General features: G+C 32.5%; 2 protein-coding genes, 1 long non-coding RNA gene and 1 pseudogene across 5 annotated transcripts; 1 reads left to right on the top strand and 3 right to left on the bottom strand.

The window, feature by feature from the left end:
* Window positions 1-17,708: 17,708 nt before the first annotated feature.
* On the bottom strand, window positions 17,709-23,762 carry LOC107903496 (formin-like protein 5). Of its 3 annotated transcripts, XR_001685812.2 has the most exons (8): window positions 23,683-23,762; window positions 23,001-23,346; window positions 21,359-22,115; window positions 20,618-21,254; window positions 20,330-20,529; window positions 19,745-19,980; window positions 18,781-19,628; window positions 17,709-18,650 (listed from the first exon to the last, which is right to left on the bottom strand). XR_001685812.2 is itself a non-coding variant. In XM_016829563.2 (7 exons), the coding sequence occupies exons 2-7, from the start codon at window positions 23,169-23,171 to the stop codon at window positions 18,846-18,848; spliced, it is 2,784 nt and encodes a 927-aa protein (XP_016685052.1). In that variant the 5' UTR covers window positions 23,172-23,346; window positions 23,683-23,762; the 3' UTR covers window positions 18,652-18,845. The 3 variants fall into 3 exon arrangements, 2 of the variants coding, with proteins under 2 accessions (XP_016685052.1, XP_040948353.1); XM_016829563.2 differs by lacking the exon at window positions 17,709-18,650 and having other exon boundaries at window positions 18,652-19,628; XM_041092419.1 differs by lacking the exons at window positions 17,709-18,650; window positions 23,683-23,762 and having other exon boundaries at window positions 18,652-19,628; window positions 23,001-23,620.
* Window positions 23,763-24,887: 1,125 nt separating this feature from the next.
* LOC107903497 (histone H2A.6) lies at window positions 24,888-26,048 on the bottom strand. Its single transcript, XM_016829564.2, has 2 exons — window positions 25,756-26,048; window positions 24,888-25,359 (listed from the first exon to the last, which is right to left on the bottom strand). The coding sequence occupies exons 1-2, from the start codon at window positions 25,942-25,944 to the stop codon at window positions 25,144-25,146; spliced, it is 405 nt and encodes a 134-aa protein (XP_016685053.1). The 5' UTR covers window positions 25,945-26,048; the 3' UTR covers window positions 24,888-25,143.
* A 13,629-nt stretch (window positions 26,049-39,677) lies between these two features.
* LOC107903498 (scarecrow-like protein 21) lies at window positions 39,678-42,701 on the top strand (annotated as a pseudogene).
* Window positions 42,702-59,969: 17,268 nt separating this feature from the next.
* LOC121216926 (uncharacterized) lies at window positions 59,970-61,085 on the bottom strand. The gene is made up of 2 exons (XR_005913147.1): window positions 60,468-61,085; window positions 59,970-60,192 (listed from the first exon to the last, which is right to left on the bottom strand). It is a non-coding gene; the product is annotated as an uncharacterized lncRNA (long non-coding RNA).
* Between the last annotated feature and the right edge of the window lie 37 nt (window positions 61,086-61,122).

Here is a 61,122-nt window from a genome sequence, read left to right as displayed (position 1 = left end):
TAAATTTTACCACCTGAAAAATTTTATTAATTAATAAAAAAATGAAAAGATAAAAAAAATATTCTAATATTAATATAATGTACTCTATAAAATGAATAATTTATTATTATTATTTCCGTAACATCATCTCAACAACTTAAATAATAATATAAATAGAGGCGGATTTAGAGGTGGCAAGAGCCCCGGCCCCCCTAAAATATAAAATTATTATTTAAGTTTTTAAAAATTATAAAGATATAGACTATAAAAAATTAAAATTTCTTTCGGCCCCTAAAATTTTGTCTTGGCTTCGCCCCTGAATATAGATGTATATATGGATCACAAAATTTTAATAATATTTTATTAAGAAAAAAGAAAAAGAACGATAAAATCTTAAATTTAGGTAGAAAATTTTATCTAATGGAATTGCTTCCTTGCCAAGCAAAAAAAAAATTTCCTCATGATTTTATTGATTAAATGCAAAAAAAAAAAATTAAGCAGTTAGGTATGAAGAATTATAGCATTGGAAAATATTTGAATACATTTAGAATTAAATAAATAAAAAGTTGGGATAATAAAATTGATGATGATCAACTAAATTTCACCAAATAGCACCCATTTTTATTTATTACAATAACCATTGATGAGATCTGTGTCTGGTCTGAAGAAAAAATGAGCTGAATCTCATAATTAATTTGCTGAATTAAGTCAAATACTGTTATTGTCTGCGTTTAGGGTAAGAAAAATAATGGATATTAATTAATAAAAACATAAGTTATTTATTGATTTGAAGTCTATTTTTTAAAAAAATTTTAGAGATATGGCCACAGATTGACATATAAAGGTAATATTTACTCTACGCACAGCTAACATGGTTGCAGATTTCATGGTAGCTTTAGTAGAAAATGTTCCTCTTGGTTTTAAAATTCATGATGTTCACTCAAGATGATCGAAATGGAAATTCTATAAGACAGCATTGGTGTCAGATATAATTCCTATTATGGCTAAATGTATTTAGCTTCCTTATCAACCAAAAAAAATTTAGAGATATATTTTTATTGAGAAAGTAACCACTTCCATTAATGTAAAATTCAATTCGTGTTACCCCTCTCTCGTATATTTTTCTTTGATTAGTATTTTAATAATTTAATTGTTAAATTTTATATTTTATTTTTTTGGATCATGTATGTCAATTTTGACGTAATTTTAAAATTTTTTAACTATTTATTTTATGTAAAAAAAAAACTTCCAAATACACCTAATTATGGGTTGAGTCACCTGTCCAGGCTTGGTAGGCCGGCCTGAAAAGTGGGAGGGTTTGAGCAAAAATATAAGTTCGAAAAAAGGGTTTGGACAAAAAATAAGACCTATTTTTTAAACGAGCTGGGTCTCGAGTAGGATTTTTGTCTCGAGCCCAGCTCAAATTAGTTGTTTTGCTGTTGTTTTGTTACCATTTTGCTATTATATTACTACTATTTTGTTGTTGTTGTTTAAATATTATATAACTCTTGTTTTATTGTTAATTTTGCTACTATTTTAGAGGCATTTGCTTGTTAAGTTGCAACTATATTAGTGTTATTTAAGTATAAAGTTTTTTAATATATTTTCAATTTATTGGAAAAATATATATTTTAATATTTTAGTGTATTTGATGTATTATATTTTTTAAATTTTTTATATAAAAATAATATAAAAAAATTAATATGGGCGGCCTAAGTCGGACTTGGGCTCAAGCCTAGGTCACGAGCTTAAAATATTTGCATCGGTTCAACCTGGCTCATGATCAGGTCTACTTCCAACTATTCAAATAAATAATAATATATATCGATATGATAGATATATTGAACCGATACGAAAATTTACATGCATGAAAAATACAATTATATCAATAAATACAACCGTTAAATTATTAAAATATTAATTGTATAAAAATATACACAAGAATACAAAACAACTTTAAATTTATATTGTATAATTAGATTCCTCTCCATATTTATTTATTAAATTAGATAAATAAATTATTCAGTTATCAATGATAAAAAAAAAACTGTTCCAAACTTTTTTTTAGAGATTACATACTATCATGAAAAGATTTTCATTATTTATTAATTTAGTCATTAGATTAAAACAGAATTAACTTTAAACCCTATATGATGGCATGATAATCAAGAGTGTTCACCACCTCAGGTGTGGCCTAAATTTAAATCACACTAATGGTGTTTGTTATTCAGGTTTTATCCTATTATTGTAATTAAAAAAATTAAATTTGAATACAAAATGTTTCAAAAAGGAAGTTCTAAATGTTAGGAAAAAAATATACAAATTTAATTTAATTTAAACTTATTTATTTAATTAATTCATATATATATAATTATTTGAAATTCAATTAGATATAGCATGTGGATGAACTTCTTTAAATACAAAATTTAAAAATCATACAGTAGTGTTTTAGGATAGGTTAGATATAGCTAAATAGGCTACCATGTGGATCCATTTATTAAATATATCATTTAAAAAAGAAAACAAAAATTAAATCATTTTTCTAGAGGGGATCTACTGTCAATTTTCATTCAATTGTTTTAAATATCATTAAAAATTAAAATTAAAAGTTTAAGTTAGTTAATATCAAATTTAGTCTTCAACGTTTACATCTTTTATCAAATTAATCTTTATTTTTTTAGTTAAATTTTACCTTTAACATTTCAAAAAAAAGGTAAATATTTTTTAAACTATGCGACAACTTGCATGGCAGTCCGCATGTACTTTCATGCTGATAGGGCACTATTTGTCTTATAGCCATGTCAACAATTAATTTTAAAAAATATTTAAAATTTAAAAAATAGCATGAAGTATATGTAGTTTGTCGTTCAAGTTGTCATGTTTAGAAATTTAACGTTTTAGTCAGTATTTTTATTAAAAAGCAACAACTTTATTCTTTTTTTGAAAGGTTGATGGTCAAATTCGAGATTTTTTAAAGGTTAATGATCAAATTTAATTAAAAATAAAGACTAAATTGACAAAAAAATATAAATGTTGAGAGCTAAATTTGGCATTATACCTTTTGAAATTGACCCTCAAGTCCCACCATATTTTGTTTTCATGTGAGTTAGATTTTAGTTTGAATTATTCCAATTCTTAATTTATTTATGCTTTGTATTTAGTTTTATTCTATTTTGTATTTACTCAAATATGTACTTGTGATTATACTATAATTATATTATATCTTTATTTGTAAACTTTAAAAAATAAAAATAATTAACAAAATACATTCTTTTTAATTTTTTTAGTAGGTCAGATACATGCTAAATCAACTCAGGACTTATTGTGTGCAACAATCTCTTTAAATAAAAAATAAAAAGTAATAAAATAAATTTAAATGAGTTAATTATAAATCTATAAAAAAATATTTATAACCATTTGTTCAGGTTCACATCAAACGGTATTTTTAATAATTTTTTATATTTTTATAATTTTTATAATAACCTTTTAATAATCATTTAGAAAATTACATCTAGGATGAACCTAGGCTAATGGTGGCCCAAGTTCAAATGAATTTAGAAAATCTTTTGTCCACGTTCATCCCAGATTTTTTAAATAATTAATTTTGAAAAGTATTTATTTTTAAGATTTTTTATATTTTTTTAAATGTTTTTACTGGCTTGGTCTATATGATGTACATATGGACGCTAGTCATTTTTGATTGGTTTGTCAATCATGTCAGCAAAACTTAACATATAAACTTAGTCAACATTAATAAAAGAACTTGATTGATTAAATTTTTCATTTTTAAGGACTTAATTGAATGCTAAACTTCGTTGATGGTTTAATTGAATTTTTTTTACCAAGTGTTTTTTTTTACTAATAAACCTTTAACATAAAATAATTTTGGGTTATTGAGCCTAATCATTAGGCTTATTGGACTATAGTTGAACCAAAGCATTACAAGACCATAGTGCATAGTTAAACAAAAAAGAAGAAGAAAAACAATACTATAGTGCATGAATAGTAAGATTCCTTAGCTTAGTAATCATACCAATTTGTTCAAACTTTTAATCTTTGACATTATTTTCAACCATGATATCATATATTTATTTAGTAAACTCGGGGTAAAAATGAAAAGAAAATTATGTAATTTATATTTGTTATAAAAAATTTATATAAAAAAATCATGCTTTCAATGAAATGGTAAGTTTAAAATGTAAAAAAAAAACTGTTTTGAGTTTAAATTTCATTATTATATTAAATTATGTCATATTTATGATATGAGCAAAATAAATTTTATGTATTTTTTTTTAATTTATTCAACAACGATTATAGGTAGAGTGGTAAATAAATTGTATATATATATTATTAAACATGTTTTGGATCTTTAAATACGTGGTTTCTAGTTTTTAGTTAAATATTTTATAAAATTATGATAAAACAAAAACACCATCACAATAATATTAAGTATCATTTAAAAGAAAAGGTATATTAGCGAAAATTCTACCAAGTATTTGTCAAAAAAAAATCAAACTTTTTATTTAGAAATTTTCGCATTGGCATAGCGTTAGAAATTCTGATATGAAAGAACTAGGTAAAGTAAGAAAACAACTATCCAAACAGAAAGAAGCAGAGAGTGAAATAATAGAATAAACTTCTTGTTGTTTATTCAAATTTGCCTACCTCTTAATTCTTAATGTACAGTATATAAAGGCTTTCTGAATTGAGTAACAACCTCAGTAACTGACTAACTACTTCTATTCTCTAATATTCATCCATCTTCTCTATAGGCAAGACCCGTAGAAAACTCCGAAAACGAGTAAAACTCGATGACGAAATGGGCTTAGTGAGAACATCAGCGACCTGATCACACGCTGGAACTTCTCCAACAGCAACCGTGCCATCAGCAACCTTTTCACGAACAAAAAATAAATCTAACTCAACATGCTTAAACTTTGAATGAAGAACAGGATTTGCAGTAACTGCAACCGCCCCAGAACTGTCACACCAAATTTGAGGAACACTATTAGATTGAGCATGTAATTCTTTAAGTAGCGACAAAAGCCACGTAACCTCACTAGTAACTGCAGCAAGACTTCGGTATTCTGCCTCAGCAGTAGACCGAGCAACAACCTGTTGTTTCTTCGTACACCATGACACAAGTGTATGTCCGAAATAAACACAGTATCCAGTAGTAGACCTCCGGTCATCAAAATCTAATCCCCAGTTTGCATCAGCATATCCAACTAAGTACAAACTAGTGGATGGACGAAACACAATTCCAAAATCAATCGTACCACCTAAATACCTCAAAATGCGCTTCAGGGCAGTCATATGAATGGAAGTAGGACAATGCATAAATTGACATATTCGATTAACAGCATAGGCAACATCAGGCCGCGTAAGAGTGACATACTGTAATGCTCCTGCAAGACTCTTGTATTCAGTCGGATCCTGTAGCCGCTCACCACCATCGCGAGTCATAACAGAGGAACTAACCATCGGTGTATGAACACTCTTCGCATTCTCCATCGAACAACATATAAGAATATCACGTATATACTTCTTCTGACAAAGATGAAGGCAACCTAACGAAGAACGATTAACCTCTATCCCAAGAAAATAATGAAGATCACCCATGTCCTTAAGCGAGAACTCACTATTCAGCAAATTAACAAACCACTCTATGACAGAAGGCATATCTCCAGTGATAATAATATCATCAACGTACACAAGCACATATAATGTTGACGCTGGTACAACTCGAACAAACAAGGAAGCATCAGACTTTGAAACTACAAACCCCACGGAGACTAGAAATCCTTTTAGCCTTTCAAACCAGGCACGAGGAGCCTGATGAAGACCATACAACGCTTTCTTCAAGCGACACACCAAAGGTCTGCCATCTGAGCCATATTGAACATAACCGGGAGGTTGATGCATAAAAACTTCAGTGTCAAGGTCACCATTTAGAAACGCATTATTCACATCCACTTGTCGAAGTGACCACCCCCTAGACACAGCAATAGACAAAATAACTCTGATAGTAGCTGGTTTGACCACTGGACTAAACGTTTCCTTAAAATCACAACCCGGAACTTGAGAGTAACCTTTTGCAACTAATCGAGCCTTATATCGAGCAATAGTGCCATCAGAATTCTTCTTGATTCGGAACAATCATTTGCACCCAATGACCTTACGATTATATGGAGCAGGAACGAGCTCCCATGTGGAATTACGCATAAGAGCATTATACTCATCTTGCGCAGCAGTGCGCCACTCAACAGTAGCCAGAGCTTCTTCAATTGTAGTCGGTTCAACAGCTTCAACACTTAAAACCTTAGGCTTGTAAACCCCTGCTTTAGCGCGAGTAACCATTGGGTGAGTATTGCCCACAGCTGTCCTATTAACCTGACCATCAGATGCCGACGAAACACCTGCAGACAATCCCATATTAGACGAAGAGAGAGCATTGGTATCACTGGAGAATCCCGAGCCATGCTCTGATGGAAGATCACTCAACTCAGTTCCATCATTAGCTGAATAATCATGAGCTGGAAGACTACCCAACCCAGTCCTAACATCAGTTGAAGGATCATGAGACTGGGGCTGCTCCACACTAACATCTAATACAGGATCAGTAGGCTGAGACGACACCCCTTGTACCGACGGTGTCATCATGCATGGCTCAAGAGTCGAGGATAAAGGTGGCCATACAAGAGGAACAACTGTCGAACTAGTCTGACCGGTTGTTGATACAGACTTGTCTGAACTAGTCTCGGTAAACAAAAACCTCTGCTCATCAAAGACCACATGCCTTGAAATTATAACCTTACCATCTGGTAAAAGACATTGATACCCCTTGTGACGAGGACTGTAGCCCAAAAAAGTTGACGGCTGAGACCGAAATTCCAACTTACGACCCACAAACGGACGTAAGTAAGGATAACAATAACAACCAAACACTCGAAGACGATCATAGGTCGGATCACTTCCATACAGTTCTTTAAACGGAGAACTGTCCTGAAGTACAACCGTGGGAAGTCGATTTATGAGATGAACCGCACAACAAAACGCATACCCCCAGTATTCCATAGGCAAATTTGCATGAGCCAACAACGTAATCCCCATTTCAACAATGTGACGATGTTTTCGCTCGGCTACTCCATTTTATTCTGAAGTATACGGACAGGTTAGTCGATGAATGATCCCCTGAGATTCTAAGACAGACGTAAACCCACGATATTCACCTCCCCAATCGCTCTGAAACTGCTTAATAGACTTGCCAAACTGTGTCTTAATCAACTGTTGAAACTGAGTAAAACATCCAAGTGCTTGAGCTTTTTGACGTAAAAGATAAACCCAAATAAACCTGGTACACATATCAATAAACGAAACATAATATCTCTTATCACCACATGCAACAGGTGCAGGACCCCAAAGATCAGACACAACCAATTCAAAAGGACGATAGCTAGTAGTCGAAGGGGAGAAAGGCAACTTATGTGACCTGCCTTTTTGACACGCAGTACATATACCATCCAGACCAATTTTATTTGAAACAACATTACATTTATTTAGAATATTTTTGACCACAGAAGTCGACGGGTGGCCTAAACGATTATGCCATAAAGCAAATACAGAAGTAGTTGAAACTGTATGTGGAACTTGAGAATGAGCAACAAACGGAGTAGTCGTAGGCAACGTAGAAACCGCTGGGACAGAAAACTGATATAGACCATCATGAATGCGGCCCGTCAGCAATATCTCCCGAGTCACCGTATCCTTAATAACACAATAGGTAGGGTGAAACTCAAAAAACACATCATTATCACGAGCAAACTGTGAGACAGATAAGAGATTTTTCCGTATACGTGGCACACATAAAACATTTGATAAACGTAACGATTTATCTTGAGTAGGTAAAATAGCCGTACCAATTGATGAAATTGCCGCAGGAGTACCATCACCCATTAAAAGAGATGACTTACCTGAGTATGGCGTGACATTACGTAAATCTGACACATCACGACAGACATGATGACTTGCTCCCGAGTCAGGATACCAAGACGTGGTGCCACCGCACACTGGAATGTACGAATCATCATTACCAATACTGGATGCAAGCTGAGCCGTATTAACATGAGAATCTGATACTGAAGGATCAGAATAATCAGACGCATGTAAATCCCCTAGCCGTGGAAGTCCAATACATGGATTAGATCCGGTATAGACCCTAGCACGCGGTTTGGTAAATTTCAGAACCGGACCGCCAACACCTAGTCCATCACCAATCGGTTCAGGCGAGCCGGGATCATCTTGATCAAGTTGAACAAAATTAGAGGATGGTACAAAATTCGGCCCAGCATTAAACTGAACATTCGGTCCATGAGAAGAGTGTTGAACATTCGGTCCATCATTAAACTGGACATTTTGTCCATGGGATTTGTTTCCACTAGAACCGCGCCACTGTCCATTTCTAGTAGTGAACCCGTGTAAAGTGTCTCCACTATACCCTTGCCCAGCATCATGACCGAATTTAGACAAACTGGGCTTGTAGGCATCATTTTGTGCATTGGACACATGTGGCCCACGTGGTAATGACCTATTTTGCATGCCAGCACACACATTTTGACTAACATATCTATTTTGACCAGCATGACTCCCTTGACCATAAAAAATTCTTTGACTCTTCTGATGAGGAGCAACCATCTGTTCATCACCATTTTGCACAAAAGTTCCAGAATCACAACCTTCAACACCAGACATTTCATTTGAGTCTCGGTGATACCGATAATAGCATTTTTGAGCCACATGACCAAACCGACTGCAGATCTGGCATTGAACACGAGATCTGATGAACCGGCCACGACCACGAATAGACGCACGACCTCCACGACCGGCCCCTTCCACCGATAGCTCATTTTCAACAAGATTCGCGTTCAAACTGACCTCCTGCAACACTCGATCTTGACGACTTTCACAATCGACTAGCGCATCCACTAGACGTTGCAACGGCAGAACTACAGGCGACAAACGAGCAGAGGAGATAACTGCCTCAAACTCCGACGGCAAACCCTCAAGCACCACTTTGATCTTTTCTTCATCGGAGATACGAGAGCCAGAAGCATCTAGCATAGCACATAAATCTTTAATCCGAGCAACATACGCCTTAATCGAAAGATTACCTTTCTTCAACGCGTGAAGTTCATGCCGAATCCTCGACCGCTTGGCGCCCGTATTAGCGGCAAAAAGATTACCGGCCATGCTCTATATGTCGCACGCCGTGCAAGCATCATCAAAGGAGGATTGATGAGAGGAAGTTACAGTAGAAAGAAGCCAGGACATTAGCAGTTGATCTTGCTGCGTAAAGACTTGAGCCGCCGGATTTGGAGCACGAGATCCATCAGGTAGAGTGATGAATCGCGACGACGGAGCAACAGTGCCATCTAAAAAACCTGCGAGTCCATAGCCATTAACAATCAGCTTTACCTGTTTACGCCATTGAAGGTAAGTACCTTCATCGAGTTTGACCACTTCATGTCGAGGAAGAACTGTTGTGACTCGATCGGCAGCAAATACACCGGAGCTAGGTTCACCGGACGCTAAATCAGCGGAAGCCATGAGAAGCAATGACCAGAATCACTTGGCGTATGATACCATGAAAGAACTAGGTAAAGTAAGAAAACAACTATCCAAACAGAAAGAAGCAGAGAGTGAAATAATAGAATAAACTTCTTGTTGTTTATTCAAATTTGCCTACCTCTTAATTCTTAATGTACAGTATATAAAGGCTTTCTGAATTGAGTAACAACCTCACTAACTGACTAACTACTTCTATTCTCTAATATGATATGTCTTTTTCTTTCTCAAGCTCACAATAGAATTTCCCATAATTGTATTTGGTAATTTTCTAACCGAATTTGGATTCGGTTGATAGATAATAACAACTTAATCAACCACTTAATATATAGTATACATAGATAAATATGAAGAGAAACCATCATTGATTGATTTGACGGTTAAATTACTATTATATAATGAACAATATTTTTATAAAGACAATACATGACATACACATGAAATGACATGTAAGTAATGTTAATGTTGAAATTTGATTTTTTTTTGTATTATTTTTTTTTTCAATGGTAAAAAAATGTTAAGAATTTTCTTTTTGAGTGACAAGAGGAGGATAGAACACTGATAAACAAAAGAGGAAAACTAAATGATGTAGGCACTAGAATGAGCTGCTTCAACCATGTCCCCTAACAAACTATTAAAGACTTCCATAGGTGGTCTATCAAACTTCATTAAACCAAGGTCGGTATTAGCAACCATATTTGCCATGCTGTCTGCAACAAAATTTGCTCCGCAAAAGACATGAGACCCGAACCTGCCAATGTCGATGACAAAGTTCTTTTGTATTGCATGTAATGCTCAAGATGTTGTTGATCATTTGGACTGCTACAACACTATCACTTTTGAGTATCACTTGTTTAAAACCTGTTTCCCATGTTATGGTTAGACCTTCAAGGATCGCCCATGTTCCCAAGTTTTGATTGAACCCAAGCTGAAGCTCCAAATGTTGCTATCACGTAAAACACCTACAGCTGAAGCTCAATTGGTAGTTTTTTTTTATTGCCCCATCAGTATTTATTTTAATCCATCCATTTTTTTGGAGGTTGGCATTTGATGGGTTTAGCACATTGAACATCCTTCTCAATCTCTTAGTCCAATTGATGCTTTGTGACATAATGTCATGTATGCTATAATTTCTGCTGCTGGAAACTTGGTTCATTTGCTCCAAATGCACCAACAGGTAATGCCAAAAAGGGATACCCACTCGACCTCATCGATCAAAATTTAATTTGAACTGCAAACTTTATGTTAGAAACAATTCAATCAGTAAGATGTAATGAAAAAAAACTAGTAGTGAGTTCGAACTTGGATGTCACCTCTCTGTTGGACTATTGATAGGGTATAACGGGGATGATCGAAATTAAATTGTTTCACTTGAGAAAAAAATATTTCATATCTGACTTGTAAAGAAGAAATAAACAAATTTAGTAATAAAGAAAATGAAACAGTAAAAGAAGGAATTTGAGAACAAATAAAAATTATACATAAAGAAGAAATATAAATTAAAAAAATAAAGTGAAAGATGGATCGAATAAATCAATGGATGTGATGGATAGTTGGATTTGTGTCCAATTGAACCATTTGTGATATAAATCTCAATAAACTCAATTAATGGTTCTAATCAACCTTCCAATAAATAATCATTGACAAATTGAAAGATGAAGAATGAATTCTCACGATTCCTTGAAGAAAATCGAGAAGAACACTATTTCTAAAAACCACAAAAAAAATCTTACACAAAGAAACTAACTCTCAAAGTTGAAAACTTTATTAATGAAAACAGTTATATATCTAATGAACAATAAAGAAGCCTTTATATAGGCTAGCTAATTACATCCAAATAAAACTTTAAAATATACTAAAATTTTAATTAATCTAAACAAGAAGTAGTTTTAAACTAAACTTTCTTATTTGACTAAGAAATATAAAACTCTTAAACAACTTAAAATACTTAAGCAAAATTATTCAAAATTCGGAATAAATAAATAATAAAATAATAAAAATTAATAAATACAATATTGGGCTCATATATAATAAAAATTAAGCTTAAAAATCGAACCCAATATGATTTAAACTCAAATTAAAAGTCTGAAACTCATAATTTCCGTAATCATCTTGTCTAGAAATTCTGTTCGCACAGTTTTCACTAAAACATACATAATTTAAGCTCCCAAACTTGAAATTTAGTGATTCAAAGTGAATTGTGAAGCTAAGAGATAGATCTCCGAACACTATGAAGACATCTAATCCCAAAAATGCCTAGATCCCATCCACAAAGTCGTTGAAAGTTGGCTGATTTTCTAAACTTAAAAATTGGCAGCTTCAGTTAATGGAATTTAATAAATTCCATCTCATCTGTGCATGTATCATTCCCCCTTTCCTAAAAAAGATTCGTCCTCAAATCTTGTCTTTGGCGGAACAAGAAAGAGTCTTTATCATAGGTGGAATGGTTTAATAGAGCTCCTATTATAGGATCAACAAATTCCTGAAAGAATTAAACAAGTCCATTAGGCAAATTCAAGTTAAGGTAAGTGAAAACATAATCATTCCTCTTTCTCGGATAGGTTCTCTCTTTCTTTCCATTATCTTTTTCAATGTGAATTGAACCCTCTAATTTTACCTTATAGGAATTTTCACTCACCAAAGTTGGACCATCAAATTGACTTTTATCGCTCAATGACTCTTTTCTCTCAGTCTTCTTCCATGAATCATCCTCATTTCCCTTTAACCCCTCACAAAAATTTTGAACATTGAATTCATTTAAAAGAGTGACAAACTCACTAATGTGAGCCATAATGGACAAACCTTCGACCATACAGAACATGTAGAGGCATTGTTTTAACAGTAACCGATTTGTTAGGGACTTAGTCATATAAAGGGTTTCCAGTTTCTTCCATAGCATGGATGTTGTGTAACACCCCTTACCCGTATTCGACACCAGAATAGGGTACGAGACATTACCAGAACACATACAGTGTAAACGTATTGAACCGAGTTATAAAATTTCATTAAAAAAATTAAAACTTTCAAATTATTAACATGATTTTATAATTCTTCACAATATATATAATGTAACATTTCCTGCCAACCACAATCTCAAATAATGAATTTTCTTAGTCGAGCTCAATATCAGATGTCAACTTATATTCCAACATTTAGCTTCAATTGTACTACAAATACTTGTCAAATTAAGGATCGTCTTACGGATTTGAGTACATCATTTGCCCGATGCCACAATTTGCTTGAATATTTCACATTTCTATAACTCAATATGGTTTTCTTCACGGAAATACCATACCTACTTTTTACAACTCAGTATGGTTTTCTTCACTGAAACACCATACCTACTTTTCACAACTCAGTATGGTTTTCTTCACTGAAACACCATACCTACTTTTCACAACTCAGTATGGTGTTCTTCAGTGAAGCATCATACCTACTTTTCACAACTCAGTATGGTTTTCTTTATCGAAATACCATACCTACTTTTCACAACTCAGTATGGTTTTCTTCACTGAAATACCATACCTATGTTTCACACTTTGCCATGGATCCACCATGGACTTATCCGTCAATTCATCACCGGTTACCGAACGTATGTACTCAATCCTACGTATCCCTTAATCTGAACTAACAATCTCATCTTATTCTCATTTTTACCATAATCATAATTCAACAACAATATACAGATTGATACATTATATCATTCTCACATTAACAATTGATCATAAAAGTTCAGCCGTATGAACTTACTATTTCATTACATTTCCACACTCGTTTCCTATGCATATCACATAAGACATAAAGATATCGTTCAACCATAGTCGCAAGCTAGTGCATTGAAACATAATTCTTTTTGGAAATAATCACATAATAAACCATTTCACTAAAGATTTCATAATTTAAACCTTACCACCCTTTCATGATCACAATATTTATTCATGTATCAAACTTACCAACATGTGTTAGTTCAATACCCATTCATGACATTACTTCATGCCAAATCATATACCAAATATACCATACACACGTACTATGAGCTTTATTTTCCCACATGAGCTTAAACCATGACCAATACTGCACAAATATATTCATCATTTCTATTTCATCGTCTATTAATTATAATCAAGCGTATTACCAATTACACACAAACCATTCATATATTTTCCAATTTTTCCTCCACCTCCTCTCCATTCCTCATCCTTAATGTGTATAACACATTTAATCAACATTATTCATACTTTCACTATTTTCCTTTATGTAAATTCAAGCTGTCTGTCTGAGTCAGAGTCACTAATTTATTTATATCTCGAGATACAGAGCTCCAAATTAAGATCTGTTAATTTTAACTGAAACTAGACTCACATTACCATAAAATTGTAAGAATTTTTGGTTCAGCCAATAAGTACATTTTATTCTCTAAAGTTTCCCCTTTTTCACTGTTCGACAGTTCTGACCCCTCTTCACTAAAAATTAGTTATCTCTTTGTATAGAATTCGGATGATGTCCCCGTTTGTTTCTATTAAAAATAGACTCAATAATTATTTTAAATATATGAATTATAACCCATAATTATTTTTATACAATTTTTAATGATTTTTCCAATTCAGAACAGGGGAACCCGAATTCATTCTGACCTTGTCTCACAAAATTAATTATATCTCATGATTTACAATTTCATTACTTACAAAATTTCTTCTACAAGAAACTAGACTCAATAAGCTTTAATTCCATATTTTTTTCATCCTCTAATTCAATTTCCACGATTTATGGTGATTTTTCAAAGTTAACCTACTGCTGTTGTCCAAAGCTGTTTTAGTGTAAAATGTTGATAACTAAATTTATAACACCTTCCTTTCCTTTCTCTTCAATATTTTCCATCACTTTCTCTTATTTACCTTTACTAACATAACAAGAATATAGAACCTTAGATAATGAAACTCTACATTAACATTAATTTCCTACTTTTTCAATAATATCAAACTCAAAAGTATATTGGAATCTTGATGTTCTTACCTTGTGCTATTGATTTCAATCTTTAACTTGATTTTCTTTCTCCTCCAACTTCTGTTTATTGAATCTAACTCGATATTCTAGCTCCCCATAGTCTCCTTAACATTTTTCTCTCTTGGTAGCTATGGAAATTCTTTTGATTTCTAGGTGAAAATGGTAAATTTTTGGTGGAAGGACCAAATTGTAAAGAAAGCAAAGCTTTCTTTCTTCTCTTCTCTTCTAACGTGAAATGCATGGGAAAGGAAGGTGATTCTTCATCTTTTCTTCCATATATATATACTAAATAAAATAATAATAAAGTGATAAAATGTCATTTAAAAATCAAATTAAAATATTAATAAACTAAATTTATTTAATCTAAAATATCTCCAACATCATCATTATTTTCTAGATTTCTCTTTCTTCTAATTGACCATTTTGCCCTTTAGATCTTTTAAAATTTCATCCTTGATTTATCACTTAATTTGCTAAAATTACAATTTAGTCCCTCATAATTCTTCATCTATTCAATTTGGTCCCAATTCATCCATTTTCCTTAGTTTCTAGATTATTCCACCCTTAAAATATTTACACTATTGGTCCTTCAACTTTTTGATATTTATACTTTAATCGCTCAAATTTTGAGTATTTACTCTTGGATAACAAAACTTTTCTCACTTTTGCAATTTAATCATTTCTTTAATTAATATGTCATAATATACTTCCCAATGTTGTCATAACTCAAAATTCTCCTTTTTGTCACTTTATTTCCTTACTATATCAAAGATAATATCTTACTGTAAAAATTTTCGGGGTATTACATATCAATTTAGACTTTTTAAATAAATTGAGTGCTCAAACGTCAAAATTTTCGAACGAAATTTTCCCAAAATCATTCCGTGAAATTGTAGACCATAAAAATTAAAATTTTCCTCGTTAGATTTGTGGTCCCGAAACTACTATTCCAACTAGACCAAAAAATCGGGCTGTTACATGTTGTTTTCTCCATCAACACTTCTTGTAGGATATTATTTGTGAGGCACAATTAAATTGCAGATAGAGTTTTTTCATTAAGCTCCTCCTATTCTGTTTGATTCCCATCCGCGGGTTTTTGCCCTGTAATGACCTTATTTAGGCTATTCTGAACTAGAATTGCTATCATCTAAACTTGCGACAAACTAAAATTTAGCATCCCTTGATTAGGGGAGAAGTAGGTAAATGGTTACTTGATTTCCTCCCCTTTTTGTGTCATCCGTTGGTGTGTGGAATGGTGGTTGTGATTTGCTAAATTTAGCAAATGAGTTGGCTTATTTTCCTCCATGTATGATCGGCCAATGAGTGATCAAAAGATAGTAGTTTTTTTACTTCTATTTTTAGTAGTAGGTGAACGGTTGAAGCTTAATTCAAGGGGAATATCATGTTAATTTTTATTTGATGAATATTAGGGTCAAATCTGTTATATTTAAGAGTTGAATAGTCGATTAGGGATTACTAATTTTAACAGTGGGTGCATTTCATGGTCAGTGGGTAAGTGAAATGGTTTTGGGCCCCCAATTTATTGTCTAGGCCTCCTTAAAATTAAATTTGGATCAACATCGTTTTGAAGCCCATGTGACTACATTGGGGATCTTTCAACACGTACTTTTCTAAGACTCAAATATAACCAAAATTCTGTTATTCTTTCCCTTAGCCCAATTATTACCAAAAAATAGCAAAATAACATGTATTTAATATAAAATTCACAAACTTAACATATTCTCATGGAAATAATAAAATATCATGAAATTAAGTGAAAAACTACAAAAATTATTTTTTATTTATTCGGAATTAGTATAAAATGTACATAAAAAAGTGTTGAAATATCTATATATAAAAGAGGGTTGATGTTGATAATCAAAACAAACCTAGACAGATAAACATCCAAGTTCATTTGTATATGAACAAATATTTGTTCATGACTATAATGTGATTCAAAGTATAATAAAGGAAATTACTAAAATAGCAAAACTGTCCAGATTCTTTCTGAACATAGTTTAGTATATCTATAAAAATTATTTAAAAATTAGGTATTCATCTAAATGTACTAGAACAAAACGCATCGTTTAAAGTTATCTTCATATTGATTTTTCTTATCAATTATTGGTACGGGAAGTGAAAAGTTTGTTTATCATAACCTTCCATTTTTTAAAGTAATTTTTATTATATTTTAAGATTTTTTTAATTTTTATAATTTTTATAATTCTAATAATTTTTACAATTTTTTAAGTTATAATATTTTAAATTACGCCCAAAGTTGTCGAAATGCAAATGAATTTAGACATCAATTTATTTCGATTCGTTCTAGTTGTCAACAGCGATATAATTAATCAATGACCACATCATCGATAACATTGTAAAAAGTCAAACATTGATGCATTTTCATTGGTTGAGTGTGTCATGGCCTATTTTTTAAACATGATTAACTTTTTAGACCCAAAATTATAATGGAGGAATATTTTAGGTATCAAAATAGGACAAAAAAAGGGTTAAGTATCAAAGGAAAAAAGCAGGTATAATTCAAGGACTAAACCGTGTCATAAGCCTAATATTTATTAGGTTCAAATATGTTGTTAGTCCTTGTACTTTTTAAAATTTTAAATTAAGATATGTACTCTGAAATTAAAAATTCAATCCTCCTACTTTTTCAATTTAGAAATCTTAGTCTATCATTATCACAAAATTACGTTAGAATTTGTGAACTTAATATGTTTATTCTCTGTCAATCATATACCACGTAAAATTTGAACAACCTAATTAATATGCCAAGTTGACAAATTTTGACAAAAAAAAACTAACAATGTTAATGATTAGACTGATATTTTTAACTTATAAAAATATGACTTAATTTTTAATTTTTTAAATACAGATACTAAATCTCAAATTTGATCAAAATAGAGACTAACAACATACTTTAACCTATTCGTTACCCTTTAAAAAAATTTACTCATTAATCAGTGTCACCAGAAAACTTGATTATAGTATAGATATGTACACGCAAGCTCCTCTCAACTCAACCACCATGTTCATCGGATCCAACGGTCCAGTGTTTCTTTACAAAAATGCGTAAAGTGCAAGAAATACAAAGTTTCGAGTTTCAATTAAACTTGTCCATGGATCGGAACAAGTATCATCGAGTTTCCGTATTGTATGAAAAGCTCAAAGAACATTGTTATGTCATCACACAAATTCTCGAAGTTTACAGTGAAGAAAGAGTAATCATAATCAGACATGGTGGGAAAAAAGAAGAAAAAGGTTCATACTTGGTGTGCAAGCAAAGAGTACTATAAAGGTTCCAAAAGGTAATATTGAATCCAATATGGGTTCGTATGCTAAAGGTCGATTGGATATATGAGTACTATACCAGTTCTAATCCGACTTTTGTGGGATAAAACTAAGACTCCATAAACTAGAATACTACTTTGCAGATTGGTGCAGCCCGACACTATAGGTCCTGAAAAAACATATAATCCGAAGCTGAAAATGACACAAAAGTAGAAATAATTTGAACAAATAAATTGAAATGACTAGAAATCACCTAAAGCCAAGATGATCTCACTAGCGAAGCCAAATAACCCGAACCCAAAATGATCCAAACTTGAAAAAATCCTAACCCAAAACAACAGAAACAAGAAATGACCGACCGGAGACCGGGATCATAGATAACAAAAACTCTTCCATCTACAATCTATAGACGGTAAAGGAGTTTCTGATGTCAACACTTTCAGATCAAAATTATGAAAAAAGAATTTATTAACAAAGAATCACAATTTTAAGAATAAAAATGGAGGCATCATTATATCTAAGTCTAACTATAATTGTATATTGCATTGACAAGGGAAAATCAACAAGAACCACGAAAACGATACCAAAGGAAGTTCAACCACACGTAGGCAATGTCAGCTCTGTAGAAATATAGCATTGAAGAGCAATGCCATTCGTTTATCCTCTTTCCATTGGTACTTTAGATGTATTCAGTTCATTGAAAAACCGCAAGAACAATGCTTTGGTGCCCTTTCCATCTTGATCAATTTGCCAACATAACATTAAAACAGAACTTAGAGATCTCACAAGCAAATATGACTTATGGAACACGTATTTGTGTTGGTTTTAAGTTTCGCTATATAATGTAGCAAGGTAAAAACAGCATACCTTCTTCAAACGAACACTATTAATTATCGTCATCTGACGAAGAACTATAATCTTCCACCCTCCGCTCAGCAATCGGGAGAAGGTGATCCAGTACTGGAGCCGGAGGAAGATGATGCATGAGACCCCTCCTTTTTATGTGATATTTTCGGCTTGTCTCTAACCTCTTTACACACTTTATCCAAAATTACCAAGAAATCCCGTACGACAACAAACAAGCGTATACCCTCGTCTTTTTTAACGTTTCCATGGAAATAATTGCCGGTGTTCTTTACCAACTCCATGATTCTTTTCTCTTCCTCGATCAATGACTTGACTTCAACCTCAGCCTTCTCAACCAAACTCTTTAATGCTTTTTGGAAACCACTATCCTCCTCCAAACCCTTCATCTCCGAGTTCAAGAAACCACGTGCTTTTAGGAGTGAATGGCCGAGTTTGATAACAGTTCCTGTTAAGTTTTCGGCATCAATGGCTGCAGCTTTCTTGACATTTTCAAGTTCACTACTCAGATGTGAAACCGCCTTAAACCCAAGGTCGTGGTAGTGGTCTTCTGGATCATGGGAAACATCCTCGAGAATATCGTTGGATTTTAAGCTGTTAAAACTTTCACTTTCTCTTTCAGCACGGGCAGCTTTCAAACCTTCAGTACGTATTATTTCTCGGACAACAAAATGCAATAGTGTGGTCTTTCCATCTACTCCTTTAACATCCGATAACTTCAAAAGCGTATCGAGCTTGAAAGCTTCTGCACCACCATGGAATGTCCCATCGTTCATGCGATTTCCGGTTTTGAGAACAGCTTCTAAAAGCTTGAGGAATAGGCGACTACCTCTTAAATCCTTGCAAGCAACCTGCCAAAAGACATCCTCGATTCACATTTTGTTAACTTTTTAAAATATATTTCCGATGCATGACATTCGTTGTATAAAATCATGCAAGTCATGAAATTTAAAATCTAATGACCAACCTCTAATGTCTCGAAGGACTCTTTAGTGGCAGAAACATCCTCTTTAAGAGAACACATAAAAATCAGAACTTCTATTCGTTTAAAAGCAAAAGGGATGTCAAGCAATTGTTTTAGGAATTGCTCGGACAGACCGAGTTGGGAAAATTCACCACTGAATGTTTTAAGTTTGTGTTCTTCATCGGATGTTGGTGCCATCTTCAATAATGTCTGAAGGAATTCAACTGGGAGGTCATTTCCTGGTATCAAATGAACATATTAGAATATCATGATTGGAAACTTAACACATTAGTACTATCTCTTTTTCTGTTACTAAAAAAGAAACACGGTCCTAAGAGTATGGTTAGCTGCAAAAAAATATTCCCGTTTGATATTTTCAAACATTAGCATAATCTTAGTTACACTAGATATATAAAATATGGTAATCACATTCTTTATCAGTTTAGAGGGTAGGTAACTCTATAGAAGATTTCCAGATTCCATGGACACTGGATATTAGTGCTACTTTCAAGGATCAAAAACCGGTAAAAATGCTTACAAATTTGCTCGGAAGCTCATTTTTGAAAGGATGTATAAAGGAGAAATCACCTTCACGAAGTGCATCACATACTTCTTTAGTGGTTACATTCAATGCCCGCAAAAGGATTGCTAAATTTTGTGCTTTCTTGGGTTCAATGAGTTGAACATACTGAGGTCCCTGATCCTGTGCAGATGGCTCTTTCTTATCAGTTTTCTTGTTTTTTTGAACTGACGCCCCGAACAGAGTTTCAATCAGCTCCTCACTGAACCTGCAAAAGCAGTATTGAGTCTATTCCATACTGATGTATCGGCATTAAAAGTCAAAAGCAAAAAACAAGTAGGGAATTTGATACATACTGGAATGATCCAGCTTTGATCTGATCCCAGACCATTGCACTGTTTGGCTTGGCTGCAACTTTATCCCAGAAAAAGGGCTTTAGTTTGGCTTTAGAAGTATTGGCATCATTTCCTGCTGCACTCGATCCATCACCAGATTTAGCATTTGAATGTTGTGGTCCACCTGGCGGTTTAGGCACCTTGGGACCTGGGGGCACTGGTGGAGGTGGCTTATGAGGAGAAGTGGGAGGTTTAGATGGTGACAGAGGTCCAGGAGGTCGGGGTACATTGGCAGAACCAGTTGGTGCAGGTGGAGAATTGGCTCCAACCTGGTTAGGAGGTTCAGAAGGGACAGCATCCACTCCACCAGAAAGACCATTCACCAGAGGTACGGCAGCTGTGGAAGTTCCTGCCTTTCCTGCAGGCTGAGGTACCACCGAATTAGTATCACCTGATGTAGCAGAAGATTCAGCTGAGGCTTTGGAGGCACCCGAACTGGCACCAGCAGCGGCAGCGGCAGCGGCAGTGGCAGTGGCAGTGGCAGAAGCACCAGCAACATCAACAGTTCCAAGTGATGACTTTCCGTCCGACGAAATTTCTAGAGCAATACTGTCATCAGTTGAATCCTTATGCTCGTTTGATGCGTTACCTATCTCTCCTGCATTAGATATAAAAGCATATGCATGAGAAGAACCCAGAAAAAAATGATAAAAAATTTACCAAAAGTTTCAATATAACAGGAGTGTGAAGGAAAGTATATACCGCCGGAGATGGGCTTCTTATTAATTTGCTTACGGGAGCATAAAGAGAGGAACAACAATGCAGCCATGGCTGTTACTAATGCAGTCACAATACAAGCAATAATAAGTGTTCTCAAGCTAGTTCCTTTTTCTTCCAAATGACCTTCATCGTGATGTGAATTGTTCTGAGGACTAAGTACTGGAGGTGGATGTTGGTTAGAACGTGTAGGAACTGGTGGAGGGAGTGAAAATGGTGGACGTTTTGATGGAGTTGGCCTAACATCAGGAGCTTTGGAATCAGCAGCTTCAGATTCAGGAACTTTGGAATCAGAAGGGGCTGGGGCCAGATTTGGGGATGACGATGGGGATGATGATGGTGATGATGATGGAGATGGAGATGGGGATGATGATGGGGATGGTGATGGTGATGGGCCTAAGTCCGAGTCAGGGGCTTCTTCAGTGTTCTTAGAGCCTAAAATCCTTCTAGGAACATCATGCCTGCGAAATAATAACTTGACATATCTGGTGTACGAAGGCTTACTATCTTCCTCAGATACTTGGAATATAAGATGATTATTTCTTATGCAATTAGAAAGAACATGCTTTAACTCGGGATGGCGAATATTAACCAAGTTCCGAATGTTTTCTTTTGCCGATGAGTAACCCGCCGTATGGATAACATTGGAGAGTATTTCCTCTAGACGGCGTAATTTGGGATCTACAAAAGCATACAGTAAATCATTCAAATCTTGTCTGCAATTTATCCATAACAATCCCACCTGCAAGCAAACAATTTATACAATGTTTTAGCAACCGGCAACAAAACTCACTTCCCACTTCCTAACATACATTTCCTTTAATCTATGTTGTCAATATCCAATGCCACTATCATCCGTAAATATGATATTTATTCAACCATGAACTTTTTATTGATCTTTCTTGTATACACTCAATAAGTTTTAAAAACATTATGAAACAACATGGTTGAAGACAAGTAGGAGTGCAACTCGAATACCAAATACCTCTTTCGGTTTTCAAAAGTTTAGCTTTCGGCTTAGTGAAAGAACATCATTTCCAACATACATATATCAATGCATTAGTACACACTACACTCTAATGTCAGTTTTCCGTTGCCCTACTTCCAACCAACTCATAAACATGCCAAATAGATCAACAATACACTACTTATTATAAAGATCATTAATTTCAACATATACTGTATGTACTCGAAAACTCGAATACGTAATGCCTCTCGGTTTTTTCAAAATTTTAGCTATTGGGATAGTAAAAAGAACTCTATTTCCAGCCTATCTTTCAATTCAATGCATTCGAACAATACACTGACATTTTTCAATCTTGAATGCTTGCAAACAACTTAAAAAACATACCAAATATATAAACAATACTGAAATTTCGAAATCTACTTTTAAAACCTCTAATTAATCACTAAAGATCATTACATATTATACAAAGAAAACCAGCATAATTCCAAAGGTTTCATTAAACATGTTAAACCATTGCTACCCTCCCAACAATAAAAGGCTAAAGCAATAAACAAATCATAATTCAAGGCAATGGACATTAATTTAAACAAAAAACAAATCACATAAAGCAAATGAATTGAAGTTAAAGAGCTAATGAAAGTAGAGAAATTTCCTTTTTACCCGATTTTCATTGATCTCCCCAGTTGATGGATCAACTAATACATTAAGAAATGCTTCTTCTGCAGCACTTCTATAATCCAAAATGATTGCCAATGAAATACAAAGCAAAGTTACCAAAAATATCAAACAAGGAATTCTTTTGCCACCCATATTTCCTTGTATCATAGGCATTATCACAAGCAGATAAAGGACCCCTTTTCATTTCATCAATATCCAAAGCCACTCAATGCCAAAAAATTATAAGAATTCAACCCGACCTGACCCAAAACCCTTCCAAATGCTGTCATTAAAAGTTCAAACCTTAGAACATGTGGCACCAACTCCCTCAAAAAGAAACCATTGAAACCTGCTAGGAAAATAAGCAGATTTTTCCTCAGAAACTTTATGAAAGATTGAAACTTTGAATCAAAACTCAAGAAAACAAACAAAACCCAGAATTTATCTTTCTTTACAAAGCCAAAATATTGGGATCAAAACAAAAAATTTGCCAGAAAGGATATGATCAATAGAGCTTAAAATAGAAGCTAAAAAAATATAAATAAATTTCAAAATCCCTTCTTGGCAACTTTGACCATATCCAATCAATGGCGATTGTTCAAAAATATGTTGTATAAGCTTACAATGCATGTAAAAAGAAGTTGACAAGGGAGAACTTTTGCTTTTATTGAAAAAGGGTTCTTACATTGAGCTGACAAAATGCTTCAAGGTTTTTTTTTTTTCTTGGTGGGATTCTGAATTTTTTTTAATTGTATTCTGATAACAAACATGTAGTTGAATTATTATTTATAGTAATATGTTTATATTAAATATAGTAATCACAATTGTTAATTTGATGATTTTGCAACATACCACCAACATCCTTTTATGTTCATTGGGGGGGGGGGTTTGAAATGAATTTTTACCAAAAGAAAAGCTGTTTATTGGAGTGAATTTTGGAATAATTAGTGGAGTAATTAAATAATTAATGATAATAATTATTTGTAGTTGTTTTCACTGGATAAGTTTAGGTATCATTTTTGTTTTGAAAATATGGATATTAAATTTTTGAATTTTGAAACAAACGAGATATGTTCTTTGTTGTAACCAAATATGAGAAATCTCACATTATAATCAATAAAAAAATCTCACTTTATTATCCATTCGGGATACACATTTCTTTTAACTATCAATTGCATAATATTCATTTAATCAATAAGATACAAATTCACTGGAAAAACATACACAATTATTTATTTAGGGTGGAAAATCAACATGTTACAATATTGGCACACATGAATGGCATCCTTTTATTACAAAGATGGCAATGGAATAGAATGAAATAGCCACTTCATTTAAAATATTCCATTGCCATCTTTGAAACATATAAACTAGTAAAAGATACTATATTAAAAATTAAATTACATTTAAATATCCATATATACCATCAACCAAAAAAATTTGATAACTTAACTTTAATATAAAAGCTCCAAAATACTTTTTAAGAAATTCTTACAATCCAATCTTCATAAAAAAATGGTTACAATTTCCAAAAGTACAAATATAAAAATAAAACTTTTTGTATAAGAAAAGTTCAATTTAGAATCATAATCTCAACAAATTTGGGGATACAAAAAATGCCTAGAAACATTTAACCCAACAAAAATGTATTTGGTATCACTAGATTTCCAAACTTTGAGCATTTAACCTAACAAAAATGTATACAAAACTTCACCGCCTTCTACAAAAATATCCCACAAACTTCAATAAATGCAAACATTAATCAAAATAAACAAGAAACCCAACCCTCAACATCCCCCCAAAGGAAGACAACACATCAATTGAATCACATTTCAAATAACAAATAAACAAATAGTTCACTAAAAATAGTCTCAAGCAAACAACACAAAATTGAAACTCTAGTGTTGCATTCATTGTAGAAGATAATGCTTGGTGATTCATTCTATTCACATTCAACCAAAAACCCCTAAAGCTACCTACTAACTAAGCACTATCAATAAACTACAAACTTAACAAATAAAGAACTAAGTGAAACAACATTCAAAGCTAATACCCATGATGGTTTCAATCTAAGAATCACGTAAACAGAGGGAGATAAATTAGGGGATTCCCTTAGGGTTTTATGAGTCTAAACTGTTGACATAATCTAATCTTCATCACCTCCAGATGCCTTTGAGGAAGTTCCAGCTTTCTTAGGAAGGAGGAGATTGTGGATGTTGGGCATCACACCACCGTTGGCAATCGTGACATCTCCAAGTAATTTGCTTAGCTCTTCATCGTTCCTTACGGCTAGCTGAATATGGCGTGGCACAATTCGGGTTTTCTTGTTGTCTCTCGCTGCATTTCCGGCAAGCTCAAGAACCTGAAACAAACATATAATATTCAATAAATATATATAATATAGATACAAAGATACCATCATTGCTTCTGATTTGAGTTATTAAGGTATGAATTTTCACCAAAAACATGAACATTGGAAAGTAGTAGCAATTTTGGGGGAAATTAAACCCTAGTTTTCCAGCCCGACGGAAATAGAAAGATACAAAACTTTTTTTAAAAAAAATTAGAAATTATTGAAGGCTTCTCACGTTTTAAAACTAAATCGAAAAATCCCTTTTTTCTAACAATTAAGAGAACAATGAAATTCGGAACCCTAAATTAGGTTACCGAATCGAATAAACACCTCATTTAACAAAATTTATCGATTATACCTAAGAATTTAAAACAAACGAATTACAAAAGAAAATTATCGCAATACCTCAGCGGCAAGATATTCAAGAACAGCGGCAAGGTAAACCGGAGCTCCGGCGCCGACTCGTTCAGCATATTTCCCAGCCTTAAGGAACCGAGCTATACGACCCACCGGAAATTGAAGCCCAGCTTTGCTACTCCTCGATGTCGCCTTCTTCGAGGCTCCGGATCCGAGAGTTTTGCCCCGACCCGCCATTTTAGATCAGCAACGAAATTATATGAAACAAGAAATAAAAAAGAGTTGGGGCTTGCGGGAGAGTGGGTAGAAAGTAAAAGATATACAAGTGATGCAGTAGCCGATTGTTTCGGGTATATATATAGTGGAGAGCGTAAAGCGTTTAGCCAATAGGAAGAGAGGACACGGATCGAAAAGGATAACCGTTCGATGGTGATGAAATGAACGGCTAGATTCGAACTTTGCACCGCTTCGGTTTTTATATTTCAGTTAAAACTTTTGGAGGGAAATTCCCTTTTTCTTTTGGATAAATTCTGGTTTTGATCCTTCCACTATATTCAAATTTGGTATTTAGTCTAACTTTAATTTGACATAATTTCACCTTCTACTTTTATAATTTATCCAAATTTGGGATTTAATCTGGTTTTTGAAATTTAAAAAAAAAACTCATTTGGTAACCATGTAACTAAAATTTTAACTTTTGTAATAAACTTAAATTTAACAAAATAAATTTAACGATATTAACAAATTGAACCTTAAATTTTAAAATCTAAAAATAAAAAAAATAAATTCTTAACAATAAATATAAAATAATTAAATTTCAAGTTTTGGTTTGACCCCTCTAGAGCCATCTCCAAAGCTTATGAGAAAACAAATTAGACAATTCTTTCACAAAGCTCAGACTTGGTGATGCGGTCGTTGAAAGTGTCGAAACTATTTTTTTGAAAAAAACAAAAATTTTAGGTTGTCGACTTTAAAAAATGAAAATTGGGAGTCACCACCAATCTTTTATTAAGGTGTGATTGGGTCACCTAAAAATGACTTTGGTCTACAAATTTTAGAAAAATGGGTCCGGGAGTCGGTTACGTATGAGGAAGGATTAGCACCCTCATTACGCCCAAAAATTGGTACCTAGTTAATTAATTAATGTTTTAATGTCGAAAATTTAAAAATCGTAATCCTTAGCAAAAACTTAAAACGTTACGTATTAAGACCCTTATCATTTCAGAGAAATAAAATACCACACCCAATACGTTAGGGCACGACATTCTAATTTTTCCCAAAAATGAATTAGGGCAAAATACTAGTGTAATAAAAAATGTAAAAGAATATCCATTTATTCAAGATTTAAGAAATCGCGGCCCAATACGTTAGGGCACAATTCCTCTAAAATCCCAAACTCGGAATATTTCCTTTATTATTTAAAAAAAATATTCATTTCGAGAAATCAATGCGTCACATCCAATATGTTAGGACACAACGTGTTGAATTCTCAATAATGAGTTCTTATTTTTTTTATTAAAGAGAAATCCTCGATTGTTAGATTTTCAAAAAAATCGAAACCCAATACGTTAGGGCTCAATCTCCTTGGGAAATCCTAAATACGAGTATTACCTCTATTTTGAAGCGTTTTATTTTAAAATTAAATAAGAGATAGGGTAATGTTATGTTGAATATGTGAATGAATGCCCCTTAAACAAATATCAATAATAAATACAACAATTTCATAAAAATAATATGAATAAACAAATAAATAAACAAAATAATGACGTGCAAAATATCAAATAAATAGGCAAGATAATAATAAAAATATGCAAACATAAATTAATAAGCGAATAAAAAAATATACCTGTACACATAAAAAAAATACATAAGTTTTAAACAATTAATATAATATTAAAATTAATTAAATAAATTAAACATGTGTATATAAAATATAAGTATGCGAAAATTTCAGTATAAAAAAACATAAATACATGCTTAAATATACATATAAAAAAAATAATAATTGCATATGAGAATTATAAAATAAAAATTAAGAGAATGCAATTGCATTATCAAAAATATTGATTTTTAAAGAAAATATGAAAATGGACTAAATTGGATCGCCAGTAAAGATCCGGGGTAAATTCGCAAATAAATAAAGTCTGGAGGACTTAATTGAACGCTCGAATTACATAGAGGGGCTGGGAGGGCAATTTTCCCTTCTCCTCTAAATGACGCCGTTCAAATTAGACCAAATTGAAATAAAAATAAATAAAAGGGTAAATTAAAAAAAATAAAAGAAACTTAATTACAAAAACATTAAAAGGCGGAGGGGCTAAATAAAATAAATAAAATTCGCAGTGGTATCACCTTCTCCCTTTTTTTAAAATCGTAAATAAGTAAAAAATAATCAAAAGAAAAAAAATAGTAAGCCACCTTTAAAAAACTGCCAATCGTTTTCTTTTTTTATTCCTCCTTTTTTTTTCTTTACAATGAAGGGAGAGGCCTCTATTTATAGTTGAGCCTCCCCAAATCTAACGGTACAGATCAATTACATCAACGGCTGAGATTAAAGGGTATCTACAAATTAAATCTCTAAGATTACAAAATCATATCTTCTAAGATTGCATATCATATCTAAAATTATATATCATATCTAAGATTGCATATCATATCTAAGATTATATATTATATCTAAGATTGTATATCATATCTAAGATTGCATATCCCTGAAGATTATGTTTCCATAAGCTTGTAGATGGACCTTCAACCTTTTCAAGTAATAGGCAATTCCGATCAGGCCAAATGATAATACTTTGGGTTTTCTTTTTTGTGAGCCCGGGCTAAAATTGGGTATTATAGAAAGCACCAAAAATATCCTATCCCTAATAAATAATGAAAAAGAATAGTAAAACGGAAGTAAGGTCAAATCCCCAGGGACTAGATTTGCACAATATCTTATTCCGTGAAATCTCAAGCAGAATCTTGCCCAAGAAAACCTGCGTTTCTGGAAAGAAAATAACAAAATTAAAGGTTTGGATCTAGAAACAAAAAATAAAATAAAAATAGAATTAAGAATATTGAATCGAAAATTCGAGAAATTAAAAATAGAGTTGAAAGAAAGGAAATTCTTATGAGAGGTTCCAGCCTCCAGTTTTCTCGTTCCGCCTTGGGTTCAATCCTCGGCTTTTAGATGATCATTCTCAAACCGAATAAGCCAGTTATAGTGGAAGAGGACGCCTACGACCACCAGCTCCAAGGATTTAGACTTACAATTTAGTGGAACCTGACTCTAGCCAACAATCGCTTCTATGGGATCGTCTTATGCTAGATCAACGCTTCTCAATGGCGAATCCCACGCCATTTTGTCTCTTGGGCTTGCCAACCTCTGACGCAATAAGCTAACGAACCGACTATGCAACCTTCCTAAAACATACAAAGCAGTCGCCTTTGCATACGTTGAGAAGCTTACTTCTTAAGGGACATAGACGAAAGCGTCAGTCCAGTAGTGCGGAGAAATGATGAATACTCGGCAAGGAAGCTAAGTACGGACTCTAAGCCTCAAGAACCATTTTTGGGGAATATCGACAACCTTGACTAGATGGGTTTAATGGCTCATGGTTGTGGTGGAAAATAAAATAAATAAAATAAAAATGGAGATTTTATTGAAATGAAATATGAGAAGAACAAAAGTCTAGACTTTTGGGGAGAGAGTGTTTACAGAAAAAGATGGATGCCTTTTGAGTCATTTCACCCCCTATTTATAGTGCTAGGGGAGTTAGTCTAATCTTACTTAAACTCCCAAAAGATAAATACATTTAATTGAATATAAATAAAGATAAATAAAATAAAATCCTAAAATTAAATAATCCTTAATAATTATCTTAATATTAATTATCCTAATATAATTAAAATAGAGTCTGATAGAATAAAATCTCTTCTTTTTGCATTTCAACCCTTGTTTCCTCTATGATTGCACTTTTGGCACCAACTTTTCCTTGTGTCGCACATTGGCCTATTTTATCTCTAAATTCACACTTTTGGCCCTTAATTTTACTTTTGCCTCAAATGTAGTTCCTATGAGATAAAAGATCATAAATAGCTCAAATTAGCAGGATCATACTCAGAATAAATACATAATTAATACATAAAAATACGTTATTCTAGAGTGTTATCGCTTGGGTCATGGTGGATCTACTACTGTAACTGCAATATTGATAGATAGAATAAAACTATGGGTGGCAAACATAGGAGATTCATGTATTTTTTTTCTAGAGAGGGTCAGACAATACAAATGACGACAGATCATGAACCCAACACTAAACGAGACAGCATTGAGCAATAGATATTACAATAATATATTTTTCGCATCTTTTGAAGTTAAATTAGATAAACATTTTACATCTTCAAAATAAAGTATCTTCACCTTTCAAGAACAAGAACAAAGATATCATGATCTTCCATCATTGGTCCAAGACGAAACTCTTGGAAAGTATTTGTATGGAGAATTCCTAAGCATTTCATATGTAACAAGCAAAACCATATATGGAAAAAAAGACAAAGTAGAAATGTGATTTGTCGTATAAATAATGCAAATCCAAATGTAAAAGATTTTATTTGAAATTTCTGTTGAATCATGATAGAGGGTCCAATTTATTCAAAGATTTATTAACGTTTGATGGAATATAATGTTTTTCATTTACTAAAGTAATAGAGAAAAGAGGTCCTCTAAAATGCAGTGTCAGCAGTAATATTGAATACATTAACAAGTGTTAATTTCTAAGGTATGTACACGTTATTTTTTCTTTATTTGAAGATTTAGTTTTATTATTTTTTATGAATTTTTTTATTAATTATAAGAATAATAATATTTACATTTAAATATTTTACTTATACTGTTAATTGAGTCTTAGTTTGACTGACATAGGCATTGTTGCTAATACAGGAAGATACGGATTCAAGTGGGTTGAAGCACATTAATTATTTTCCTATTCATGGATTAGAGAGATTGTAGGTAATTTTACATATTGTATTAAAAAAATACATATAATTAAAATCTATAATTAAATTATTCAAATTTAAGTACCTGCCCAATAGCATACAAAAGGGAACATTATAGTTAAAGGTTTTAACAAATCCAATGGAATAGGATTGATAGATGTCAAAAAAAAAATCTAAGCTAAAAATTAATATAAAGTAACTCAAGCTAAGTTTTTTTTTTTTTTGCTTCTTGGATACTTTTAATTTCATCTTTGTGTTGGCAAATCAATAGTATTTTTTTAAGCCAATAATATTGTCCATGCAATTTTGTTTCTAATATCATTTAGGTAAATTGATTTTTATATATTATTTAATTTTTTGGAACTTTTTTTTTACAGGTATGGGGACAAAATAATATATGATTATGATTCACCTTCTTTACATATTGATTTCTTGAAAGATGAAAGTACTAATTATTGGCAATTAATAGCAGATGAATCACAACAAATTACTCTTTTTAGATTATGATGTAGAAACAAAATTTGTGGAGTGTGCCTCGCATTTTTCGGTCAAACTAGAGTCAAAATAAAGGCGACATTGCGACGAGGAATCACGCAACGTCGCAACAACGCGACAATGTTCAAAACAAAGGCAAAACAGTGGCGACGTCGTGACAAGGAGCTTGGGACGTCACGACGACGCGACAAATTCCAAACTTAAAGAAGTTATGTATTAAACTCTCAGCAGAGTAGTTTTCCCAATTAATATCTTCTTACACCATAGATATTATAGTCATATTAGAACTCTAATCTTAACCTATTTAAAGGGTTTTAGTAACCCTAGAAAAAGAGAACAAAGGAGAATAACACAACGTTAGAGAAAAAAATCAAGAGAGAGTTTTAGAGAGCTTTAAGGGAATTTTGTGTTTTAGCCAAATAGCTTTGTATTCGGGGTTAGGGTTTGTTTTGAATTTCTCTATCTTGTACTCTTTGTTTGTTTGCTCATTAGTGAAGTCTCATTTGCCAATGGTTTTTTGTCCTCTTGATTAGAGGAATTTTTTCACGTAAATTTGTGTGCCCAATTATCTTTATTCCTTCTTTCTCGTTGTTTATACGAGCCAATCTCCAACAAACTAATATCAGAGCTTAGGTAGGATTCTACAATTGACTCGTTTAGAGATGACAACAATAAGACTCGATATCAAAAAATTTGATGGGATTACAAATTTTTGTTTATGGCAAATTTGAATGATTGCAATACTAGTTCAAAACGACCTAAAAAAGGTTGTTACAGGACAAAAGCCCGCGGATTCGGATAAATCGAAATGGAATGAGCTTGATGAGAAGGCTTTGTCTATAATTCAATTGTGCCTCACAAACAATGTGTTGCTTGAGGGGCTTATGGAGAAAACGATATATACCTTACGGAAGAAGTTAGAAACTCTTTACATGAAAAGTCTCCAGCTAATCGATTAGCGTTGAAACACCGCCTATACACGTTTCGTATGGAAAAAGGTATGCCCATTAGGGCTCACATCAGTGAATTCGTTACTCTCTTAAATGATTTGAAGAATGTTGAGGCTAATATAGATGATTAAGATCAGATTATGTTATTATTATGCTTTTTACCCCCTTCATATAAAACTTTCAATGAGACCCTGATTTATGGTAAATATAAACTCTCGTTCGAGGACGTGAAGTGAAACTTGTTAAGAAAAGACAAACTTGATAATGAGTTAGGTTTGAATAACAAGTCAGATGGGCAAGCCTCGATTTTGGTTACGAGAAACAAGATAATATTAAAGTTGAGGAATCGAGACAAGAGATGTGGCTATTGTAAGAAGTTAACTCACATTAAGGCAAATTGTTATAAGACGCAAACTAAAAATATGAGGATTACTGTGAGTAACAAGAAAGGAAAGCAAAAGGCCAAGGTAGCCGATGCTAGTGTGGTCGAGGACAAGAGTGATGATTGATTGTTGGTGTCTACGACCGAAAGGTCTAAGCTTAAGTCTAAGTGAGAATAATTCACCTTGTAAAATAATCGGTATTGGTATCATTCAAATCAAGATGCACGACTGGATTATTAAAACACTGTCAGGTGTTAAGCATGTGCCTGATTTAAATAAAAACCTAATCTCCTTGGGTCTGTTAGACTTAAACGATTGTAGAATTACCATCAAGTCAAGCGAAGTTAATGTATCTCATGGAGCTCTCGTTTTGATGAAAGGTTAGGAAATTGACAGTTTATATATTCTACAGGGTTCAATAATGATTGGTGAAACAATGATTTCCTTGTTTATTATGGAGTTAGAGTCAACTCGGTTGTGGCATACGCAACTTGGTCATATGAGCAAGAAAGGTATGATCATTTTGAATAAGAGTTTTCCAGTTTCCAAGTTCAAGTATTATTTATAATTGGTTAGTATCTTGTAAAGATTGAGTTAGGCCGATGACGAGGCCTGACAAATGAGACATGTTAAAATATGAATCAAGGTGGAGACTTGTGGAGTGTGTCTCGTATTTTTTGTCAAACTAGAGTCAAAGTAGAGGTGACATTACAATGAGGAATCATGTGACGTCGTAACGACACAACAACGTTTGAAACAGAGGCAAAGCAGTAGCAACATAGTGACGAGGAGCTTGGGATGTCACGATAAATTCCAAACTTAAAGCAATTACGTATTAGCCTCTTAGCAGGGTTACTTTTCCCAGTTAAACTCTGATTACACTAGAGATATTATAGTCATATTAGAACTTTAATCTTAGCCTATTTAAAGGGCCTTAGTAACCCTAGAAAAAGAGAACAAAGGAGAATAACACAACGTTAGAGAAAAAAAATCAACAGAGAGTTTTAAAGAGCTTTAAGGGAATTTTGTGTTTTAGCAAGAGAGTTTTGTATTCGGGGTTAGGGTTTGTTTTAAAATTTTCCATTTTGTACTTTTCGTTTGTTTACTCATTAGTGAAGTTTCATTTGCCTGTGGTTTTTATCCTCTTGATTGGATGAGTTTTTTCACGTAAAATTGTATGCCCAATTTTCTCTATGCCTTCTTTCTCGTTATTTATATGAGTCGATCTCTAACAAACTAATATTAGAGCTTAGTTAGGATTCTAAAATTGACTCATTCAGAGATGATGACAACAAGACTCAATATTGAGAAATTTGATAGGATCACAAATTTCTATTTATGGTAAGTTCGAATGACTACAATACTAGTTTAGAATGATCTAAAGAAGGTCGTTACAAGACAAAAGCCCGTGGATTCGGATTAACCGGAATGGGATGAGCTTGATGAGAAGGTTCTGTCTACAATTCAGTTGTGCCTCAAGAACAATATGTTTTAGGAGGTGCTTATGGAGAAAACGACATTTACCTTATGGAAGAAGTTAAGAACCCTTTACATGAAAAATCTCTAGCTAATTAATTAGTGTTGAAACAACGCTTATACACGTTTTGTATATCCAAAGGTGCATCCATTAGGGATCACATCAATGAATTCGTTACTTTCTTAAATGGTTTGAAGAATGTCGAGGCTAATATAGAACATAAAGATCAGATTATGCTACTATTATGCTTTTTACCCCCTTCATATAAGAATTTCAAGGAGACCCTAATTTATGGTAAAAATAAACTCTCATTCGAGGACGTGAAGGGAAACTTGTTGAATAAAGACAAACTTGATAATGAGTTAGGTTTGAATAGCAAGTTAGATAGGCAAGTTTCGATTTTGGTTGTGAGAAACAGAACTAGATCGAAGTCAAGGAATTGAGACAAGAGATGTGGCTACTATAAGAAGTTAGGTCACATTAAGAAAAATTGTTATAAGCTGCAAAATAAAAACATGAGGACTGTTGAGAGCAATGAGAAAGGAAAGCAAAAGGCCAGTGTAGCTGATACTAGTGTGGTCGAGGATAAGAGTGATGATTGGTTGTTACTGTTTACGACGAAAAGTCTAAGCTTAAGCCCTAGTGGATCATGGATTCAGGGTGTTCTTATCATATGTGTCTCAACAAGGACTAGTTCTCCACATATAGTCCAGTTGAAGGTGGAGTTGTGCTCATGAGAATAATTCACCTTGTAAGATAATCGGTATTGGTACCATTTAGATCATGATGCACAGTAGGATTATCAAGACACTACCAAGTGTCAAGCATGTGTCTGATTTAAACAAAAACCTTATCTCCATGTTTGTTACGGAGTTAGAGTCAACTCGGTTGTGGCATATGCAACTTGGTCATATGAGCGAGAAAGGTATGATTGTTTTGAATAAGAGTCTTCCAGTTTCCAAGTTTAAGTGTTGTCTGGAATTGGTTAGTATCTTGCAAAGATCAAATTAGGCCAATGATGGGGCTCAACAAAAGAGGCATGTTAAAATATGAATCAAGGTGGAGACTTGTGGAGTGTGTCTCACATTTTCAGTTAAACCAGAGTCAATGTAGAGGCGACGTTGTGATGAGGAATCATGCGATGTCGCAACGACGTGACAATATTCAAAACAAAGGCAAAACAGTGGCAACATCGTGACGAGGAGCCTAGGACGTCACGACAAATTCCAAACTTAAAGCAATTATGTATTAGACTCTCAGTAAGGTTACTTTTCACAGTTATACTTTGGTTACACCAGATATATTGTAGTCATATTAGAACTCTAATCTTAGCCTATTTAAAGGGCCTTAGTAACCATAGAAAAAAAAGAACAAAGGAGAATAACACAACGTTAGAGAAAAAATCGAGAGAGAGTTTTAGAGAGCTTTAAGGAAATTCTGTGTTTTAGCCAAAGAGCTTTGTATTCAGGGTTAGAGTTTGTTTTAAATTTCTCCATCTTGTACTCTTCATTTGTTTGCTCATTAGTGAAGTCTCCTCTGCCCGTGATTTTTTATCCTCTTGATTGGAGGAGTTTTTCCACATAAATTTGTGTGCCCAATTTTCTCTATGCCTTCTTCCTCGTTGTTTATACGGGTCGATCCCCAACAAAATTAAATCTTGGACAAGTGATATTTAAAATTATAGTTGAAAGAGCTGATTCAAGGAAAAGTTGTGATTATTTTTATTGATGAATAGAGAGGTACATGTAATTCATTTTTTTATTGAGTTTTATTTGCACATGTAAGATCAATGCATATGATAATCTTCGTTACAATATCTAATGTAGTTGCAACAACATTTCTTGAGAGATTAACAATATATTCACAATTTGTTTTGCCATTAAATCTAAAAAACAACAGACTTTTGTGATTTATGTAAATAAGACGTAATTGCAAAGTTATTACGAATGACATATCTAATAATATGAGATAAGGGACCTATGACAAAAAAAATTGCATTGAAAAAATTGATAGTTGATCAAAGTTTCAAAGATATTATGGATAGTACTAAAATTTTTTTAGGAAAAGTAATTGTTTTTGGAAGTGACTTTTATCGAGTGTTGTTTGTTATCCCTGATGGTATAAGAGTAGAAATAATTAATGCAAGTCTTACAAAAATATATTTGTAGATTTTTGATGAAAAAATTGACACTAACAAGAAAGAGTAACATTTGTTTATGCATTTCAGTATACTCGAACTCACGTGCTCCTGGATTGACAAAAATGCATATACCAATTAAGCTAAGACTCAATCGACTAATTTTAAAAATTTTTAACTGGAAAAATTAAGATATAAAAATATTATATTTTTATTGTTTATATTATAACATTAATAATTTAATTATATTTTATTTTTATTTTGAATTTGATTTTAATTTTTTTCTTAAATTATACATTTTTATTTGTATGTTGAAATCAACTTTCAAAATTTCTTAAAATATTTTATTTATTAATAATTTTAATTATATTTGTATCAATATTTTGTTTGAACTGTCTCATTATAGGTTCTAATATATCTACTCTTTTTGACACAATGCCAAAAATTATTCATAATTTCTTTCCAACTCGAAGATAAAACTTAACGATAATCATATTAGAACTTAACAATAATCATGTAAGTAGCATGTAACGATAATCATATTATGTACTATATGATCGCATACACATATATAGATAATATTTTGTCAATTTTCTTTTTTGTTCTTTTTATTTTTGTTGAGTACTATATCATAATAATTAAAATAATAAAAAATCATATATAAGACTAGTAAATATTATGAAATAATTAGTACTAAAAAGAGAAAAAATTGTATGAAACTGTAATTCCACATCATTCCTATCACTTTTCAATAGGAGAATGACAAATAAGATTTTTCCGGCATTTTCTTTCTAACAAAATCCAAATTCAACTAATAATGCTAAACATCAGGAGTAAAAAGCTGATTTGTCATTCTCCTATTGGAAAGGGATAGGGATGACATGGAATCACAGTTTCATACAATCTCTTCTCGTACTAAAAATTATGAAATTTAAATTCGAACCGAGATTGATCCGAATTTGATTCAAATAAAATATGGTTACTACAATAATACTATTTTATTAAAAATACATGAAAAGATAATAAAAAAAACATTGTATTAGTATTTGTTACTTTACATATAAAAGGATACTTTAATAATATATCAACAAATTGATGTCCAGTTAATTTACAATACCAACACAGTTAAAAGCTTAATATAAATAAAGATTTTAAGTTCTAACACCACTACTTCAATAAATATATATTTTTAAAAAATCATACACCAATGAATGTTGAGTGAAATGATAAGACACATTGTACTCTCAAAAGGAGACACAAGTTTAAACTTTGAAGACAATATTTTTAAAAACGGACGTGGATCATAAAACCAACTATGAATAATTAAAAAAGTAACACTAATTTTTGTTTATATATATAAATATATACATATATGAAGAAACATCCAAATTATTGACAAGAATAATTTAGAAAATTCATGCAATTTAATTTTCAAAGTGTTGAATTTCATTACCAAGCAAAGTCAAACATATATCCCAAAGCATAGCCTCATGTTTGACCTCATCTAAATCACTTGTAATAATGGTTGGCAGATGAGGATTACAAGTGGCCCACTACAGAAATTTTTCAACCAATCAAAGCTACCCATGTCACCCACATTTGACCCCACAACTTGCAGACATGGCATAAAAAATGATACTTTCCTATTTTCCGTCACGTGTGGTATGGGATATTTTTAAAATTCATTTGAGTTGGTACACATGCTTTAATAGGTAAGAAATAATAACACAATTCACACGTGACCAATATATATATTTATTAATTTTTTATTCAAAATATTTTATTTAATTTCACACTTGTTTCGAATTGATTCAGTTCAATCCTACCCATAAACATATAATAATAGCCTTATATTTTTTTTCATATATTAAAAAATTATTTGTTGAATTTTCAAAAACAAAAAAAAATAAATTTGGCCATTAACGTTTGCATGTTTTGTCAAAATGGTCTTAATTGTATTTTTGAAATTTTTTTTGCCATCAGTCTTTGCTATTTTTTAATTTATTTTTTTCTAACAGATTTAATGAATAAATTCAAGGTTTTAATCTTTCTTTTCTTTCAAAAGGTTTCAATCTTTCATAAGTTTGTTTACTGAATTTTTTTACAGATAATTACATTTATTTTCTTTAAATTTAGGGTTAATTTTTAATTTTATATATTATTTATTTATTTTATTATTTTCTGCATGTAATTATCTTATTGAGTTACCTAAGTAATAAATTACATTTTATTAAAAATATTTCACATCATCCCGGTTAACCTTTTTAATGGTACTTTCATTAAATCTGTTAGAAAAAGCAGGTTGAAAAAAAAAACAAAGGTTGATGGTAAAAAAAGCTCAAAAATACAATTAGGATCATTTAGAAAAAATATACAAATATTAGTGGCCAAATTTGAAATTTAGCCAAAAAGAAAAATGAAATTGCCGACTCAGTGAGTGAATGAGTGCGCAATGGATGACGGAATTTAATTCAGAGATTCTGGTAGGCGCGTAGGAACAGTGTTTGTCCTTTGCCACGCTTTTTAAATACCCCCCCCCCCCAAAAAGGAAATATCGAAGATTGTTGTCGAACGTGTGTCCTCCATGGTCGGCAGCCGTTAGTTTTCTTTTAACGGCGTTATATTTCGCATAATATTCTTCGTATAACTTTCAATTCTGTTTCAAACTTTGTAGAAAATGTATGACGTTGTTTTATAACGTTGTTTTAATATTCGGAAATTTAATCCTTGTGCTTTTTTTTTTGGGGAATTTTATTCTTTTTGGAATTTCAAAATTAGTTCTAATTATTAGCATTGTTAAAATTATCTTTTTTAAATTCAGATTTTTTATAATGTTTTTTTTAGTTATATTGTTATCAAGTGAATTTATTTTTTAATTTCAAAATGCTATACCAAAAAAATTAACAAAAAAATACTTTAACAGTTTTAACAATTAGACCCGAATTTTTAAAATCTGAAAAGTAAAAGGACTAAATTCTTAAGAATAAAAGTACAAAAACTAAATTTTAAATTTGTAAATAGTATAGGGACCCTGGCATATTTTAACCAAAAACAACTTTCTAGCATTTTGAAAAAGGTTAAAATATGCCGCTACTCTCTATATTTATATAAAATTTGAGATTTAGTATCTATACTTTAAAAATTAAAAAATCAATTTTATTTTTTTCAATTTAAAAATCCTACTCCATTCATTATCTTCTTTGATACTTTCTATTAAAATTTATTAATTTAACAAGTTTATTTTCTATCAATCATATGCCACGTCATATTATAGTAGCTTTGATAAATTTTGACATAATGTGCTTATGGTTTTAATTATTTGACTAGGATTTTTACCTCAAAACGGTTGGAGGACTTAATTTCTAACTTTTTAATTATAGGGACTAAATATTAAATTCTGTAAAGTAGAAGGACTAACAGCATATTTTAACCTTTTGAAAAACAGTTGCCGTTAGCTTTTCCGTTTAAAAAATTTCCGTTACATCCTCCTCATCACTGTCCCTCTATAAATACTAGTCTACCTTGCCTGCTTTGGTTTTTGACTTCAAACTTTGAGAAAAGAAAATTCCAAATCATTAAGGAAGTTCCAATTTTACTTACTTTGGAGCATTGGGTTTTGATTTTTGATTCTTCAAAAACAAGAATTTCCAGGTAAACTTCCAAAATTTACTGTTAAATTGGTATTTTTTTTCCCTTTACTTGGTGTTTCGTTTGTGTTCTTTGGTGAGTAGGCTTATATTTCAATTTGATTCGTAATTCTGTTATTGGGTTTTGTTATATTCTTACGTTTACTGAGTGTTTTCCTCGCATATTTAGATTAGGAATGGTTGAATTTGAATTTGAAATGAATTAATTTAAGCTTCAATTTCTTAATTTCTCATTAGAATTTAGGCTGTTTCAGATTGAGTTTGATTCTAGTTTGCCAACTGTTTGTGGAAATTTCACTTCATAAAATAATAGGCAATCATGAGATAAAAATTATTTGTTTTCTTTGATTATGAAGATTGACTGGTATTGTTGAGCCTAGAGTTAAATCCATATCAAGCTTTGTATTTGTTCTAATTATTAAATCTTTTAGAATATTCTCAAAGTATATGGAAGATATGGTGATTTATTCATGGAAGTCTAGGATTCTAGGAGTGAAAGTCGTATCAACTTGAAATATTTTTCGACAATTTCTTTGGTTATACTTACAGCTTTCAATTATGTTTGCAGCTCTTGCAAAAATGCTTTAGATTTATGCTTTTAGTATATGGTTTTGCCTTAGCATAATTTCTTTTATCTTTCTGGAAAAAAATATATGCCGTATATTGTTCCCTTTATCGAAGCTAGACTATGGACATGGCTTTAGCTCTTCAATTTGGATTTTGGTTTTGTTTGTCAACTGCAAAACGTGAATCCGTGAAACTCAAGTGTTCTTTGCAGGTCGAATTTGTTTTTCTCTGAACGTATAAATTCGATTATTGTGTTTGGGTTTCTTGTGTCATTGTGAAAAAGTTGGTTGACAATATTTCTGTCCATCTGTGGATAATTTTTCCCAGACCTCATTATCGCAGGGGGAAGCTGGTGCAAACTCATTTCATGGACTCACGCCTTTGTAGATACGGTGTGATCAGTGCTGGCTTATCCTATTCAACCTCTTCTTCAGCTGTTCCTTCGGTGCCTAACAGTTTGTTTAGTTCTTTAAAATCGAACATAGGAAACTCACCAATCTCGTGCTTTTCAACTCAACCTGATTGTGATACCAACACTGCGTTGAGTGACAGCCAGGAGCGGTACAACTCCACAGAGAATCTCTCAGGATATGCTTCTTGTAACTCTTCTCTTGAATCCAGCACTTATTTCCATCAATCGAGTCCCTCAGTGGACTGCAGGCGTGAAAGCTTACTGGTCCATTCTGATGGAACTTCTTATATAGAAGATGCAAATTCTAGCCATGAAATAATATATACTTCGCAAGAGCTAGGGACAGCACTCATGGCACCTGATGGGCCAATGAAGTAACCAATACACCACAGACAAATGGCCAGCGATACAGGGCATCGAGTAAGGACTGCCAAGGATCTTCCATGTGTCAACCTCAGACAACCTTTTTTACTAACTGTAGGCAGTCAACTGAAGCTGCTCGTGTAGAGAAACGTCTGACTGCAATAGAGGATTTATCTTTGCAGAGGATTCCACCAGGGAATCTAAAGCAGTTGTTGATTGCATGTGCTAAAACTCTCTCTGAAAACAATATCGATAAATTCAATATGTTGATTGCAAAGGCCAGGGTTGCTGTGTCTATCTACGGAGAACCAATCCAGCGTCTCGGTGCTTACATGATGGAAGGGTTGGTAGCAAGGAAGGAGGCATCGGGATCTAACATATATCGAGCCCTTCATTGCCAAGAGCCGGAAGGCAAGGACTTGCTCACATACATGCATACCCTGTATGAAATTTTCCCGTACTTGAAGTTTGGATACATGGCTGCCAATGGGGCCATTGCTGAAGCATGCAGAACCGAAGATCGCATCCACATTATTGATTTCCAGATTGCTCAGGGAACACAGTGGGTGACCCTCTTGCAAGCACTTGCAGCCAGACCAGGCGGAGGTCCTTATGTGCGGATTACAGGAATTGATGATCCTGTTTCTAAATATGCCCGTGGTGGTGGATTAGAAGCTGTTGAAAGACGTTTGATGGAACTATCCGAGCAGTTTGGTATTCCAGTTGAGTTCCATGGAATGCCAGTTTTTGCAGCAGATATCACAAGGGACATGCTTGATGTCAAGCCTGGGGAGGCTCTTGCTGTCAACTTTCCACTGCAGCTCCATCACACCCCCGACGAGAGTGTAGATGTGAACAATCCCAGGGACGGGATTTTGCGAATGGTAAGGTCACTTTCTCCCAAGGTTATCACCTTGGTTGAGCAAGAATCAAACACGAACACAGCCCCTTTCCTCCCTAGGTTCATTGAGACTTTGGAGTACTACTTGGCAATGTTCGAGTCCATAGATGAGATGATGCCAAGACATAGAAGGGAACGAATTAATGTTGAGCAGCACTGCCTGGCCAGGGATATCGTAAACGTCATTGCTTGCGAGGGAAAGGAGAGGGTTGAGCGCCATGAGCTCTTTGGTAAGTGGAAGTCTAGGCTAGCAATGGCTGGATTCCGACCATACCCTTTAAGCTCTTACGTCAATTCAGTGATGCGAGGCCTGCTAAAGTGTTACTCTAAACATTACACATTGGTGGAGAAAGATGGTGCAATGTTGTTGCGGTGGAAGGACCGGAACCTTATATCGGCTTCTGCTTGGTGCTGCGATGGCTGACATTCATACACGTTTATGGTAAAACCGGGATGAGATGGGTCAACCGGGTTGATTTTGGGATATTTGCATAAACATCCTTATAATGCAAAAGGGTGACATTTTTTGGGAATATTTTCCCATACAATCATGCAATCACCATCATTTGTTCCTAAAATATTTCGGGTCCTTTGTTCATTCTTTTAATAGAATTTGATATACCATTTGATGCAAGTATGTATAAGCTTATTAAGGGATTCATTCTATTTCTTTGTTATACGATTCAGTGTACGTAGCATGACCGACACATATTTGCGATATGATACAGGACAGTGAAAAAGAATTTTGAAATAAGTTATTTATACGCAACGGAAATCCGAAAGTTCATTCGAAATTTAGAGAATTAGGACAAAAAAAAATTAAGTTCAAAAATTAAGTTTGTTTAAAATAGGTAGGATTCGGATTTAAACATTCAAGATCTAAATGTTCAACTTGTTTGTATATAAACTTTTAATAAATAAAAAACATAAATTTATTAAATATTAGATTAAGAATAATATATTTTTTTCGAAAAAAAATGTTTAATTGTCTATATATAGAGGTGGCAAACGAGTGGGCTTAGATTTGACTTTTTTCGGATTCATACTTTTTCAAGCTCGAGCTTTCTCAAGGTCAGATCGAGCCAAGTGAGCTCTAACGAATTCAAGTAATTTTGAATTTTTTGAGTTATAAATATTTAGTTTTGAATGTAATAATTCATTTTACTTTTATTCGATGACAACAAAATTTAGATTTGTCTTATAAAAAACATAAATTATAGATATTTAATAAAGTTCTTTTATATAAATAACTAAACTCATTCTATGTAAAATTTATTATATGACATGTATATTAATTGATGAAAATATCTTTTATTGTTTATTAATATATTATATTGACAATTAAATAACTTTTATTTTTCTTATTAAATTTATAAAACTAATACTCATATTATAAAATATTTATTCCAAAACTTAAATATATTATACTAAGTCCAAACTCAAATAATCTACCTATTATTACCCAAAATTAAAATAAACGAATCGTAGCACAATCTCAAATCCAAAATAAAAAATTATTAAACTAAATACCTAAATGCAATTTGTAAAAGTTAAAAACCCAGTTTAAAATCTAATTTAATAAAAATAATATTTTATTAAGATATTAAAATTTTAACTATTTTATGTATTACTAGTCATAGACATTGTTAGGCCTGAAAATACCAAGAGAGGGGTGAATTGGTATTTTAAAATTCTTTGCAAACTTTTCTTAAATGATGAGGAAAGGGAAGAAAAGTTTAGACAAACCGATTTATAGTGGTTCGGCCCCAATTGTTTACCTCCATTTTCTTGGTATACCTCAACTAAGGATTTCTCAATTCACTGTACTTGAATTGGTATCTTTAAAGGACAATGTAGGATTTTTACCAAAATATTACAAAAAAATAAAAAATTACCAAAATATTATTTTTTATTTACGAAAATAATACAAAAAAATAAAAAACAGAAAAAAATGTTGCAACAATGTGACAATACCCTGGAGGAGGGTATCCCATAGGCGGCACCAAAGGTGCCTTTCCCATAGGCGGCACTGATGGTGCCCCTCCCATAGGCGGCACTGCCTATATAATGGGCCATCCGGCTGGTGGGTTGGGGGAAGAGAAGGAGAGGGAAAAAAGAAGAAAGAAAGAAAGAAAAAGAAAGAAAAGGAAAGGAGAGGAGAGGAAAGAAGGAAAGAAGGAAAGAAAAGGAAAGGAGAAGAAAAAAAAAGAAAGAAAAAGAAGGAAAGAAAAGGAAAGGAGAAGAGGAAAAAAAAAAGAAAGAAGAAGAAGAGGGAAGGAAGGAAAAAGAAAGAAAAAAAGGTAATTTTTTTATTAATTTAAAATTTTTGTAATATTTGTGTGTAAAAAAATTATATTATGTACATTGTATGTGTTTTATTATTTTATTTAGCATATATATTTTATGAAATTTATTTAGCATGAAAAAATTCATGGTATGTACATTGTATGTTGATTAGGAATTTTTTTATGAAATTTATTTAGGATGTTGTAATTAGTTGTTTTAGAAAAATAGCATTAAAAATAAAATGATAAAAAAATATGTTTAAGAAAACATAAAATACGAAAAGAAAAAAAACGGAAATTGTATATTCACCGTAAGTAATAAAATCCGAAAAATGGTATATTTAATAAAATGCACTGAAATAATGTAAAATTATAAAATTTTAATTATGATATTTTTTAAAATAATAAAATGTGGAGAAAAAAATACGAACAAATGACCGAAGTAAGAGTGTTTTACTAACTTTTTTAAAAATTCAGAAATAATTAATAAAATATTTCAAACAAAATGTACTGAAATAATATAAAATAATAAAATATGAAAATGATATATTTTTATTGAAAGTAATAAAATTCGGGAAAATAATACGAGCAAATGGCAGGAATAAGGGTTTTTTTTACACTAAATTAATTAAAAAAATACACTAAATTAATAAATTTCAAACATAATGCACTGAAGTAATGTAAAATTATAAAATTAGAAATTATGATATTTTTAAAGTAATAAAATGCAGAGAAAAAAATACGAACAAATGGCCGAAGTAAGAGTGTTTTACTAACTTTTTTAAAAATTCAGAAATAATTAATACAAATATTTCAAACAAAATGTACTGAAATAATATAAAATAATAAAATATGAAAATAATATATTTTTATTGAAAGTAATAAAATTCGGGAAAATAATACAAGCAAATGGTAGGAATAAGGGTTTTTTTGACACTAAATTAATTTAAAAAACACACTAAATTAATAAATTTCAAACATAATGCACTGAAATAATATAAAATTATAAAATTAGAAATTATGATATTTTTAAAGTAATAAAATGCGAAGAAAAAAATACGAACAAATGGCGAAGTAAGAGTGTTTTACTAAATTTTTTAAAATTCAGAAATAATTAATAAAAATATTTCAAAAAAAATGTACTGAAATAATATAAAATAATAAAATACGAAAATAATATATTTTTATTGAAATTAATAAAATTTGGGAAAATAATACAAGCAAATGGTAGGAATAAAGTTTTTTTTACACTAAATTAATTTAAAAAACACACTAAATTAATAAATTTCAAACATCATGCACTGAAATAATGTAAAATTATAAAATTAAAAATTATGATATTTTTTAAAGTAATAAAATACGGAGAAAAAAATACAAACAAATGGCCGAAGTAAGAGTGTTTTACTAACTTTTTTAAAAATTCAGAAATAATTAATAAAACATTTCAAACAAAATATACTGAAATAATATAAAATAATAAAATATGAAAATGATATATTTTTATTGAAAGTAATAAAATTCGGGAAAATAATACGAGCAAATGGTAGGAATAAGGGTTTTTTTTACACTAAATTAATTTAAAAAACACACTAAATTAATAAATTTCAAACATAATGCACTGAAGTAATGTAAAATTATAAAATTAGAAATTATGATATTTTTTAAAGTAATAAAATGCAGAGAAAAAAATACGAACAAATGGCCGAAGTAAGAGTGTTTTACTAACTTTTTTAAAAATTCAGAAATAATTAATACAAATATTTCAAACAAAATGTACTGAAATAATATAAAATAATAAAATACGAAAATAATATATTTTTATTGAACGTAATAAAATTCGGGAAAATAATACAAGCAAATGGTAGGAATAATGATTTTTTTTACACTAAATTAATTTAAAAACATACTAAATTAATAAATTTCAAACATCATGCACTAAAATAATGTAAAATTATAAAATTGGAAATTATGATTGTAGTAGGCCAATTTTGGCCCACTAATACCAAGCCCATTGCCCCCTCTTACAACCCAAACCCGATTGACCCAAATAATACAAAAACCCTGAAAGCCCACCTAGCCCAACACACAAAATATCTCAGCAACCCTAAGTCCCCTTTTTTTTTTGTTCTGCGCCGCAACCATGAAGCAACCCCATACCCCCACTACAACAGCCCCATACCTGCACTACAACAGTCCCATACCGTCTGACACCCCCACCACCAACACCGGCCATGCCCTGCAAAAACAACAGACAAGCAAAGCAGAAGCAAGAATAGAAAAAATAATAACAAACTGTAACAAAACAGGCTATAAAAAGCCGAATGAAACACTTTTAGAGGGGTTTTTTTTTCTTTTGTTTTTTTTTTCGGCATTTTAATACAAAAAGCAGAGAAAATACAAAAAAAAGGAAACAAGGAACGAAAACATAAATCGGAAGGTGATTTTGTTTTTTTATTTTTCTCTATTATCTTCTTAAATCCATTTTTTTTCTTCTTTTCTTCCTCATTTCTAGCATATATATACACATATAATCGGAAAATAAAAAAAAAAAGAAAAATAAATTTTTTACCTTTTTCGGCCACCGCGCGCGGTGGCCGGCGCCGGCGCCGGCGAGCCTCTGGTGGCCGTCCGGTGACCGGCCCTTGGCCGGATTCCCCTCTCTTCTCTCCCCCTTCTCTCTTCCCTCTCTCTTCTTTTTTTTCTTTCCCTCTCCCCAAATGATTTTTTTTGGTTAGTTTAGGCCTTATATAGCCTTCCAAAACGACGTCGTTTTGGGGGCTACACTTAAGCCCCAAAACGACGTCGTTTTGGCCATGCCCGACCCATCCGACCCGACCAGCTAGAGGATCCGCGTGTTTTTGTTTGAGTGGGATATTTATGCGCGAAGTCCTTCCGCTTTTCAGGGTTTTGCAATTAAGTCATTTTTCTTGTTTCCAATTCGGCCCTATAATTTCTCGCGATTTTCGATTTAGTCCCCGTCAATGTGCTGCGTTTTAATGGAATGGAATAATTATTGTTTCGGTCCCCCTATGTTTTGTGCGCGCTCAAATAAGCCCATTTCTCTTTATTTCCTTTCACATTTGCCCCACAACTTTGTTTTTAATTCAATTTTAGTCTTTTTTTTTCGTTTATTCTTATATCTTTATTAAATATCCTTGTTATTTTTATATTATTAGTATTATTAGTATTACTATTATTATTATGCATTAGTATATATTTTTATTATGTACACGTATACATATATATATATTTTCATATTTAATATTTTTATTTCATTTTTATTCTAATATTTTATTATAATTTATATATATATACATGTACATATTCTTTATTTATTTTAAGTATATATTTTTTATATTTCATATTTTCTACAGGCATATATATACTTATATATTTACATATTTTAATTCATATACTTCTAAATGTATGTACATACTTACGTTATTTTATTTTTATAATATACATATTTATATTTTTTGTCTTTATGTAATATATATACCTACATGCGCATGTTATTTATATATATGTAATTATGTTTTCATATTTTATAATTCTTATACATACACATATATATATACGTATAGACATACATATTTTCATTATATATATACCTACATAGTTTTTTTTTTGTATTTTAAATCTTTTAAAATTCATACATACATTTTTAAAACTTTTATAATTTTATTCATTTCTTTATTATTATTATTGTTTTACTTTATGTTTATTTATTTATTTATGTGTCCATTATTATTATTATTTTTTAAAAAATGTTTTAATTTTTTTATTTTGTTTATTTACTTGTTATTGTATATAATTGATTTTTTACATATTTATTTTTGTTATCTTCGCTCGTATTATTTTTACTCGCATTATCGTAATTGTTATTCCGTCACATCAATTTTTACCCGAATTCGTAAAAAAGGAAAATTTTGGAAATAAAAGCAATACTCGATACTTGGGATCTTCGAGAGAATTGGGCCCTAACGTGCTGGGTTCTAATTTTCTGTTGAATCTAAATGCTCGAGAATGCTCTTTAATAAAAAACATAAATAAAAACTCATTATCGGGATTTCAATATGTTGTGTCCTAACGCATTGGATATGACATGTGGTTTTCTCGATATGAGGATTTTTCGAAAGTAAAGGCAATATTCCGTATTTAGAAAATTCGAGAAAATCGTGCCCTAACTTACTGAGATTCGATTTTTCTCCTTGATTCTAAGTAATTGAATATCCTTTTAAAATTAAAATAAATAAGGTTTAAATAAAAAAAATAAAAGGAAAGCTTACTCTAAAAAAAATACAAGGTGTCGTGTCCTAACTTACTGGATGTGACATCTTGTTATTTCGAGATAAGAAGGCATTTTTCATTTTGACTTATCCAAGTAATTTTTTTAAAAAAAATAACGCAATATAAAGAAGGATCGTACTTTTAAAACTCTTCAAATTTTCAATTTTCGACACTAAGACACTAATTAATCAACTAGGTACCAATTTTGGGCGTATCGAGGGTGCTAATCCTTCCTCGTGCGTAACCGACTCCCGAACTCATTTTTCTAAATTTCGTAGACCAAACTCATTGTTTTAATAAAATTAAATTGTTTATTAAAAACAACTGCTTTTAAAGGTGACCCGATCACACCTCATCAAAAAAGATTGGTGGCGACTCCCGTTTTCATTCTTTTTTTCAAAATCCACGTCGACCCCATTTTATCAAAAAAATGGTGTCAACAATGATATTTTTTAAAGTAATAAAATGCGGAGAAAAAAATACGAACAAACGGCCGAAGTAAGAGTGTTTTACTAACTTTTTTAAAAATTCAGAAATAATTAATACAAATATTTCAAACAAAATGTACTGAAATAATATAAAATAATAAAATACAAAAATAATATATTTTATTGAAAGTAATAAAATTTGGGAAAATAATACAAGTAAATGGTAGGAATAAGGTTTTTTTTACACTAAATTAATTTAAAAAACACACTAAATTAATAAATTTCAAATATCATGCACTGAAATAATGTAAAATTATAAAATTAGAAATTATGATATTTTTTAAAGTAATAAAATGCAGAAGAAAAAATACGAACAAATGGCTGAAGTAAGAGTGTTTTACTAACTTTTTTTTCAACTTGCAGGCATCGCAATGGCTCCATTGATTCAACCCGGTAGACACATATCTGATGCGTCTAATAAGGTGGTATGATTTATTATTTGTTAATTACGGGTTCTATTTATTTAAAAAGGATATATGTAATATATAGAAATAAACATGTTATCGTAATTTTTTTCTGTAATTTAACACTATCAGGACTTGTACCGAGTAATAAGGGGCTGTGTGAATGGTTTAAAGAAAGCTCCGAATGCACGATTGATGCCGATGCTCCACAAGCAAGCCGGATTTGGGTTAACAGCATTGATCCGGACCTTCGACTTGTGCTATGATTTATTATCTGCGCTAGTGGAGCGGTGATGCCCGGAGACCCACACTTTTCATTTTCCGTGTGGGGAGTGCACGGTGACCTTGGAGGATGTTGCAATGTAGCTTGGGCTCCCAATTGACGGGAGTCCCGTAACGAGAGTATCTTCATTTACCGATCCGATTGCACTTTGTTATCAGCTCCTAGGAGACTCGCCAGAGGACGATGAGTTAAATTTTACGGGCTTAAAATTTACATGGCTGAAAGCCAAATTTGGACAATTATCAACGACTGCCAGTGAAGGTGAGTTGATGTGCGCTGCTCGAGCGTACATCATGCATATCCTAGGGGGAGTACTCATGCCCGATGCAAACAACAAAAAGGTACATTTGATGTACTTGCCCCTATTAGCTGATTTGTCCAGTGTTCGCTCGTATAGCTGGGGCTCCGCCATTCTAGCAGTGTTGTATCGGGAGCTTTGTCGGACGACAAACCCGGATGTTGTAGACATGGGCGGATGCCTCACATTGTTGCAGTCCTAGGCGCTCTATCGAATGCTATTTTTGGCATCGGTTAGTCACCAACCGTATGTTTATCCACTAGTGAACAGGTGATAAAATATAACTTGTCATTATTTGTAGTCATAGAATATTGACTAATGTTACCAATCCTAAACCCTATATTTTTTTTTGTAGGTAAAGTCTTCGTCCGGGTATCGGGAGGTCGCACATTGTCCCGATATACCGACTCATGATCGAACAACATGCCCGGGAAGGGGTATGCTGCTATTCTAATATTCATGACATCTTTCTTTCTATATCTTACTCACACGTTATGGCTAATTATAACCATGTTATTAATCATGCAGTTTATATGGATGTCATATCGTAGACCAGAAATTACAGATGTGGTACCCTCGTCTGCGTACCTTCATTATGGTGCACTAACGTGCCAATTATAAATTTCAATGTAGTTGAATGATATCACGGAGATCAAGTGCTACGACAGTTTGGCTGCATCCAACATATCCCGGATCCGCCATGCGAAGTGGGGGCGGTTCACAACATGAATAAGAGAGGAAAACTGCAGTTGGATTGGGGCATTAAGCACCGAAAATTTGTGGCGCTGTGGAACGATCGAATGCATCGAAGACCTCAGATGGTTATGGCTTCCGAATTGCAACCATCATTAGAGTATATACAATGGTACTATAGTTGCGGGAAGCTATATATACTTAGAGGCCAGTCGACTGTAGTCCCTCCGCATATGCAGCAACCTGGGGGATCGTACCCAGTGACCCTGATAGATCTAGATCCTGTGGCATATTATGCTCCGGAACTAGAGCCCGAGCAGGAGCGCCAGCCAGATCCCAAACACTCACAGTCACATGTGGATTCACATAGCTATCATCCGGATATGGCAGGCGGTGACTATTTTCTGATCTTCTCAGGGGGTGAATACGCATACGAGTTTGAACTCTTTGGATCCTACCCGCCGCAGTACGGCATGCCTGGCCTGTCCGACCCGTATCCGCAGCATCATGAGACTCCTTCCGATTCAAGTTCGTCGATGCCGAACGAGCCACATGATTTTTCCTCTATGTTTGCCACACCCCCACCTGCGCCGAATGATGATGTTGGTCGTCGCGAACACCCAGAATGTGACCGTCGACCTCCGAATAGGTATACCCCTAGGACCACACCATCGAACCATCAATTTTAGGGGTTTAATGCACTTTTTGTACATTACAAAGTTTGTACTTTTTGTATAAATTTAATTATTCTAATTTTAGGTATGCTTACTAAGGAACTTTTTTGTATAAATTTAATTATTCTAATTTTGCATTATATTAAAGCTGAATTTAAGGTTAAATGCCTCAATTTTCAATATAATTTTAATAATTCCAAATGCCATATACTATTTTATAACTTAATTTGGATACAATTTAAGCATAAGCATAAGATGAATAATTTTTATTTCAAATGGATTATACTTTTTATAACACTACACATAAAAATTTTACATTATTAGGTCAATTTCGACCCGATCCGAACCACCGTCCAATATGAAAGTTTCGATGAGAGCATTTATTCCGACTATGACCACTTAACCTGCATAATCCACAACGCTTACTGTCGGATTTCTCCCTAATGTCCATTTCATTACGGATTCTGCTTGATTGCGACGACCTCTTGGATTCCTCCATAGCCCTCTGTCTGGGAGAAGCTCGAAAGTCATCGGAGGCACCTCCCACGTAGATAGGTTAGGTAGGACGGGGAACTCATTTTCCCAGACACGCAATGTGCGCTCGAGCGTGTACACATCATCGACATATTGTTCAACATTAAGGTTGACTTTAGCACACGCTGCCACGGCATGCACACATGGATAATGAAGTGTGTCGAACCTCTTGCACTCACACTGTCTGTTCCAAAGATCAACTCCATAGGACTTAGTTGGTATACCAGGTCGACGACTGATGGTCTCAGTAACTCGAAACGTTTCCAGTCGTCGTGAATATATTTCTACATTCATTGACCTCGCCATCCAACGATTTGCAACCATTGCATCCCTGACATGTTCGATAAACACGTGTCTCGCCTCCATCTATCGACTTGTTGCTGATCCATTCTTGGTATCAAGGTAGCCAGCCTGTAGAAAATAGCAGAAAAGATAGATGCAATCGGAAGATGACATGTTTTCAATAAGACAGCGTTGATCCCCTCGACTAAGTTTGTGGTCATTTGGCCATAACGAAAGCCCTTGTCAAAACTTTGAGCCCATTGCCAAGGCTCTATTGTGCCTAACCATTGTCGGAAAGATGTGTTTGTCTGCCCCTCCATGTCACTCTAAAGTTGGATCATTCTTTGGTGGAAAATATGTGGCTCTAACTCATACACTGCATACGTATTAAAAAAATTAAGTTTTAGTAACTCGATAACATAAAACATTACAACTTATATTGAAAATATAAGGTTATCATTTACCCATTGCCATGACTTGTCTCTTCCAGTCTGCATTCTTATAATCTTTGTAGAAGTTAGCCGCAATATGACAGATGTAGTAAACAGATCTCCATGGCACGCTGAAACGCCTAATTGCTGTAATTAAACCTTTCCCTCTATCGGAGATGATACAAATGTTATCGTTGCTAATAACATACATTCGCAGGTTAGTAAGGGAGAATTCCCAAGGCTCCAAGTTCTCTTTATCTACGATGACAAATGCTATCGGGAGTACGTTTCTATTGCCGTCTTTAGCAACCGCAAGAAGTAGAATCTGTGTGTATTTTCCATATAGCCAGGTCCCATCCACCTGCACAAATGGCTTGCAGCAGGGAAATGCCCGCACACATGGATCAAAGGTCCAGAACATCCGATGGAAAATCTTTTTGTTGGCTGTAACTGGTCGTCTGAGTTGTAATAAGGACTTGTCTGTAACTCAATCGTAGTCTCCGGTACGTACTCCTGCATAGCAGCTATCCATCCTTATAGCTTGTTATACGACGAATCGTAATCCCTATACAGTTGCTCTATTGCCATCTGTTTAGCTATCCATGCCTTTCGGTATGATGCTCGATACTGGAATCGTGCTTGCATTTCGACAATCAGTACTGAAACTTTAATGATCGGCATGTCTTTCACCATTGGCATGATACACGTACAGATAGTTTTCGAATCAAGTTTTCTATGATCTTCTGTCATATGAGTTAATGTGCACGTATGAGGACCAACAAATTTTCGTATCTCCCACATCTAAGAACTTTTAATGAATGCAGCTCGTACCCGCCAATTGCAGCCTTCCGCTACCTTCCAACACTCCCCAATATATATTGTTGGAGTAGAAACTACAACTTTATAATCCACTGATATGTTCATGCTGTACCGTTTAATAACAAATATGTATTATTCTTTACAGCTGAATCTTTGGCCTATGAATAACTCCTCATGACTAGAATTTACGGCTAGCCCGTGAGGATGAACTATTTCAGGGTACTCCGGGAACTCAGCTACATACACTACGTCGGGGTCTATGAGCGACATGTGTGGCCTAGGATTATTGTGTACCAAAATACGTCGCATTTGGTCCCCGACCGAAGAAGCGTCAATGTTTCCATCGTTGTTGACATCTTCAGCGTCAATATCATCAGGTACATCGTTCACATCGGGATCACCGTCACTATCGACCTCTTCATCCCAATGATCGCTACCACCTTCTTCTTCAACACCAACCACATCAATATCGGGTGTAATATTCAGATCGATACCGATCCCACCCATAGTCGATTCACTATCAACGTATGATATTGGAGCCACCATCCATGGTTTTTGAGCTCCGTGTTCTTCATCAGATGCATTCTTGTCACTCCCATTCCCATTCCCACAGTAAAGAGCGACCATTGTCTCCACGTCTTCATCTTCTACAAGTTCCATTTCGGTGAATTTGACTGGATTTGTCGAAACTGGAAACTTGTAGAAAATTTTTGATATCCTTCTCCCACAACGTCTAAGAATTTTTGCATTAATCCTTGCCTTCATTTCATCCAATTAGACATTTCTATTAAATCTCATTGCTATTTGTTGCCGACATTCAAATACACATCCAACACTTGTTGTCAAGATGACTCCATCGAAATAAAAGCATACAAAAAACTTATTATCCATCTTCAATATTCAATCTGTCAAAAAATAAACAAAATCTCAAAAAAAATCTCCAACGGTAAATAAATTACTTAAATAAAAAAATTAATGTTTCAATATGCAATTTTTCATCCTTAAGCTCATACTTTTTTAGTTATCATTTTGTACATGAACAACGTTTAACCACTAACCCTAATAACTAACACAATAACAATAATAATAGTTTTATACTCAAAATAATACTAACTAACAATAATAATTAGGGTTTTACTAAAAATAATAACTAACCATAATAATAATACTAACTAAAACTATCAATTTGAGTTTTTATTAATCTTAATAACTAAACTAACAACAAAAAATAATAAGAATTATACAAAAAACATAACAACAAGATAATCAATTATTTTTAAAAAATACCTTTTTTTTCTCTTCTCTTTCTCTCTTTTTCTCTCTTTTTCCGGAGCCACGTCCTCTTTCTCTTCTGCTTCTTCCTATTTTTCTCTGAAGCAGCTGGACAGATTTATAACACAAGTGGTGCCGCCTATGGGAAAGGCACCTTTGGTGCCGCCTATGGGAAACCCTCCTCCAGTGTCCTGTCACGTCGCAACAACCTTTTTTTTTTCTATTTTTTTGTTTTTTTGTATTATTTTCGTAAATAAAAAAGTATAATATTTTGATAATTTTTTATTTTTTTGTAATATTTTGGTAAAAATCCCGACAATGTATAACCTTTATAATCCCCATTTTTTTCACAAGCCTTAGATAGAATATTTCCCTTAGTTTTTTATGCCTTAACTAGAATCGTTCTAGTTTTTACGGCTCAACTAAAATCCTTTACAAAATACTAAAAGTTTTAGGGTAAAGTACACTTATGGTCACTTTTGTTTACTTCAGGTTACATTTTAGTCACTTATGTTTGACCTGTTACGTTTTAGTCACTTACGTTATCATGTTGTAGCATTTGAGTCATTGAGCCATTAATTGCTGTTAACAGTGTAACGGTAAGCTGACGTGGCATATTAAATTATCATTTCAAACAAAAATTTTAGGTTAAATTATACAATTAGTCTCTATATTTTTTTCATTTTGAGTAATTTAATTTTTTATTTTATGTTCTTTTAACTTTTTTTTTCATTTTCTTTTGCTTCCACCTCTATTTTCCTACCTTTTCCATTTCTTTTAACATATCAGGAAGTTAAATTGGCAGTGAAGAAAGAATCATGGTATAGTTTTATGGGTTTTGATTATAGACAATGATGGCTTTCGACTTCCTACTTCTTTCTTCACTGCCAATTCGACTTCTTAATATGTTAAAAGACTTGGAGAAGGTAGGAAAATAGAATGAGAAACAGAAGAGAATGGAAAATAAAGAGAAAAAGAGAGAGTAAAGTTTATAGGACATAAAAAATAAATTAAATTGCCCAAAACAAAAAAATATGGGGATCAATTGTATAATTTAACCTAAAATTTTTGTTTGAAATGATGATTTAACATGCCACGTCAGCTTACCGTTACACCGTTAACGGCAATTAACAGCTCAACGATTAAAATATTACAACACGATAACGTAAGTGACTAAAACGTAATATTTCAAACATAAGTGACTAAAATGTAACCTGAAGTAAACAAAAGTGACCATAAGTGTAGTTTACCCAAAAGTTTTATACCTCAAAAACCTTAAGTAGCTTTTTGTAAGTATAAGAAAAGATGTAAACAATAAAGACCTCACAGACGTGTGAGTTTACAAGTGTTTAACTCTCTCAAATAATTGAAATGAGAATGATAAAAAGATCTAACAATAAGCATCTAAGAGATATGTACAATAGAAAATAAAGAAATAAATAATTTGATGATTTTCTCTTGATTTTTATGCTTGAATGTTCATCTTTTATGTCTTGATGTGTCTTTAATTAACTTGTATTTATACTAAGGAACAAATTTGTGGACATTTATGGTCGTTGGAGATGACTTCTAACCGTCGGGAGTTTTTTATTTCCAGCATTTAATGCATCCTGCAGCAATGTGTCTTGAGACAAGAAGAACAAATATGACCTTTATATAGTTGTTGGCAAGCTGTGCCTCGAGACATTTGGCTATATGTCTTGAGACAATTACTCGAATGTCCTGAGATAAGGCTTCCTTGAAGCATACCTTAGCTAATTTGATGTTTATTTGTCTCAAGACAAAACTCAATTTGTCTAGAGACTTGATTACCAAAGTATCTTAAAAACATTTTGAGCACTTTGGTTTTGACTCAAAAACATTAGGAACCTTATAAAACACGTATACATGTTTTTGAGTATGTTGCAAGTCTTTAAAAATGTTTGATAAATATTCAACCATATTTCCTCCAAATGACTTTGGGAGTATAGTGTATAAAATTTATCTTAAATGTTGTTATATCAAAAGCTTAGGATATCATAGCTAACAAACATGTGTTGTAAATTACTAAATCACACGTAACTACTAATACTATATCTTTTATTATAATTTATAATATAATAATAATTATATATGTATTAACAGTTTTCGTCATAGTATATACTATATTATTATATTATATAATAGTATGTCATCTATTTAGTTAGCTATTAAAACCAACTTAACCAACTAAACAAACCCAATTTAAGCAAATTGGATGGTAAATTCAATTTTGATTTTGGATCATTTAATAGTTATATATATGTATTAATAATTTTAAAATATATTATTACATTATGTAATGCTATATCGCTTACTATAATAGTAATACATAATATATTAATTATTCTACATTATTAGTTATTATTATATTGGTTGAAATATGCTCTAATTCCCTATACTCTTCGCACATTTGAAATTTAGCCCCACTACTATATTATATAATGTTATATCATACCATATATATAATATATGAACATTTTATATGTATATATATACATTGATGATTAAACAATATTATAATTATATTACCCCAAACCCGACCTATACGTTATGGTCGAATCTGGGAATGCTTCGAAGAAAAGTTATCAATCCGACTTTTACTTTTTGAAAGCATCATATATCTTTCTTGCTAAAAGAATCTACCTATTTAAAAACATGTTGGTATACTTATCAGTTAAAACCGTAAATTGTTTACGTTTTCAAATGAAGCAAATAATTTGTAGCGAAAGTTCTTAAGTCATTATATTTTGAAAACTCGAGTTTGTTTCCTCAAAAACGGTTGATTTCATAAAATAGTTGTTTTCGTAAATTGTTTTATCAAACATCATACAAGATATCACAAATTAAAATCCAAAATGTCCAGAGAGCCCCAAAATTACAAAACTCTCAAATCCAGAATTTCAAATAGGAAAATTCATGTAGTTAGCCATATCCGAGCTCCCGTCACACCGACCCGCCTAAGTCTAAGGGTTAGCTGAAAGTAACAGACAAACAGAAGGTGAGTTTTTATAACTCAGTGTGTAACGCATGCGAAAACACAAATTCAAATTTAGTCGCATGGCAGAACAGATATAGATATAAATATACTACAGAATTAGAATCATAACAGAGTCGTACAGATACAGATATGCATAATCCTACCCCCATCCTCTGCACACTATTTCCGACCATCTAACACACCACGTGGGGTATAAAACGCCCACCCAGCTTTACACACCACTTAGTATCTATCACACATGGCTTGAGGGGATATATGCGAGCTCATGTCAAGTTGGATTTGAGAATTCCATTAAAGAGGAAGACAAATATTACCTTATAAAAGATTTTGGGCTATAGTAAGACTCGATCCAACTCATGGACAAAATTCTATTCAAGTATCTCTTTTGTTTATAAGCATAAGGCAATTCATTACGCTGAATGTTTCCTTTTTAGGGGTAAATTAATTGTTCTATTATTAAAATTAGCAATTTAGTTATTTACATTAAATTTCGAAATAAATATATAAAATTATAAATGATGGTGAAGTTAAATGTAAAAATGTGATGACTTTAACATATTTTAAAGTGATGTGAAAAAATACATATTTTGATCGTCGTACTGTTTTTGAAACTTTCTTTTCAAGTTATTTTGAAACATGACATTCATATTTTTTAACATTTAAGTAAGGGCGGTGGGGGGGGGGTGGCAGCGCCCATCTTCTTAAAATATGAAATTAAAATTTTAGTCCTTTAAATTTATATAAATTTAAATTAATAAATAATAAAATTACACTAACTCTTCAAGCTAGTGATAAAATTTTAATTTAATCTTTTAAAAATGGTAAAGATATAAACTATTAAAATGGTGCAATTATATTTTAACTCTCATAACAATATACAACTTAATTCCGGCCTCTCAAAAAAAGTTTCTAACTTCGCCTCTACATTATATGTTATAGGTATTAATTAAATAATTTTTAATCATTCTTTAAATAATATTGTAATAATGATTTATTTGATTCTTTAATTTTATAAAAAAAGATACTATTTTAGTTTTTTCATTTAATTTTTTTGTCTCTTTTAGTTTTTGAACTTGCATTGTTTGTCAAATTTCTCCAAAATAGATGAAATTTTTTTTTATTTTTAAAAAATTAATTAATTGCTAATGTGGCATACACATGGACTGCCGCATAGATGCCACATAAGCAAATGTAACAAGCATTAATTTTTTCATCTATTTTGAGGTGATTTGATAATCAATGCAAATTTAATGTCTAAAAGAAACGAAAAATTAAATACAAAAGTAAAATAATTTTTTTTAAATGGTTGATATTTGGCTTTTCTCTTTCTTTTCATGTCATTTTGAAACATTACATTTGTCGAAACCATTTTTTTTGAAAAAACATGATCAACTTCTAAAACGAAAATGGAGTCGCCACCAATCTTTTTCGAGGTGTGATCGGGTCACCTTGAATTTAATCATTTTAATAAAATATTTTGATTTATTAAAATAATTATTTTGGTCTACAAAATTCGAGAAAACGGGCATAAAACATTTTGATTTATTAAAATAATAATTTTGGTCTACAAAATTAGAGAAAACAGGCACGGGAGTTGGTTATGCACGAGAAAGGATTAGCACCCTCGTAACGCCCAAAAATTGGTACCTAATTGATTAATTAATGTCCTAATGTCGAAAAATTAAAAATTCGAAAAGAAATTTAAAAATACGATCCTTTTATTAAAAAAAGAAGGGTGTATTTCACATTAATCGAGAAAAAAATTGTATCCCGTGAGTTAAGACACAATATCTCTAATCCCAACACGAGAATAAACACTAAAAAATTATTTATTTTTAGAAATTTTGATCATCTCGGTTTTGGAGAAGAAATCATATCCCGTAAGTTGGAACACGGTCCTTTTCTGATTCCTAAGACAATTTTTTTTAAAAAAAGGGATCGTATATTTGGAATTATAAAAAAAATGAGACCTCGTAAGTTAGGATACGATCTTTTCGAATTCCAAAATACGAAATATTTTTATTTTTAAAAAAAATATGCATTTGGGTCAAAATTAATGTGATACTTGAAATGTTACACGAATAAAATATTAAAACGACGAATAGCGAGAATACGAATGTAAAATAACAATGATCACATAATATACATTGTAATAGGCCAATTTGCACGCCCGTGTAAGAAATAAATCCAAAATAATAAATCAAATGAAATTAGGTCCATGTCCAGATTACAACAAAATTTACCCAAAACCCAATACAGACTTCAGCCCAATACCAACAGCTCGAATTATCCCAAGACATAGAAACCCTAAACAGTTAGCAGCAAACCAGTGCTACAGCAACCTCACCAACGTCGCAGCACGTCGCCCCTGCACAACGCACGTTCTCCTCCAGTGCACCTGTAACAAACCACGAACAACACTAGCATAAGAGAGAAAATAGGAAAAATATAAAAGAAAAATAAATAATTTTTGTAATATTCAGCTATATAAAGCCGATTGTAGCATTTGTAAAGGGTTTTTTTTTCACGAATCAAATGGAAAAACAGAAAAATATTTGAAATAGAGATTTCAGAATACAAAAAAGATAGATTGAAGGTAGATTTTCGTTTTTCTTTTTCTCTTTGTTTACATTAAAAAAAAAAGTAAATAAAGGAGTAAAAAAGAAGGCTTACCTTGCGACGCCTTGAAGATCCGCACGAGAGGGAGCCAAAAAGCCTTTTATGGTGCGGCTCCGACTATAGTTCACGGTGGAATTGTGATGGAGGCATAGCGGCAGAGGTTGGGTTAAAAACCCTAGCAGAGAAAAAGAAGCAGCAATACTTTTGTTTTGGGGGCATATGGCTTATGTTTTTTTTTTTTTTAATTTTTGTTTAAATAAAAACGCAATACGACGTCGTTTTATGGCAAAGGTAGTAGCGCCAAAACAGCGTCGTTTAGTTCTTTGACCTGCGCGGTGACCTGACCCAGTGGGAGGATCCGCGTGCATCTATTTGGGTGGGATATTTGCAGGCGTGGACCCTCCACTTTTGCGCCCTAGTGCAATCTGGTCCCCTTTTTTTTTACTCGGCCGCATTTTTTTTCATATGTTTCACTTTAGTCTTGCGTGAAATGACGCGCATGAGGCTGGGGATATTTTCCCAATCAGCCCCCGTCCTTTCACACATGCCCTGACTTAACCCTTTTCTGTGTTTCTCTCATCTTTTTTACTTTGATTTCGGTCCTCAAATTTTACTTGGGATTCAATTTAATCCTTCATTAGTTATTTTATTTCCAAATTAATTATTTTAATATTGTTATTATTGTTATATAATAGTATTAGTATTGTAT

Source organism: Gossypium hirsutum, chromosome D05, assembly GCF_007990345.1.
Source record: "Gossypium hirsutum isolate 1008001.06 chromosome D05, Gossypium_hirsutum_v2.1, whole genome shotgun sequence".
NCBI classification, from domain to species: Eukaryota; Viridiplantae; Streptophyta; class Magnoliopsida; order Malvales; family Malvaceae; genus Gossypium; species Gossypium hirsutum.
The sequence above is the reverse complement of the archived record's forward strand: the minus strand, read 5'-3'. Positions and strand labels throughout refer to the sequence as shown.

Coding starts and splice junctions, on each gene's coding strand:
- LOC107903497 (XM_016829564.2), bottom strand. CDS start 25,944: ATGGCGGGTCGGGGCAAAACTCTCGGATCCGGAGCCTCGAAGAAGGCG. Junction 25,360..25,755: donor TTGAATATCTTGCCGCTGAG/GTATTGCGATAA, acceptor TGTTTGTTTCAG/GTTCTTGAGCTTGCCGGAAA.
- LOC107903496 (XM_016829563.2), bottom strand. CDS start 23,171: ATGCCTATGATACAAGGAAATATGGGTGGCAAAAGAATTCCTTGTTTG. Junction 20,530..20,617: donor ATCAAAGCTGGATCATTCCA/GTATGTATCAAA, acceptor CTGCTTTTGCAG/GTTCAGTGAGGAGCTGATTG. Junction 19,629..19,744: donor AGTCCTTCGAGACATTAGAG/GTTGGTCATTAG, acceptor GTCTTTTGGCAG/GTTGCTTGCAAGGATTTAAG.